This window comes from Peromyscus californicus, unplaced genomic scaffold (genome assembly GCF_007827085.1).
Source record: "Peromyscus californicus insignis strain IS unplaced genomic scaffold, ASM782708v3 Scaffold_4__1_contigs__length_199733344, whole genome shotgun sequence".
Taxonomy (NCBI): domain Eukaryota; kingdom Metazoa; phylum Chordata; class Mammalia; order Rodentia; family Cricetidae; genus Peromyscus; species Peromyscus californicus.
The window spans coordinates 22,822,148-22,883,390 of NW_026294562.1; the positions used below are offsets into that span (position 1 = coordinate 22,822,148).

General features: G+C 39.4%; 1 protein-coding gene across 3 annotated transcripts; it reads right to left on the reverse strand.

Annotated features, from left to right (window-relative positions):
• Positions 1–29,461: 29,461 nt before the first annotated feature.
• LOC128125337 (cytochrome P450 2C25-like) lies at positions 29,462–60,591 on the reverse strand. Of its 3 annotated transcripts, XM_052762638.1 has the most exons (9): positions 60,424–60,591; positions 58,700–58,862; positions 58,412–58,540; positions 52,221–52,381; positions 48,804–48,980; positions 46,456–46,597; positions 33,608–33,795; positions 30,784–30,925; positions 29,462–29,643 (listed from the first exon to the last, which is right to left on the reverse strand). In XM_052762638.1, the coding sequence occupies exons 1-9, from the start codon at positions 60,589–60,591 to the stop codon at positions 29,462–29,464; spliced, it is 1,452 nt and encodes a 483-aa protein (XP_052618598.1). The 3 variants fall into 3 exon arrangements, with proteins under 3 accessions (XP_052618598.1, XP_052618600.1, XP_052618601.1); XM_052762640.1 differs by lacking the exon at positions 58,412–58,540; XM_052762641.1 differs by lacking the exon at positions 48,804–48,980.
• Between the last annotated feature and the right edge of the window lie 652 nt (positions 60,592–61,243).

A 61,243-nucleotide genomic window follows, 5' to 3' on the forward strand; every position in this document is an offset into this window, starting at 1 on the left:
ATTGTCCTTTCTAGGTCTGTAAATAATTGTGATGGAATCTTGATTGCACTGAATCTGTAGATTGCTTTTGGTAGAACAGCCATTCTTACTAATGTTAATCTTACCAATCCAGGAGCATAGGAGATATTTCCATCTTCTGCTATCTTCTTCAATTTCTTTCTTCAAAGACTTGAAGTTTTTGTCATACAAGATTTTCACTTGCTCTGTCAGGGTTACCGGAAGATATTTTACATTGTTTGTGGCTATTGTGAAGTGTATTTTTTCCATGTTTTATTTCTCAGTTAGTTTGCCATTTGTACATTGGAGGACTATTGATTTTCTTAGGTCGATCTTGTATGCACCCACATCAGTGATAGTATTTATCAGCTCTACAAGTTCCCTGATAGAATATGTTTGGTGTGCCTATGTATACTACTATATTATCAGAGTATAAAGGTACTTTGATTTCTTCCTTTCCAATTCGTATCCCCTGATCTCCTTCAGTTGTCTTATTGTTTTAGCTAAAACTCCAAGTACTATATTGAATAGATATGGGAAGAGTGGATAGCGTTATCTTGTTCCTGATTTTGTGGAATTGCTTTGAGTTTCTCCCCATTTAATTTGATGTTGGCTATAGGCTTTCTGCAAAATGCCTTTATTATGTTTAGGTATGTCCCTTTTACCATTAATCTCTCCAAGACATTTTTCTTTATTTTTTAACATAGTATTTTTATTGAGTATTTGGGAATTTCACCTAATGCACCCCATCACTCTTACTTCCCCATCTTCTCAGGTCTACTATCTACTCTTGTGGCCTCCCCTCAAAAAAGATTTAAAAAAATGTCCAATTTGTGTTGTTAATATAGTCCAATATTGGAACATGGTCAAAACTCTTGGTGGCCAGACCCTTAAAGGAAAGTGAGTCCTTCTCTACCCCCACCACATTCAATAGCCATCTACTTTGAAGAGTTATGCTTCAGCATATTGTCACATATTTTAAGATGATCAGACTCACTCCCATTTTATAGACTCATAAAGTTATTTTTATTGTTAAAATAAAACTAAATAAAAAGAGTTCTCTTATGTGGCTTCCTGTCTAGGTTGCTACTGTTTTTGGTGTTGAGGTGTAGCTTGAGTTTTCCTGCCTGGCCCACAGTCAGGGCAAATCTCTCTCACCTGCCAGCCCCACAGCCACTCAAACCTGACCAAATAAACACAGAGACTTATATTGGTTACAAACTGTATGGCCGTGGCAGGCTTCTTGCTAACTGTTCTTACAGCTTAAATTAGTCCATTTCCATTAATCTATACCTTGCCACATGGCTCGTGGCTTATCGGCATCTTCACATGCTGTTTCTCATCATGGCGGCTGGCAGTGTCTCTCTGCCTCAGCCTTCCACTTCCCAGCTTTATTCTCCTCCTTGTCCCGCCTACACTTCCTGCCTAGCCAATGACCAATCAGTGTTTTATTTATTGACCAATCAGCAACACATTTGCCATACAGAACATCCCACAGCATTGAGGGGTAGGGGTTGTCATAGAAGCTTTCTATGTCTCTCTTTTTTTAACTGTGAGTCTGTAGTCATTGATACCACTGCAGAAGAAGCTTCCTTGTCCTTCATAAGTCAGCAGGAGCACAGATCCTGGACTTCCACATGGTATCTGGTGACAGCATGGGCCTCTATTGTTTGATGTCAGTTGTCGGTGCTGCAGTAGAGACAAGCTCATCAAGATTCTAACTAAGCCTTTATTTTTTGAAGGAGCAGAGGGGTTCATCCTTCTTGGAAAAGGCTGACACCTAGCTCGCTCATTCTAGTTACTTTATTCAAACATATACAAGGTTAATTGTGGCTGGGAGTGGTTCCAACTACCAATGTCATCTTGCTCTTACTGCCTGTGAGGGAGACAACTCACACAAATCTCAGTCCTTTTTGACCATGGCAAACCATAATAAAAAATAAGAACTCCAGGTTTGTCCAGGATGCCTTAGTGTCCCGGCCAGTGGGATCTTCAGCAGAGACCCTAGAAGGGGGAATGGTGAATGAAATGGACAAGAGACACAAAGAATTGACAGCAAGACAGTATTCTGATCAAGCTGCAAAATTTTATTTTTCTCAGGTGGGTTTCATAGTAAGCAGACCAGGAAACTTTCTTTGGGAAAAGATCAGGGGACTGTTGAGTTGCCAAGCAACCCAACCAAACAACCTAACTACAAAACATTGTTACTAATGGTCACTGTAGCAGAAAGATAAGGAAATGTTAAGTAATTTTCTAATAACGCAGGACTTGTCCAGGCATGTCAGAAGTTTCTAGTTAGTGGCTCAATACTGGACAACAGAAACATAACTCAGGCAGGCAATATGGCATGGCTCTTAAAATTGTCCTCGGCATCTTAGGACCAAAGCTGGTGCAGCTGCAAACTTTCAAGTGGCACCAAGTGCAGAATCTCCAGAGAAACAACATTTCTTTAAGGTTTAAACAGTATCAGAACAATTAATTTCTCAGTATCTACTGATTAAACCAAACACAGCAAAGGCTTTTCTGAAACATTTCACTCAAAGCCTGACACAAAGGATTTTTTATACATTGCACTTAAAGCCAGACATAAAGGTTTTACTTTACATATCACTATAGACCTTGGATATACACTTGGCCTCCAGCATCAGCACAAGCCATAGACCTCCGGATGATCATGAGTGGCAGGAGAGTAGATGTGAAACTTGTCTTTCTGTGCCTGGCTTCCTTCCTTCAGCAAAACGCTTTTCATTTCCACCCACAGCATGAGTGAGATTAAATTTGAATGACAGCACAACTCTCTATCATATGGATACACCATAGTTTCTTTGTCTGTCAGTAGTAGATGCACACTTAAGCCTCTTGCATTCCTGCTCTATAGTGAAAAGTGTCACTATACACACAGGAGTGCAGAGTCTCTTCCATACACTGGTTCTATTGTCTGTGGGTCCATAACAGCATGAGAACTGCTGACAATATGGTAGTTCTAGTTGTAATTTCTGAGGAATTTCTAGGCTGCTCTCCATTGTGACAGTGATAGTTAACATTACTGCAACAGTGTATGCTTATTCTCCATATCTCACCAGCACTTGTTCTCTGTCATCTTTTTAATAGTAGTCAGCAGTACGATAAAGAGGCGATATCTCCCTGTGGTTTTGATTATCTTTCCCTGAAGACTTTCATCACCTAATATTTCAGAAATGTGTGGTGCATACTTTATGTCCAGATTTGCTGAGAGTCCTGTATTGTGTGCTTTAGATATTGTACCAGTAGAGGATGACCCAAGCCCAGGTTTGTCCTAATACATAAGTAGTGTGTGGTTCAGCATGAATTGGGAGAGTATATGAAGAGAGTGGTGTGTATTCTGGGGTTGTGGTAGTCCCACACACCTTTTCTACAGCCACCAGTTTGTGGACAGGCTCTGTAGGATCCTGGCATTCATAATATAGCCTGTTGCTACCGCCTATTTCTTTCCCCACAAAGTATGCGTGTGTTAAATTTTGCTTCCTGGGTTTGGAGCCTGAATGGTGTGGGAAGTCCTACAGAGAGTCTTTTCTCCACCAACACACTGCTCAGACATGTGGTAGTATTGTAGCCACAAAAAAACGCTGCCAGTGAAGTAAGGTGTGTCTGTCCCATGGCTGCAAACATTCCCACATGACTCTATGACAGTTCTAGAGGCTCAATCTGTAAGCTCTGCCCTGAGCACAGGGACATCACTCCCTGTCTGTTCTATCTCACAGAATTGTGGCAAACACTGAGACCAAGGGAAGATTCTCTGCCAGCTCCACCCAACAGGTAGTCTTACCCTCTCTTCAGGTCACAGGGAGTTGAGGGGGGGGTGGTGACAGTTCATGGCTGGTAGGTTAATGTTATTCCAGAAGGTCATTGTGCAGACACGCAAAGGGAATGGGGCAATGGAGTGTTATCGCGACTGGCTCTGTACTGGTTTAGAGTCCAAGGCATTGACTTCCCCTTCTTCCAAATTATCCACTGCTCCTGACTAAATACAGGGAAGTACATGGGATGGAGAGAAGCACTGATTCTTACATTCTTTTTTAAATATTTTTTTATTTAAAGAAATTTTCTCCAGGTGGTGGAGCCGGGACCTGTCCTTGGTGCATGGGCTGGCTTTTTGGATCCTGGGGCCTATGCTGGGATGCTTTGCTCAGCCTTGGTGTAAGGAGGAGGGGACTGGACCTGTGTAGATGTAACCAAAGGTCTTATAAAATAAGAAACACAGAGCCAATTCAGAGAAGACAGCCAAGAGGTCAGAGCTAAGAGCCTCACCCTTCCAGATTCAGGGATCCTCTCCAGCCAAGAGAGCTCTCCAAAAAGGACCTACTTCCTGTGTGTCTGTTTTTAAAGTCTTCCTGTTCTGCCTTGTCATTGGTTGTAAACCCAAACATGTGACTGCCTCGTCACTGCCTGAATGTACCGCCTTCCAGGTCCTTAAAGGCGTGCGCCACCGACGCCATGCACTTGCTATGACTCTAATAGCTCTGACCCCCAGACAACTTTATTTATTAACATACAATTAAAATCACATTTCAGTACAAGTAAAATACCACCACAGACCTGCCTCAGCTGAGTCTACCAGGCTGGACAGACTCCCCAGGGGAGACCTTGCCTTGGGGGAGGTGGGAATAGGGGTGCATGGGGGGAGGACTGGGAGGGGAGGGAGGACAGGGGAATCTATGGCTGATATGTGAAATTAAGTTAATTATAAAATAAAATTATTAATAAAAGAAAAAAAAGAAAATATCTTTCCTTTTACATACCACCAAGCTCTGTTCCCCCTCCCTCCTTTTCTCTCACTCTCCCTTATCTCCCATGTCTCTCACCCACATCTTTTCCTTAAAGGCAGAGGCAGGCAGATCTCTGTGAGTTCGAGGCCAGCCTGGTCTACAAAGTGAGTTCCAGGAAAGGTGCAAAACTACACAGAGAAACCCTGTCTCGAAAAACCAAAATAAATAAATAAATAAACAAACAAACAAACAAATAAATAAAAGGGGCTAAGGCCCCCCCTTATTTAGTCAACACAGGCTGGCATACTACTTTGGGGCCATACCTAGCCTGTCTTCCCTGCCTCAAGGCTGAGTAAGGGATTGCACCATAGAGCACTGGCTCTAAAAAGTCAGTTTGTGTACCTGGGATAAGTCCTGGTCCCATTGCCAAGGGACCTACAAACACATCAAGCCACACAACTTTCACCCACATTCAAAGGGCCTAGTGTGGTCCCATGCAGGGTCCCCTGCTGTCAGTCCAGAGTCCATGAGCTCCCACTGGCTTGGGCCAGCTATCTCTATGGTTTTTCCCATCATGATCCTGACCTCCACTTGCTCCTATAATCATTCCTCCCTCTCCAGGATCTTGGCCAAGAGCTTGGCTGTGGGTCTCTGCAACTGCTTCCATCAGTCACTGGATGTGGGTTCTATGATGACAATTAGGGTAGATATCAATCAGAGTGCAGGGAAGGCTATTTCAAACATCTTCTCCACCACTGCTATGAGTCTTAGCTAGGGACAATCTTGTGAGTTTCTGAGATTTTCCCTAGCTGCGAATTTCTCCCCATCCCCTTAATGGTACACTCTGTCAAGATATCTCTTTCACTGAAAGAGATTCTTACATTCTTGAATGCAACTTTTCTTTTTATTATACCTCGGTTGGACATTATAGATTCTTTCTTGGTTTCCTTAGTTCTTGAACTTGATCTAAGAATACCTAATCAAATAGTGAGTCTATGGAAATACAAACACTGGAGAACTTTATTCATCACTCTTTGAAAAGTTATCTGAGTAATTCACAAAAACTACCAGCCATTGTATCACAGATTTATAAAATGATAAAAGTATTAATTACAAACATGAAAGCACAACTACTTCAGAACAACCCTCTGAAATATTTGATCAAGTCTTTGTGTTCCTTCTACTCTTCCCTCTTATTTTCATTTTTAAAATGTTGGATTCAAATTTCTCTATGTGGTAAAGCAAGGTAGATATTTATGATAGTGTTAATACAACTATTTTCTTTATTTTAGTTGTCAGAGCCCACCATGTCAAAAAAAAATATATATCTCTAGAAGATTCCTCTCATGAGTGCTACTTTCTTGAAAGTAGAGGTGATCATGATGGCTGACTGACTGGTTAGAACTGATATGCTCCCATAAAATCTGCCTTGCAAGCCTCACAGCCTTGTATCCCACTTCACTCTGTTATTTCAGGGTGGCAGAAGGTTTGCTCTGGTTGATTATGTAATATATATCATTACCTATGTTGTGAGACCAAAATGAGCCATCTTAGAAATAAGACCAAAATGCTTTCACCCTAAAATTAAGGCCTAAGATTTCTCCTTTTGGGAATAGGCCATTAGTTACTGAAACCAGTCAGTTCAGATTCCAGAAACCAGGAAGTGTAAAAGTACAGAGTCACAAGATAGTCACGAGGTAATGCCTGCCACACTATGGAATGTCCTCTCCCTGATTTCCAGGGTAACTGACCATAAAAATGCCCCCACCTGAGGGCAGCCAATGAGAAATGGTGGTGGGCAACCACTCCCTTAGAAGTAAGATTAAGCCATGATTTCTAGAAAGCCCCTAGAAGCGAGCCAATCGGAATTGTACCCATACTAGCACCCCTAAATGATGTAACCTTGTGATTTTTCCCTTTAAAAGCTGAGCTTGCAGATGGGCGGGCACTTCCTCCAGTCTCCACTGCATTGGATGTGTTGGATGAAGTCCCTGCCCAGGCTTGTATTGCTTTTGGATATCCAGAATTAAACCTTGCTTTTGCATTCCGGCATGCTCGTCTTTGGTGGTCTCTCTGGGGGTCATGATCTGGGAACAACATTTGGGGGCTCTCTGGGATCCTCAGAGACCCCCCCGCCAGGACCCCTAAGAGCTCCGGAGGAGGTCCATCTGCACCGATCGGTAAGAGCGCTCCATTTTCTTGTCTTTGCTTTCCTTTTACTTTCATTTTCTTATCTGAAGCCAGCGGTTGAATCTGACAGGCTCTCACCTTGGCGGACATGCCTGTAAGGTGACCCTGGAGGAGTTTGGAGACGTTCCAACCCCTCATCAGGACGCGGGGGTCCCCATAGGTGCTCCCGTCATAGGACGCCCGAGAGGGGTCCGTCTGTTAGGACGCCCGTGAGGGGTCCGTCTGTTTGGACACCTGTGAGGGGTCTGTCTGTTTTGTGGGGATCGGGAGACTCTGTTGAGTTGTCCCTGTCCCATCCGTACAGTCTTTGGTATAATTGAGGCTCCCTCTCTGGACTCTCGTCTGCCTGGACCATCTGTAGGGCCCTTGTTCTTCCTTTTTGTCTGCCTATCTTGTTCCTCAGTGTTATTTGTTATACCTATATAAATGTATAAATGTGTGAGAACTGTGACCACATGTGTGAGTGTTTTATGCCTGAGCTTGTGTGTGCGTTGGGACTTGTGGGCCAGATTGCCAGCGGAAGGGATGGAGACCCATTCGGTGGTTGAACTGGCACAGACTAACCAGAACTCCTCCATTGCTTCCCTGCTCTCTCTCTGACCAGAGCACAGGCAGCAGGCAGCAGGCAGCAGATGTACAGCTGCTACTTTGGGGACCCAGGGCGCCGCTGAGAGGGGTAGCCAGCCGTGAGCATCACAGGGCCTAGACGCAGCGGGTTCGGGGCCCTAGCTCACTCAGAGAGCTTTGGAGTAGAGACTTTACAGCACAATGCAGGTAGCAGCCAGATTGGCTCAGAGGCTGCATGGGAACTAGGCATGGCTGTGTGCTAGGGCAGGCTGTGAGCACTGTGGGGCCCAGATATGTCCGGCAGGTTCTGGCTGGGCTCCTGTGTGGACACAGGGCAGAGCTGGCAGGAGCCTCAAGGAGCTCAGTGTGGGGGCTGGTGGAGAACTAACTGCCCCTCCAGGGTCACAGCTGAGGAGTGGCCTACAAGTCTGTGGGCCAAGCCAGGACATGGAGTCACTTTCAGTCTGCCGTTCTTGTGTACTTGAAAATCTGAGGTTAACAGCAATCTTTTGTCTCCATGGTGCATGCTTTCCCATCCTCTTCCTCTTCCAAGCTGTTGGGTGGGGCTCCCAAGACCTGCCCTGGGGCTAAAACCTGATCAAGGTCTGGCTCCAAGAATGGAATGTCACCAACAGTTTCTTGTTGGTGGTACAGTGTGGTTGCAAATTGAGAGTTATTTTTGTTATGGTATATGCATGTATTTCTGTTCTTGTTTAAAATATTGTAACTTTACAATATATTCTAGATTACTGAGGGGAATCACAAGAAAGACTTTGGTAAGAGTTTCTGTTTTAAAAGAAAAGAAAAAGCAGAATTTGTCTAGAGTAAATGTCTGAGGGATCAAAGGAACAGACTGAGGGTACATGGAAGGTTGTAGAAAGTCAGAGGGGATGTGATGTAAACTGTTTGTTATGGTTTCTTATACCTGCAAATACTGAATTTAAAAGTTAATTCTGGTTGGTTTTCATCTTAAGAATGGCTAATGATTCTGCAAACTGCTTATGTGTGTATGTATACAGGTATGTGACTTGAAAATGTAAGCAAGCTTTAACTGTATGTATGAATGTGTGTAACTTGGATCCAACTGTGTGTATGTATGCAAGTAATTATTATTTAGAAAAACAAGCTTTAAACAGCAACCATGTAGCTTCCTCCATCTTGGCTGGTGACCTCATAGGCAGCCATGTGGCTGGCAGCCACCTTTTACTAAGGTTATAAAGATCTACTCGGGTTAACACCTAATACTTATGTCTTTACCAAGTGTTCAACAGCAAGTTTCTAGAGAATTTAAATAAATGGCAACATATGTTTAATAAATAAGGTATTTGATTAATATTAAAGCTACACACCAATGCTTTTATACACAGGAATATACCTTGCTCTGGCAGCTAAACTTTGTATAATGATTTTAAAGAACCAAAAGGAATATAAATAAATCCCAGATATTGAACTTTGGGATTGTTTGTACTTTGGAGCTTGGTTTTACTTTATACAGATTGTGATGATGCCATGTTTTCTCCCCCTTAAAGTAAAAAAAGAAGATACTTTATTGTTGATATTAGAGAAGACATTTGAGAGATCTTAATCTTTTAAGAACAGTTTTTATAGTTAAAAACCAATGGCTTAAAAAAATGTTTCTCCTTACCCAAGGTATGTTCAGCCTTAAGAATGTTGACTAGCCTCCTTGTATTTGCTAAGTTTATTAAGCTTAAGTTTTTTGGATAAACTGATACATATATGTTTTATATTGATATTTTGTTTTGGTTTCTTTACTGAACCCATATTTGATGCTAGAAGAGCTTCAACTTAAAAGCATTGTTTTTAGGCTACTTATTGTAGACTGTTAGAGAACATAAATAATCAGTCATAAGTAATCAAGTTTTTTTTTAATTGTAGTCAGGGTAAGTAAATACTGATGTAATATTACAGGGATAAGTTTACTCATTTACTCAGTCCCTTGCATATGTTTTCAGGGTTGAGCTTGAAACCAGTAATTAGAAACAAAGTTTGTCTATTCAGATAGACCTGGACAGCCCTCATACTTCAGAGATCTGCAGAATATGGCATTTAAATGTTGATCTAAAAGCTTATTATATCAGACAGGCTTCCAGATCCTAGCAGTGACCCAAGGTCTCCAAAGAAGATTCTGTACGAGGCACCACAACGTCTCTGCCTGAAATATGACAAAGCTGACCACAGGGCAAGATGCCCCAATGCAACATCTGTTGCCAGGACCCAGCCCAGACTGTGGACAAGCAGTAGGACACTGGAATTGATTGCGCCCTTTTGCCTGGTCAAGGTCAGTCTTCCGTGTCCCTATTCCACAGGAAAAATACTCTGCCTTATGGGCCTTATGGCGGAAGAAGATTGATGCTGTTCTGACTGGTGCCTCCAACGTTATGGAGACCTGGGTAGGGATTGGTCCCTGTAATTTATAGGATTGGAAGCTTCTTGGTCTACACTCAGATATAGTTTATCCTTCTCAGATTTCTGATAGTACTGATGGCTAGGCTAGCTCTAACTTTGTCAGCATGGCAGCATCAACCAGATCCTTCTGCAAGGCTATAGCTAGCTCGTTAGCTCACTTTTAGAAAAATGTTCTAAGATATAAAAGTTTAAGTAAGTCATAAAGGTTCTGATATGAGTCTAAGAAAGGTCTGAGGATAGAAAAGCTTCTAAGCTTTGAAGGTTTCAAAAAAATAATTTAGGATGAGATATGTTTCAGATTACTCTCCTGTTCTGTGGTTCAGAGCTTAACATTTAGGAGCCCTGATGAGCTGGTAGAACAATGACTACTTACTGTTCAGTCACAAGCTCAATATTTTGGATTTGTTTTAGATGTCATCTAAATATATTTAAATGTAAACCTAAAAGTGCTTCTCATCAGGCCAAAAATCTCTGTCCAATTTATACCTGGCTTTCTGGACAGAAGAAAAATGCGCAAGCTTTTAACCCAAATCTGTAGTTCTTGTTGGGACTCAAAGGTATGAGTCCACTTCTGCTGTTTTACAAGATATCCATTACCTGCTTTGTCTACAATATTGATTTCAGTACAGATTGGTAAAAACTTTTATGTCATTTTGTAAGTAGGCCTCAAAGGATCAAAAGAGTCATAAAAACCTAGACCCACTTCACAGAGGTTGAAAGGACCCGAGATAAGTATTGCTATTTTTCCTCTCTCCTGGTCTTGGGACTAGTGCTTTTCCCATTACTAAGGGTATGGACCTAAGGATTCCAAAGAAGTTCATAAATTTTAACTTCTGTTCCTAGTTTAAATTTGTCTCAACAGATTTCCACTTGGCTGGCAGTCACCTCCAAGTTTCAGCTGCAGAATCCACTGCTTCAGACTACTGTGATTTCCGGACTTGCTAAAAGCTGATGTGGACCAGCCCAGCCAACGTGATTGTTCCTTGTCTCTATAGGGTCAGAGAGCTACACACTTCTGAAAATTGCCCCTTTGCCTAGTCCTTGACTAGCTTTTAGTCTTTTGGGGGCCCTGACAATGGTGCCCCAATGCCAGCTCGAAGCAGTTCCAGAAGAGACTACACCACCCCATGCTCCCTGTTCAGAAAAGGCTGAAATGCTGGGTCAAAAGGAAACTCTCTGACATAGAGACAAGATGGCTAACTATACATGGCGATTATTAGAGAGGGATATTTATGAGCTAACTGCCCAAAACCCATGATTGGGTTCCATTAGGCACATGAGAAGGGGGAAATGTGAGACCAAAATGAGCCATCTTAGAAATAAGACCAAAATGCTTTCACCCTAAAATTAAGGCCTAAGATTTCTCCTTTTGGGAATAGGCCATTAGTTACTGAAACCAGTCAGTTCAGATTCCAGAAACCAGGAAGTGTAAAAGTACAGAGTCACAAGATAGTCACGAGGTAATGCCTGCCACACTATGGAATGTCCTCTCCCTGATTTCCAGGGTAACTGACCATAAAAATGCCCCCACCTGAGGGCAGCCAATGAGAAATGGTGGTGGGCAACCACTCCCTTAGAAGTAAGATTAAGCCATGATTTCTAGAAAGCCCCTAGAAGCGAGCCAATCGGAATTGTACCCATACTAGCACCCCTAAATGATGTAACCTTGTGATTTTTCCCTTTAAAAGCTGAGCTTGCAGATAGGCGGGTGCTTCCTCCAGCCTCCACTGCATTGGATGCATTGGACGAAGTCCCTGCCTAGGCTTGTATTGCTTTTGGATATCCAGAATTAAACCTTGCTTTTGCATTCTGGCATGCTCGTCTTTGGTGGTTTCTCTGGGGGTCACGATCTGGGCACAACAATACAAACAGTTCTGTGGACAACAGTTGGAAAATCAATGGATAGGGAACTAGCAGGCTTGAGCCAACCTGGCATTTGCCTTTCAGTTTTGTTCTTTGTATAGCAAATGGCTTAGATCTGCCTTCCAGATATTCCTTTGATAATATATTATTCAGAACCATGGTATCTGGTCACCTCACTTCTTGGTCCATATTGAATTTGAACTATGAGAGTGAAAGAGTGTAAGTATGTTTTAAAAAAGAAAAGATGTTGATTTCACTTGCAACCAGGGGGAGCTGAGATTTCTGACATTCTCATTTAGTTTTTCCATGAAGGTAAGAAAATCCTGATCCTTATAATCAAAACGATTCTGGAAAATAATGGAGCAGATGACATTTCATGGAGCACAGCTCAGGATGAATGTGGGATCACAGGGTGAGCCTGAATAATTAGCAACAATTAGAAAAATACTATTAAAATATACAAAGAAAACATTTTGCTTCTGTTTATAGATAAAGAGTCTTTAGAGATTTTAAACCGTATCTCTTCTACAATTTTACTAACAGCTAAACATTTGCTATATATAGAATCCACATATGACTTTAACCTTAAAAATGAGATGGCCTTAACTTCACTAATTAAATAAGAACAGATCTTATCTCTTATACAATTTTTTATGCCTTTATCTATCTGATACTTGAAAGAAACTAAAAGATTTTGTAAACCTAAAATTTCTAGTATTCAGAAGAGAATTGTTTCTTACTGGAATGCCTAATTGTCATATAACACTGGGATTTAAATAGAGGAATGTACATCTGAAAGATCTGCAACCACAATGAGTAACCAAGAAAGCAAGTATTGATCCAAGAAAAGAAGAAATGTCATCACTGCAGGAGAGTTCTGGTATTAGAAGAAAGAATGGGGAGAATTCTCCTTGTTACATGACAATAATGTGTAATCTCAAGAGCAGCCACTCCCATGTGGATTTGTTTACATTACTAAATAAAAGGAAAGCTTTTATTGTTCAGTTAAAATCCAAGAGGGGGAAACAGCATGAAGGTAATAATAGAGACTTCTCTTTTCTCATTTCATCATTTAAAACAATACATTTTGCTCCACAGGAAGTAAATGCAGTATTTGAAAAGTACACACAAAGTGTAACAAGGTAAGTGTTAGACAGATAGCTCTGCATTCAGAGTACTTTCTGGTGTTTAAGAGGACCAAAGTTCAGTTCTGAGCACCCTCCTGGAAGCTCATAACTTTCTGTAACCGCAGTTTTAGCAGAGTCTGACACAATTTTCTGACTTCTGCACCACCAGGCACACAAGTGGTGCATACACGGATATACAGTCCAACATTTTTAAAATATTTTAAATTTTTTTCATTTTACATACCATTCACAGTTCTCCCTCCATCCCCCTTCTCCTGTCACATCCTCCACCTTCCACTCACCCCACCCCCATACACTCCTCATAGGACATTAGGCCTCCTTTGGAGAGTCATCCCAGGCTGGCATATCAAATTGGGGCAGGACCAAGCCCCTCCCGGTTGTATCAATGTTGAGCAAGATGTCCCAACATAGGGAATGGGCTCCAAAAAGCCAGTTCATGTACCTGGGATAAGTCCTCATCCCACTGCTGGGGCCATATTCTTGCACATAAAATAAAGGTAAATGATCTTTTTAAATATAACAAAGAAGACTAGGAAAAATGGGAATGGGGTGGCCCAAAAGGTGATGGTAGGTGAGCATGTTCAAAGCACATGTTACACTGATATGAAATGTCTTTATAAAGCCCACACAACATGCAGTATTAGCAGCAATAATGCTTATTTTTTAAAAGAAGTAAATGATGTTCTATCAAACTCTACACAACGTATTTGGGCAAAAGTGTGTAGTTTTGTAAACATTTTCCAAAATTGCTGCTATCAAATTAGTATGTTGATATAATGCTTAAAATTTGTGTATCACATATGTGTATGATATTACACATCAAAAACTCATAAGGAAATTTCTTTTTCTAGATTTATTTTTATTATTTGTGTGCAGCATTCAAGGATATGTGAATGAGTTTGTGTGTGTGTGTGTGTGTGTGTGTGTGTGTGTGTGTGTGTGTGTGTGTGTGTGCATGTGCACATGAGTGCACTGGGGAGGCTAGTAAAGTATGTCAGATTTCATGGAGCTCCCTAACATGAGAACTGGTGTTATGCATCTTTAATACCAGCACTTGGAAGGCAGAGATAGATGGATCTCTGTGAGTTTGAGGCTAGCCTGGTCTACAGAGTCCTCCAGTACTCTAGGACAACCAGTACTACACAGAGAAACCATGACTGAAATATAGATAGATAGATAGATAGATAGATAGATAGATAGATAGATAGATAGAAGATAGATAGATAAATAGATAGATAGATAATAGATACATACATACATACATACATACAAAAATGGATGGATAGATAGATACATACATACATGCATACATACATAAAATATGAATTTCCTCATTGTGTTTTAATGTCTCCCATTTCATCTGCAGATTTAGCAACTTGGTTTCTCTCTCTCTTTTGGTTAATTTACTGAACTTTTTAAAAATCTGGTTAATCTTTTCAAAGAAACAGCTCTTCATTGCTTCTCTGCATTTTTGTTTGTTTCTATATCATTAATTTATCTCATCCTTTATTTTATTATTTCTTACTGTTTATTTTTTGTTATTATTTTTATTTGAGAAAAGCATAGATCTAGTTGACAAGGAATTTATTATTTAAATCAGGCCTCAAATTCACAGTAATCTACCTGTCTCTGACTCCTGAGTGCTAGGATTAAAAACATGCACCACCACATCCAGCCTTCTTTTTATGTTATTATTTGTTCATTTTTGTGAAGAATTTTAGGTGCATCACTAAGTTATTAATCTTAGAATTCTAAAAATTTTGATATAAGCTAGCTCTCATAGTGCTGGAAGGTGCTATGTGAGATACCAAAAGAGAAAAGTAATGATCAATATCAGTCAGCTATAAACTCTGCAAGTAACAATAACAACTTTCCTGACAAGTGCCACAGTAAACATGAACACCATGGAAGTTACAAACAACATTCATTTTTGGTTTAAGGCCTGTTCCATGAGATAAATCCCATACTTGGCACCATTACCAGGTCAAGGCCCTGTGCCTAGACATATCATCAACCTTAGGTGAGAAGCCATATCACTCTGCTAAATGGGTATTAATCAACTCCAAATAAATTAACATGATAGCTATCAATTAATGTATCTCTCAACCCATATCAGAGAAGCTCCTATTTGCAGTAGATAATGATTAACACAGAGACCCATAGCCACTCAAAGTACAGAGCAAAACAAGACTATGGTATGCTCAGTCATAAATGTGGGATCTATATCTCAATGCTTCTTCCTAAGGCTTAGGGATCATTACAGAAGAAAGGACAGAAAAAGGCAGAGGTTGTGGGTGACTAAAGGGAAACAGTGTATCCTGAACATATCAAGGCAGCTACACATGTCAATGTAAAACAGTTATAACAACATTCACAAGACCCATCTAAGTTTAAACCTGACCAAATCACAGCATGGAGAGGGTAAGTGTGGTGATATTGTGTTCCCCAATATATTGTGCACCCTAATAAACTTATCTGGGGTCAGAGAACAGAACAGTCACTAGATACAGAGACCAGAAAATGAAGGCACACACACCTTTAATCCTAGCATTCCAAAGGCAGAGATCCATTCAGATCTCTGTGAGTTCAAAACCACACTGGAAACAGCCAGGCATGGTAACTCATGCCTTTAATCTCAGAAAGTGATGACAGAAAACAGAAAGGTATATAAGGTGTGAGGACCAGGAACTAGCCTGCTTAAGCTTTTAGGCTTTTGAGCAGCAGTTCAGCTGAGATCCATTGGATGAGAACAAAGACGCTTTCAGTTTGAGAAAAGAGGATCGGCTGAGGAGTTGGCAAGGTAAGGTTAGCTGTGGCCTGTTCTTTCTCTCTGATCTTTCAGCATTCACCCCAATACCTGTCTTCAGGTTTGTTTTTATTAATAAGATCTTTTAAGATTCATGCTACAGGTAAAAGGGTACAAAGTCCCATCAATAGTCAATAATCTACTGGCACTACTTAACTCTCAAGACAAGATGAGTCAGTTTTCTTTAAGAGTGTAGCCCCTTGTAAGTCAAACGTAATCCAGAAAAAAAAAACCCTCACGAGATATTTCTCAACCACTGTCAGAGAAGCTTCTGTTTATAATAGATCATGATGACCACAGAGGCTACAAATGGTCAAGGTACAGAAAATAAGAGACTGCTGCTGTGTGATAATGCTTTTGTACACTGTTTTAATAAAATGCTGATTGGTCAGTAGCCAGGCAGGAAGTTTAAGCAGGATAAGCAGACAAAGTGAATTCTGGGAAAAGAAAGGCTGACTTAGGAGATAGTAGCCTGCTGTACAGGGAGCAGTGTGTAATTGCATACAGATAAAGCTACAGAACACGTGGCAACATATAGATTAATAGAAATGGGCTGAGTTTAAGTGTAATAGCTAGTCAGTAGTAAGCCTGAACTAATGGCTGCACAGTTTTAATTAATATAAGCCTCTGTGTGTTTACTTGGGTCTGAGCATCTGTGGACCAGGTGGGGCACAGGAAAACTTTCACCTACAAATGGCACCTAAGGGCTCATATTTCCCCCTGACACCTGAAAATATTTAATTTAAATGGAGCTAAAAACAACTTCCTAGCTGTGTCTCTCAGGCATGCCATGAGCTACAATATATAGGTTCACAGCCAGTCATATGTGGGCTTAGCAGATTCCTGCCACCATTCACAGAGGCATCTCCAAGACACTTCTGTTCCTGGCAGCACCAAATACTTCAAAGAAGATGATGGGCACCAAACACACTTCATATGAACTTTATTTCCTTCTTGGCAAAAATAGCCATTTGGGCAAGAAACTGTTCTTGCCTGGATTGCTGACAGTATGTTATATGAACTAGACATGCAGGACCCATAGGAACGTGACCACTGAACTTTGCAAGGCTAGATAGTCCTTCAGGTTTCTGCTTTGCAGAAGAAACTGCCAGACATCTACAGGACACAGAGAGGAGTGACTGAGAAACTCTAGGCCTGTATGCAGAAAATGGATGCCTCAACATTGCAGAGGAACTTGGGGTGACTGTCCAGGCAGCTAGCTGTCTCTGTCATTCTACATTTTTAGAAGTTGCTTACAATGTTCTTTCTGTTTACTTAGGTAATACTATATCCTTCTGAGGTCTTTGATGTAGCTGAAGACTAGACAGTTATAATTATGGTTTTCCTTGGTTATGATAAGTGATAAGGTAGATATGAAATCTTAGACTCACAAATATAGGATAGATAGGATATCTTCTTTAATTTTGCCAAATACAAATAGACTAGATATTGTAACTCTAGTTCTTGCTTGATAGCTGTTCTAGTATATGTAATTTTACTAGGTTAAAGTTAAAACTTTCCTTTCATTTATAAAGAAAAGGGCAAGTGATGGAGAAATGTCTCTCTGTATGCTGTGAAAATATGTTGCTCTGATTGGTTGATAAATAAAGCCATTTGGCCCATTGCAAGGCAACTTAGAGGCAGGTGGAAAATCTAAACAGATAGGAGGAAGGAGAAAGGCAGAACAGAGGAGACACTGCCAGCCAACTCCATGAGAAACAAGATGTAAAAATACTGGTAAGCCACAAGGCATGTGACAAAGTATAGATTTATAGAAATGGGTTAATTTAAGATATAAGAACTAGCTAGCAAGAAGCCTGCCATGGCCATAGTTTAAAAATAATATAAGCCTGTGTATGTTTATTTTGGTCCAAGCGACTGTGGAACTAGGGTGTGAGAGAGATTTGGCCTGACTGTAGGCCAGGCAGGATACAGGAAAACTTCAACTACAGACTGTAAAATGTTCATCCCTAAATGTAAATTATGTACTGTACCCTTTCCTTGAAAGACTCAAGGATCATTGAAGAAGAGGGGGCAGAAAGAGCATAAGAGCCAGAGGAGGTGGATGACTATAAGCATATAGGCTATGTATGAACTTACAGAATATGTGACAGTATGCACAAGACCTATGCAAGGCAAAGCCAGAAACAATACTAGCATGGAGATGGAAATTGGGTATGATGTTCTACCCCTAATGGAGGTGTTATTGGTAATTATTAGCTTCTGGAAAAGGAAGGGTCAATTTTGTCTAAGATAAATCAACCATGCTTTGTTGGGAGGTCACATATACAAGAACATTTAAACAGCACAAATTGGGCTTTGTGGAAAAAATTATAATTCTTTACTACATTCTAAATCATATCCTTATAGGCACAGGTAAGTGTAGCTATCACCCCTTATTAAAGAGATCTCTTTCTACAGCAAATGGAGACCATCCCAGAAAACCACAATTGGACATAATGCAGTGACCAATGGATTGTGGGGATCCCACCCTTAATAGATACAAACACATCACAATTCCTGCATCTATGACTCAGGAAACATCACAAAAGAGGAGGCAGAAAGACTATAAGAATGAGAATGTAAAGAAATCTACTATAAAACAGTCTCTCCTAGAAATGGCTGTAAAACAAAACTGGACAAATTGCAAAATCAATATGTGCTAATGTGGAAAGGGAAAATTTTCATAGAGTCCTATCCCTAGACAGGGATTTTCACACAGCTAATGATTCCTGAGATAAGGATAATTATCCTCTCAAAGTGTTAAACTCACTTATAGGTTGTCCAAGTGCAGACTGGTCAGTTCTGAAATCATGTATATGATATCCAACAACAAAGACTACTCAAAAGGTTGTGTATATATGTGTGCATGTACATATATATACACAATAATAATCAAAGAAAAGAGGCTATCAACTTGTGAGTGGGAAAGGCATGAGAACAGGACAAGGAAGGGCATCTGGGAAGGAACAGAATGAGAAAAGGGGAGGAATTATGTAATTCTATTTCAATTAAAATGTATTTTTAAACAAGTAAAAAATTCTGAAATCACAAATAAAATTTTTCTTTAAAAATCATGTATGTCCAGCAAAAGTCAGATTTGGTAGATATTAAATAAAGAGACAATACAAAGTAGGGTAGATAGGAAAGTGGGGTGTATCTCATAGGAGTTGGTGGGTGATCTCCATTAAAACACATTGTATAAAATTCTCAATGTACTAAATGATTTTTAAACAAATAACAATACAATGTTGATATTATGATATAGCACTCACAATAGTTAATGAATATTCTATTATACTTGGCTAAGAAATGAAAACCATAAATCACATCATTGTTACCCAGGACTGTGAACATTGGCCTACAAGAATCCCTAAACTGCCCAGTTAATTTGCTTAAACCTCTGTAATCCAAGAAAATGAAAACAAATATCCTGATTGGGCTCTATCACCATTATCAATAGCACTTATTCTGTGGTGAAAGGATCTACAAAGAAAAATTACACTTGTGCTAATGAAAATCCATAGTTCTGCAGCTCAGCAGATAATCAACATGAAAACTATATTCACTGTCTCTGTTTAAAAACAAAGAAAAATTTAGAATAGAATATGATCAACATGACAAACACACATACATAGACAAAGAAGTAAATGTATAAACCTTCACTTACTCTTAGTTTTCCCCAATTCCTCCACAAGGCACTATGCTTCCTCTTGAACATGATCCTCAGTGCCCAAATTACAGAATCATGACTGAGAAATACCTTATGTTTTTTCATCTGCTTCCATTGCTAAAAACAATGCCTAAAAATGATAAAAAAAAAAAAACTAGAAATAAACTCTAGGAGCAGATGAAAGATCTGGTAGGTGGAAACAATAGAGAGGTCCAAAGTATACCTAAGGAAGAAGTCCAGACCCAACTTTCAGTCTCACTTCCACTGTAAACACTGTGTAGTACTCACATGAACGTGTACATTTACTTAGCAAGGCCTTTATTAACTCTTTCAGCTATAGGAAAGCTTCCTCTTCCAGAAAACTTTTCTTCATGATCAATTAGATCTTCCTTCACTGCTTCATACCCATGCAACACCTCAGTGGGTTTCATGCCCAAATACAGAGTAAACACAGGGCCATAGACTTTTGGAGGCTGGAAATAGGAAAGAAAAATGTAAATACCAGCAAAAAAAGGACTTTAATCTCCATGGAGTCAACCTCATACACACTGATATTATCACTCACTGTATTTTAATATTTTTTATTCAGGCAAAACTCAACATCAGATGATTCTGAAGCCTATTTACAATGAGTTTTCACATCAAAATATTTAGTATGATGCTGGCCAGCAGACCTCCCTGTAGACCACCCATCTGCCTGCTGACTATCTGCACTCTCTCAATGCCTGCCCACCCTAATCACAATCACACCTCCCAATCTGCCTACCATGTCCCAGTCCACCAACATGGGCAGAATTGCCCTGTATGAACAGAGGCCACTCCACTCTGACCTACAGAAGACCAGGCAACAGGTGTGAAGACCCTCTGATCAACTACAGGCCTCTCCAGCTATAAGACCAGAGAAGAAACAGAATCCAAAGAACAAAATGCCCATACTACTAAACCCATACTACTATATTTACAGATTTACTGTTATTCATCAAACTTCTAATACCATATATACAAGTTTAGAAAACCAACAGAGAACTTCATATGGGACCACAAAGAACCAAGAATAGTCAAGGCACTCCTAACGAGTGAAAACACTGTTGGAGGTATATCAGTACCTGACCTCAAATTATATTATAGAACTATAGTGATATATACAGTCTGGTACTCACATAAAACAGACAAGTACACCAATGGAATAGATGGGATGATGTAGAAATACAGCAGCAAAGCCAGGCCCACTTATTCCAAAATGTAAATTCATGTCATCACAAATGATTCTTTTGAACATGTCTAGATTATTTACAGGGTACCTGTGGTGATATGGTGATATATTTTGTATCCCAATAAAGCTTACTGGTGCATTAGAGGGCAAAGCCAGCCACTATATTAAACATAGGGGTCAGGCAGTGGTAGCACACACCTTTAATCCTAGCCGTCAGGAAGCAGAGATCTATCTGGATCTATGTGAATTCAAGGCCACACTGGGAACAGAGCCAGGCATGGTGGCTCACTTCTTTAATCCCAGCACCAGGAAGGAAGTAAGAAGGTGGGGCACAGAAAGGTCTATAAGGCATGAGTAAACAGGAGTCTCTCTCTTGATGCTGAGAATTTCATAGAGGTAAGAATGTCATTGGCTTGCTCTGTTTCTCTGATATTTCAGTTGTCACCCCAATATCTTGCTCCAGATGTTTTTTTATTAATAAGACCTTTTAAGATTCATGATACATCTGGCGACTCAATACATTTGTGGCATGAATTTATGAAAAAGCAACTTGACTGTGGCCTCAGGCATGAGCTGCACATGGCCAGAGTCTCCACCCCACATGGGCCAGAGTCTCTTTGGTTTCTTCTCTCCTGTTGGATTGTGGGATTTCTCTGGATCTCCATCCCAGACTGTTACCACCCTTAGTAGCTGCCTTGAAAATCACTCAGGGTTCTACTGCTCTACACAGAAGCAGTCACATTCACATCTGAATCCTCATTGTCAGCAAATTTCTCCAAGAGAAGAATTAATTAAAAGGTAATTTTTCCCACATTAAAAAATGGGAAACATTTTTACAATGGAGTGAATTTGGTCTCTGTTTGATAACGCATTAGGTGGTCTGAAAATGGAACAATTAAATGAGAAGATAATTAGTGTTGATGGGATTTACATAACTTCAATTATGAATATTATTTGTTTAATCATTTTTGTTTTAGCATTAAAAAAGTTGGTTAATATGAGTGCCAGGATAAAAGTTTCAGAAAAATTTGTCAAAACAGATCATAGAGAAATTCAAACCCAGACAGGAATTTAAAGGTGAACCTATCTTAACACTCCATTATATGGTTACAGAGAAATCGCCTAAGGCTTTCAAACAGCCAAACTTAATCTATCTGGTAACCTTACAGGAACTGCCATATGCTCAAGGTTATGTATGAGCTGATTGGACTTCTGTGCAAGTATTAGATTTGAGGAGATTCAAAGAAACTATAGTCTCATATGGTATTCTTCATATGGGAACAAATGTTAAACTTATAGTCAACTTGTAATAGAATTATCCCTCAAGAGTGGAAAGATATGGTTATAACTGTTTAGAGGCTGGTCCCCAGTTACAGTGGAGGACCTGGTGGAAAGAGGAGGCTAAGACCACTGAACAATGATGTAGGACTAGTGGTATGAAAATTTCCCAAGATCACCTTCTTGGAGAAAGTAAGTATTCTGATATACAAAGACAATATTTATATGGTGACCACACCCTAATTCTATGCTGCATGGAAGCCATGAATGTGTGAGACAAAATTGAAGAAGCAGGGAAGAAAATTGAGTCATTTACAAATGTTATACAGGGCCCAAAAGAAACCTTCATGGATTTCTTACAAAGGCTGTCTTCATTAGTAAGTAGAATGATACCAAATTCAGAAGCTAGACAAATAATGATTGAATCTCTGGCTTTTGAGAAAGCTAATGCGGCATGCAAAAGGGTAATTAGACTGTTAAAAGCAAGATCAGCACCCTCAGAGGATTTGATATGAGAAACAACTAATAGTGAGTCTCATGACCATGATGATACATGGATAGAAGAGGTGATTTCAAGAGGTTTGAACAAAAATAATAATGGCAGATGCTTTAATTGCAGTAAAGAAGGCCACCTAAAAAGGAACTGTAAACGGGGTGTTCCTAGAAACAATGTTTCTTCAATGAACAATGGCAACAGAATGCCCCTCCTTTCTGGATTATGCATAAGGTGTGGTAAAGGCAAATTTGGACTAATGAATTAGATCAACAAGGGACAGACAAGGTAATCCTTTGCTTTTGCCTTTGGGAAACTCCCTGAGGGGCCTCTCACAAGCCCCCATGGCAAATTCAGTTCAGTTCTTTCCTGCCATCATAGAAGAAACCCCTTGTCAGAGCAATTAAATAACCAAATGCCTATTGTAATAAACCATATTGCTTGGGCTGATAGATCAGCTATAGCAGAGAGAACAGAAAATTCAGTAGAAACCATAAAGCAACTTTTTTGGCAAACTTCTCTAAATGAAAAAAGACCAAAATTAAAAATACTAATAAATGACATTCTTATTGAGGGTCATGCAGACACAGGTGCAGACATCAAAATAGTTGCACCAGAATCTTGGCTTCCAAATTGGCCTCTTCAGGAGGTAAATGTTCAGCTGTTAGGAATTGGAACATTATCTCAAGTGAAACAGAGCACAAGATGGGACAAACGTATAGGGCCAGAAGGTCAAAGAGGAAAATTAAAGCCATATGTGGCTAATATAGCTATAAATTTATGGGGCCATGATCTATTACAACAATGGAATACCCAGATTAACATTCCTCCAACCTCAGAAACAAATAATAAACTAACACGTTTCTGAGAGAAATATTACAAGATATTATAAAGAACAGTCACCAGCCACCCAGATTGTATAAGAACAGGGCACAACAGCTGCTGATCTTTCAAAAGACACCAACATCCATTTGCCTGCAAACCTCACGATGTCATTGTTTTTCTGCTGAGTAGTTTGCAGGCAAATGGATGGATTTAGAAAAAATCATTCTGAGTGAGGTAACCCAGACTCAGAAAGACAAACATGGTATGTACTCACTCATAGGAGGATACTAGATGTGGAACAAGGATGACTGGACTGCTACTCACATCACCAGGGAGGCTACCTGGAAAACAGGACCCCAAGAAAGACACAGGGATCGCCCAATGACAGAGAAATGAAAGTGATCTACATGAACAGCCTGGACATGAGTGGGGTAATGAAGGCCGAGGGTCAAGGGAAAGAGAGCTTGGGGGAGTGGGAGATCCCAGCTGGATCAAGAACAGAGAGGGAGAACAAGGAATAGGTAAATGAAGACCACATGAGAATAGGAAGAAGCAAAGTGCTAGAGAGGCCCACAGAAATCCACAAAGATACCCCCACAATAGACTGCTGGCAATGGTTGAGAGACAGCCCGAACTGACCTACTCTGGTGATGGGATGGCCAAACACCATAATTGTCATGCTAGAAACTCCATCCAATGACTGAGGGATCTGGATGCAGAGATCCATGGCTAGGCCCTGGGTGGAGCTCTGGGAGTCCAATTAGCGAGAAAGAGGAGGGTTTATATGAGCAAGAATTGTTGAGATCAAGGTTGGATAAAGCACAGGGACAAATAGCCAAATGAATGGAAACACATGAACTATGAACCAATGGCTAAGGGGTCCCCAACTGGATCAGGCCCTCTGAATGGGTGAGATAGTCGATTGGCTTGATCTGTTTGAGAGGCATCCAGGCAGTGGGACTGGATCCTGTGCTCATTGCATGAGTTGGCTGTTTGAAACCTGGGGCCTATGCAGGGTCGCTTGGCTCGGCCTGGGAGGAGGGGACTGGACCTGCCTGGACTGAGTCTACCAGGTTGATCTCAGTCCGCGGGGGAGGCTTTGCCCTGGAGGAGGTGGGAATGGGGGGTGGGCTGGAGGGAAGGTGAGGGGGGTGGGAGGGGGGAGAACAAGGGAATCCATGGCTGAAATGTAAAACTGAACTGTATTGCAAAATAAAAAATAGAAATTTCAGAAAAGAAATTCACTAAGAGGTATAAAGTATATAAATTTGAAAGACATCATAAGACAGTTCTCTGTTAGTAATAGAAGTTAGGATAGAAAGTGAATTAGGTACATTTTGGACTCACCAAAATAGAATAGGTAATGGAATATTTTCTCTGAATTTGTCAAATGCAAACGGACTATTATTGCTGATGTATTTATTCCTTGTATATATTGTATATAATTATTGTACTTGTATATACTTTTTCTTATATTAGTTATAACTTTATTCTTTTTTATTTTTATTAGACATAAAAGGGGATATGTGGTGATATTTTATTTGTATATTAAGAAATAAAGTTTGCCTGGAGATCAGAGGGAATAGCAAGCCATTAACACAAAAGTCAGGCAGTGGTAGCACATGCCCTTAATCTGATCACTTTGAAGGAAGGGTCTCTGTATTCAAGGACACACTAAGGAACAGCCAAGCATGGTGACACACACCTTTAATCCCAGTACCAACCATAGAGATCTGGAGGTCTTTACAGACAGACAGGAACAAGGAAATGAAGTATCTGGTTTAAGAGCCAATGAGAGAGCAGAACGGCAAGGCAATAAAAGTTCAGGTTACACAGGAAGTAGCTACTTTGGTAGCTGCAGAGCTGGAAAGGTAAGGTTGGTGGCAATCACCATTTCCCTGATCAATAAGGCTTTCACCCCTATATTTGGTGTGTTTCTTATTTAATAAGACTGTTTAGAGATTCATCCACACTTAACAATGCCAAAGTGGCTCCTTTAAGACTAAGACAGAAAGAGATAATCAGTGATGTTACTTCTCAGTTGATTATTTGTAATGCAGTGGGAAGGGAATGTAGCATCTGGAAATTATGGAAATGTGACTCTTCCTGGGACCATTATTCTTTTGGGAAGAGAAAAGACACATATAGAGCATATGGTTAGCAGCAGAAAATCAAAATGCATGCTTAGGTCTAACCTGGGAACATCAAGTCAAAAGCATGTTTAAAATTTTACCTTTTATTGACAATAGCAGCAAAGCATGGTATGACCAAACCCTGCATGTGTATTCCTCCCTGTGACTTGTCCTCTACAGGGTGGAGCTATTCCTGGACACTGTTTATTTGTTTCAAATACAAATACTTCAGGTAATTCTAAGTGATGCTCAGCCAAAGAGTGTAGATGTATCCAACCTTCCCATCAAACAATAAACACAGAACCAATGCAAAGAAGAAAGCCAAGAGGTCAGAGCCAAGAGCCAAAACCTTACCCTTCCTCCTGCAGTGGTCCTACCTCTCCGAACCAGAGCTACCCCTGTGTTAAAGTCTTTATATAGAGTTCCTGTCCTGCCTTCTCATTGGTTGTAAACCCAACCACATGACCGCCTCCTCACAGCCTGTCTGTATAGGCCTCCAGGTTTTCCATGATTGGTATTAAGATTAAAGGCATGTGTATCCAATAATGGCTGTATCCCTGAACACACAGAGACTTACCCAGCTCTGCCTACTAAGTGCTGGAATTACAAGCGTACGCTACCACTGCCCTGCTTTCCTATGGCTTGCTAATAGCTCTGACCCCCGGGCAACTTTATTTATTAACATACAAATAACATTTTAATACAAATAAAATATCACCATATTTCCCCTTTTCTATTTTAATAAAAAGGAAAAAAAAGAAAAAGCTTATAACTAATATAAGAAAAACTATATACAAAAGGACAATAACTATATACAATATATACAAGTAATAAATACCTAAACAATGTCTAGTCCATTTGTATTTGACAAATTCAGAGAAAATAATTTCATTATCTATCCTATTTTGGTAAGTCCAAAATGTATCCTAATTAATCTTCAACTATAACTAACTAACCTTCAACTATAACTAACTAATCTTCAACTCCCTCAGAGACCCAAGAAGGAAATAATATTAGCTAACAAAAATAAAAACAGGAAGTGCACATAAGCAACCTCCAAAAAATTTGTGAGTTGACAGAAACAGACAGCTGTCTGGACAGTCACCTGAGGTTTCTCCGAAGTGCTGGGGCATCATCTTCAGCCTATAGGCCCAGCATATCCGACAGACTCATTTGTGAAGCAGGATGTACACAAGGTCAACAGTTCAACCTCACATTGAGTGAGAGTAGTCCATGTACCAGAAACACCTGAATTCCACCAGTGTCATGTCATGATTCAGGATTTCAAATTCTGGAAATTGCTGATGGTTTTCCAACTCAGCTGTCCATTCTTCCTGGCTGTGTATATATGGCTTCATCTCAGCATCCCATTCTTCTCCATATCCCTCTATCAAATGCCAGTCTACTATTGAGAGGCGTGAGCTTAGTTACTCTTCAAGAATAACTGTTTCAGCTGCTGTTCCATTGCACATCAGAGGCCATCGGCCCACTGCCTGTTCAGCTGCCTTCGAAGAAAAGGGCACTGTACCTTTTTCGAATTGCGAAGGCCACTTCAGGGTTGGTGCCATATTGTCCTGGCCTCTGAAGATGCCTTTTGATAAAGCCATAACCACACTTGTTTTGGCAAGAATCAGTAATCCTTTGTTTTATGTCCTGTTTGTCCATTTTGTCCTGTTGATTCGAGGATACTTTGTTGTCCAGTGGCTAACTTTTGCCACAATGAAAGTTAACTCCATATGCAGTTTCTTCAATGCCCATATTTTCTCTGAAGTAGATTGGTACTGCCAGGAGCCGACATGTCTCATAGTCATAACAAAAAAGAAAAATTTTCTAAGTTATTAAAACATTTTAAATGCCATATTCTGTAGATCTCTGAAGGGTTTGAAGATAACCTGTCTATCTAAAATATATCTACTCAATCTTGAAAACATACCTAATATAACTACAAGTTCTATTATTATATCTAACTACTAACTTTCATTTCTTTATATCCTAATAGTTGGTAATAACATTCAAGGATCAGAAAATTGCATTACATTGTTAGATGAACGGTACAATTAGAAAAATATATATAACATTTTCTAACAATATCAATTTCAATATATATAATTTGTATACAATATAAAACAATCCAATCCAATGTAAAGTATTTACAAAAGAGCTTTGGTATCACTTTCTCTAGTAGGACAGGCCTATATGGTTGAGGAAATTGGCTTAGATCATTTGCCAAGACATGCGCATAACATATTTCCTTATGTGCCAACCTGGAGTCTGCCTGACTGCCTAGAAACAGATGCTGTCAGAATTCCTGGTCACTGTCAGAGTTACTGATCATGTGGAGGATGACTGATGGCCTAGCAACAGGTGCTGTCAGAGTTCCTGGTCTCTGCCAGACTTCCTGATCATGCCCAGCCAATGAGGAACGACCACACAATGCCACCAGATTGTAACAAAGACTGGATGCTGGGAGAAGGGTATATAAGGCCTTCCCTGTTATTAAATAAAAGAGTTTGTTGACTGTCTTCAATTTACTCCTGGTGACTGTGCCATTGATGCGGAACCTTCTCACCTCCTCCCTGAGGGGGCCTTTAGGATCCAGCAACAACCTTCCTCTTCACATTCTGTTTACATGTATGTATGTGGGTGTGTGGATGTGTGTGCATATATGTGACAGAATGTATGTACATGTACATACACATGTGTGGAAATCAGAAGTGATTCTTGGGTGTTATTTCTTTGGAGATGACAAGCTTGTTTTTTGAGATAGGATATCTCACTGGGACCTAAGGCTCACTAATTAGGCTGGGTTGGGTGTCCAGCAAGCTCCAAAGATCTCTTGTTCTATCTCCCCAGTGTTGATATAACAAGCACACACCACAGTACCTGGTCATTATCTATATGCCACAGATTGGATTTAGATCTTCAGATTTGTGTGGCAAGTACTTTAGTGAAGGAAATATCTCTCTAGCACCCTAGTTTTATTTTCTATGTTTCATGATATGTGCACCAGCATGACGTGTTGGGATCTCTATTTTCTTTCGGTTTTTTTTTATCTGAATTGTAACCAACTGTGGGATGTTCTGTATGTTAAATGTGTTGCTCTGGTTGGTTAATAAATAAAACACTGATTGGCCAGTAGGCAGGCAGGCAGTATAGGCAAGACAAGCAGAGAGGAGAATTGTGGGAAGTGGAAGGCTGAGGCAGAGAGACACTGCCAGCCACCGCCATGAGAAGATGTTAAGATACTGGTAAGCCACAAGCCATGTGGCAACTTACAGGTTAATAGAAATGGGTTAATTTAAGATAAAAGAACTAGATAACAAAAAGCCTGCTGCGGCCATACAGTTTGTAAGTAATATAAGTCTCTGTGTATTTACTCGGTTATTGGTGAAATTATTAAGGCTACTCCACGTAGTTAAAAGGGAGGTTTATTAGTGGTGTAACTTACAAATAAAGGGAGAGGTAGGTCGCAGGGTCTGGGGAAGACATAGCACAGTCCGGCGGTGTTCTCTGGAGAACTCTGCTCGGTCTACCTCTAGCGTCCAGGGTCCAGGAACTAAGAAAGCACGGCACATCCAGGGTCTTGAGGGCCCTCTCTTGGCCCCGTCTTGTAGGCATGATAGTTACCGAAGCCTCAATGGGCGTTGGAACTTCCAGATCAAAGCTGGAATGGCTACCCACTACACTTGGTTGGGTCTGAGCAGCTGTGGGACTGGCAGGTGAGAGAGATTTGTCCTGACTATGGGCCAGGCAGGACCAGGAAAACTCTAGCTACAAATAACATGTATGCAAATCAAATATATTTATTGTTGGAAATATACAGAAGAAAAATGACCATGAATTATCTTACTATATTAGATATTTTACAGAGAAGTTCTGTTTTAACTCAATACCAGATACACATTAGCACAAGGGATGATAACACTGTTGCAGAGAATAGAAAATAGCAATATATTTGTGCAGTGATTACAGAAATTGCAAAATGGTTGACAGGTGTTTCCTGGGTCTTGACAGAATGGAATACATGAGAGGAGAGGAAGGTTGAGGAAGGTCTGGAGGGTATTGCAGAAAACAATACAGCCTGGGCCAGAAAAGCGATCTTCTTTAGACAGGAATGAAGCAGATCTTGAAAGGGGGTGGCAGAGAAGCTAATCCATTAAACATTGGGGTAATATTGATGTCCTTAGTTTGAACCAGCGATTTCAGATTAAAGTTCTGTAAAATGGTGGTCAGGAATAGAAACAGCTCCATGCGTGCCAGGCCCTCTCCTGCACAAATCCGTTTTCCTAGGTGGAAAAAAGTCAAAGAAGATTACTATTCTCATTCGTAAATGTGAGGATCACTGTACTTGTACCTGACACAAGAGACTATTAATGAAGGATAAGTTATTGGATGGGTGTGTAGATGGATGGCTGCATGAAAGGACAACTAACTGGGTAAATAGAAGAACACAAAAGAGATTTGTTTCTCAATTAACCTACACTATTAAGAAATACATTGTTCAAAAATACTAGGTGTGGTTAATCACTGGGAGACTGAGGAAGAGGGATTCTGTGTTCATTATCACAAATAACAAAGCCAAGGACAGAAACTGCATATCCAAAGGCAGCATATATATTGCAAGTGTGGACTCAATATCCATTGTTCTCATTGTGAATGGAAGGAAAAGGGTTCCCAACCATCTTTGCAGAATGTCCTGCCACATCTACAGTGTCTCCATCATCTCATGATGATCTTGAAGTTCCTGGAATTCTGAACTGAGTAAAAATGCTCTGATCTAATAGTTCATGAACTTCTTTTAATGGTATGTGATTTCTTCCAATAATTCTCCATTACCCATGCATTTTGAGGCAGCTAAGAAGTAATTTTTTAGAATGTTGCTCTATTTTTGGACTTAATATATAATGTTTGAGAGATATATGTGTCCTAATTTATCCCCAATAACTCAGATACCTGGGAATCTTTCTCATTTCCTTAGTCCAACTGAAATTTATCAAGTATTGTTCATTCATGTGTTTACCAAGTGCACTTGAGGCTCTTGGGTAATTTTCTGTATTCTGAAGAATTGTAAGTGCATGGGGGTGAGTGACACAGCAAAAAAGACATGAATATAAATTATGATGTCTCCATTTTCATAGTGAGTGAGTAAAGTGTAAATGAAGCTTGCTTTCTTTGATATTTCTGTGATGTAGTTAAAGTAGGAATACAAACACCCTACACTCTAGCTTTCTCGATTTTTAACAATGGATGAACAATCAAAGCCTCAGTTTCATAACCTGAAAGAGAAGAAATCTCTTTATCATGACTGCATGGATACTGAGAGTCATACTCCTGATTATTGCAAGTCTACTGGCCATTAAGGAGCCACTGTGTGAGTCTCCACAGATTCTAATGTCACTAGAGTCCTGGAAATGAGCTTCTATTACCTGTCGAGAAGGGCATGAAGTAGTCACTTTTCTTAAAGTCTCCATTCTTATTTAGAAAGTGTCCAGGGTCAAATACCTCTGGGTTGGGGAATTCCTTGCTGTCATGTAGGACTGATGACAGTGATATTATTACTGTTGTTCCCTATAACAAATCGAGAGAAATCGAGTTAGAAAGAAATCATAGAGATCAAACACATTAGGAAAATAACCTAGTTCACCTTCTGCTCCATAGTGGGAGTTAAGAACAAAGAACAGCAGGGACATTTCAACACACAGAGCAGGTAAGGAGCATGGAGGAGGTAGAGGCCAGGCACAGTGATGCCATACAGTGATATTTCACATGAGTACTTGAACTAAACCTTCTTAATCTCTTCTTCCTTTCTTTCAGATTGGACTCATGCTTCTATGACCACTGGCTGCTCTAGCTTATCACATCTGTGTACATACCCCTCATGCAAATCAGTTTCCAAGTAGAATAATTCACTGAGTGTTTTGAACAGAAGACCATTCATTCATTAATTAAAATAGAGAAGATATGGAAAGACAAATGCCACTCCTTTTTTCTCATTTGCAGAATCTATCTATCTATATCTGTATTTATATGTTAGGAAAGTAAATGCAGGGCTATGTGCAATGTGCAGTCATGTATGTAATCTACCAATCTATATGAATGCACAGACACAAAGACAGAAATACATATATGTATATGTGTCAGAAAAGTAGGATGAAAACACTTTGGGAGAAGAAAAGGATGGAATGGAATGGGAAGAAGAGACAAAAATAAAATTAAACAAAATAAGATGAAGTAAGATGATCTGGTGGCAGCTAAATCAATAAAACTTCTGAAGATACATAGAAATTGCTGGGAGCTGGTGCTGGCAAGTTCTCTTTAACTAGTACACAAACTAACCTCATATCCTTTCAAAGTTTCTAGGAATGTGCTCTACAAAGCTTTTACAAGACTGACACACATGTTATAATGCATCTTAACTAAATATGTTTAAATATTTAAAGCTAAAATGAACATTACTGATACATGTAAATTGTGTGAAAATTAAGTTTAATGTCAATTGGTATTGAATGTATTATATTGAAAACCATTTGTTTACACATTGCCCATGACTGCTTCTCTGCTACAATGGCAGAGTTTCTGAAGGGGCAACACAATTCCATTAGCCTAAAAAGTTGGAAATCTACCAGAACAATTATGGCAAAGATTACTGGTTCCTTCTTATTCTTTACTTCTACTGAGATCAGTGGCTCTACTCTTATCAAAGAAATCACATATCCTACTGTTAGAAGGGAGAATCAGCTGTAGAGCCATGCTTATTTCTAGATCAGGTTGTTTCATGAAGGAAAAATTGAATATTCTAATTGACTAGAGCCAAAAGAGATTAGTCATATCATGGTCCAGGAGCAGAGGGATAAAGGGATATAAGTTTAGGTGATGCAACACTTGCCTCAAACTAGGGTCTAACCTCAAGGAAGCTATGAGAAGATATGTCATTCCTATCTTGTCCTTGGTTCTATTTACCATTTAGTTGGATCTAAGGATATAAACATAAACAAGTTATGTATATTAGCATAGACCTCAACAGTCTTACTTCAGGAGTGTCCTTTAGCCAGAGCAGACTGGCAACTTCACCTATATACTAAGTCTGTTATCACACAGCAAAACCCAATGCCACTGGCAAAGCTAGTTCCATCATCTCCATATGATGTTAGCACAGTAACCTTACCAATATCTTTTTGCCCCAACCCCACCCTGAAAATATACAGGAATGCCCAGCAGAGAGCAACTTCATTCTTTCTGGATAAAGTTATTACTATAAAAATTCATTTTTCATCTGCAGTATTTGATAATCAATGAAAAGTTTTTAATATCCTCAAAGTAGCACCAACTGGTCACAGAAATGAACTAAGTCCAAACAGAAACACATCAGGGAATATTTTTAACTTGGTTTTATGCAAACAGCTCTGTTTTAATATAAAAATTCTAAAAATTTTAGGGGAGAAAAATTGTGGACAGAAATTTCTTTACATAGAAGTCATAATCAATGTGTGGTAGAGAAAATGCAATGTATATATGTGTTTATAACATATACAGTCAGTGATCAAAGGGTAAACAATACATAGAACCTTAAAATTGGTGCAGAGAACAATCTTTAAAATAATGTACAGACTTTTGTGAATAAAAGTCATCTCAAAGTAAAAATTTGTGTTCCTGGGTTATGCTCACATGTAACTGGCTCCACTGAGTTTCTCTTATACCATTAAGAAAAAGATCAAGAATTTTCATCTGATCCATGTAACTATCAGTGTATTCCAAAAACATCAAACTTGATAGGGAGATGGTAAAGTTACAATCCTTCATCCTAATCAGAAATGAAACAAGTGATGCCCACTGCAACTGGGTTTGTTCATCACTATGCTGTAATTCATCAAACTGAAGAGAAACTAAGACCACAGAAATAAGAAATGTACACAGAAAAATATCAGCCTACATAGCAACTTCAAATTCCACCTACATTTAAGATACCTCATTAGATATAATAAAAATTTACATATCAGAAAAAAATAAGACCAACTGAATGATTACATCAATTGATTCCACTAAGCAGATGGAAAGAATAGCAGAGGCACTAGAGAAATTATAACAGAAAAATATTCACCCAGATGTATCTGTACCTGCAGAACACCTGTCCTCCTGATGGTGAACCAGTAAAAGCCACAAGCAGCGCCAGGTGACACAGAGGACAGGAACTGCACTGTAATATGGAATCATCAAGAGCACTGAAGTGCAGCACAGAAGAGACAAGCTTACCTTGGGGATGAGGTAGTTTCTGAACTTAATATCACAGGTCACCGCATGGGGCACACTGGTGGGTATGAGGTCAATGAATCTCTGAACCTCATGAATCATGGCATCTGTGTAGGGCATGTGGCTCCTGTCCTGCATGCAGGGGCTGCGGTGTCTGCCAACCACACGATCAATCTCTTCCTGGACTTTAGCTGGTTGGTCACAATGAGAAATGGGGGAATAGAAGAAAAATGATATGTTTGGCATAATGTTAGGGCATACACAGCATAATGTAAGTGTGCCAAAATAATTATAAATGTGCATTTTCGTTCAGGAATAAAAGTATTTATACATATATTTATAAAGAAATACTGTGTTGTGGATTTATATCACTATCCTTCTATATAGATATTATAATAGATCAGCAAATACTTATATTTTAGTAGATATAACAGCAAATAAGATATAAGAAATTTAAAGTATCAAATAAAACAGAATATAATTAGTAACATGTTTTAGTCTATGGTAAAGAACATTGGAAGTCAGATGCTAAATCTGTATCCAAATGCAATATTTTTTTACATTCACATTTTAATGTATTTACGGTTAAGAATATATGTGTGTTGCATGTGTACAGTTTGAAGGATTCTTCTTTTTTGTTACCAAAGCCAGTAATGAACAAGATCAACCTCTTTAGCTACTTATGAAATATATTCATATTTGTAAAATGATTGTTTCTTATATGCTCCATATGCACAACATTTATGTCTTTCAGATATGGGAAATAAAATTTCAGTTACATCTACATCATCTACATAAAAAAGCACATGCTAAACATAAACCCACATACACACTTCCTCTTTCTCCTTTCTCACTTCATTAACAATAGCATATTGGAACTTTATGAATCTGAAAAGCTTCTGCATGGCAAAATGTACCATCATTAGGACAAAATGACAGGCTACAGAATGGAAAAAGACATTTATCAACTACACATCCAATAGAGGGATAAGATCCAAAACATATAAAGAATTCAAAAAAAATCAAGAAAATGAATAACACAAGAAATAAATGGAGTACAGATCTAAGTAGGGATTTCTCAAAAGATTAAACTCAAATGTCTGAGGAAAATTAAAGAAACTTAAAAAAATGTTGAAAAACCTTAGTCATCAGGGAAATACAAATCAAAACTACTTTGATATTTCACCTTACACCCTTCAGAATGGTGAAGATTAATTTTTTAAAAAGTGACAGCTCATGCTGGCAAAGATGTGGTACAAGGGGAACACTTATGCATTGTTGGTGAGAGTGCAAACCTGTACAGCCACAATGGATATCAGTGTGACAGTACATCAGGAATATGAGAATCAATCTACTTGAAGATCCAGCTATACTACTCTTGAGCATACACCTAACAGTTGCTTCATCCTTTCAAAGAAACACTTGCTCCACCATATCCATTGCAGTTTATTCATAATAGCCAGAAATTGAAAGCAAAGTAGATGTCCTGAAGTAGAATAGACTTTTTTAAATGGGGTACATTTATACAATGGAGTGTTACCCAGCCATTAAGAAAAAATAAAATATATTGGACCAAGAGGTGAGTGACTCTGCTCATACCCAGAGAGTCCTGCCCCTAAGACCCATCCCTGGGACACAACCAGTCCCTGGGAACCCCCATCCAACTCTGTCCCAGTTGCCGGCCAGCAGGCAAAACTCCTGCCAGAAGGCCCCCCTCACCAAAACCTCCTACCATACCCTGCAATCTATATGCCCTTCCCCCATACCCATCTAACTGATTCCCCAGCAACTTCCTGAGGCATGGAAACCAAACCATCAGCTCTCATTGGACCAAGAGCTGCTGGCCAGCAGGCAAAACTCCTGTGAGGTCCCCCTCACCAACCCTCCTGAACTCTACAATTGACAGACCCTGCCCGCATACCCATCCATCTGAGACCTCAGCAACTTTCTGAGGCACAGAAACCAAACTGCCAACTCTCATTGGACCAAGAGAGGAGGAGATGGGAAGACATCAAGGCAAAAATACAGACAACAACATAAAGAGCAATATGGCATCACCAGAACCTAGCCCTCCTCCAACAGCAAGACCTGAACATCACAATGTAGAAGAAGAAGAAGAAGAAGAAGAAGAAGAAGAAGAAGAAGAAGAAGAAGAAGAAGAAGAAGAAGAAGAAGAAGAAGAAAGCAACCTTAAGAATAGCATCATGAAGATACTAGAGGCCTTTCAAGAAAAAATGAAAAATGAAATTGAGGAAAAGACAAAAAAAATTGAAAGAAATCAATAATTCCCTTAAAGCAAGCCAAGAAACCCATGAAAAAAATCAATTAAACATGCGAGGGAAACAGTTCAAGACCTGAAAAGTGAAATAGGAACAACGAAGAATACACAAACAGAGAGAATGCTAGAAATAGAAAATCTGAGTAAATGAACAGGAAACACAGAGGCAAGCATAACCAACACAATACAAGAAATGGAAGAGAGAATCTCTGATGTAGAGGATAAAACAGGAAATAAATTCATCAGTCAAAGAAATCACCAAAGCCAAAAAAGTCATAACACAAAACTTCCAGGAAATCTGGGATACCATGAAAAGACCAAACCTAAGAAAAATAGGGATAGAAGAAGGAGAAGAATACAAACTCAAAGGCACAGAAAATACATTCAACAAGATCATAGAAGAAAACTTCCCAACTTAAAGAAGGAAACACCCATGAAGATACAAGAAGCCTATAGAACACAAAACAGACTAGACCCCCCCAAAAAGTCCCCTTGCCACATAACAATTAAACAACTAAACATACAGAATAAAGAAAGAATATTAAGAGCAGTAAAGGAAAAAGGCCAAGTGACTTATAAAGGCAGACCCATCAGAATAACACCCAACTCCTCAATGGAAACTTTGAAAGCCAGAAGGACCTGGACAGATGTAATGCAGACACTAAGAGACCATGGATGCCAGCCTAGACTAATATACACAGGAAAGCTTTCAATCACCATAGATGGAGTGAACAAGACATTCCAAGACAAAACCATATTTAAACAATACCTACCCACAAATCCAGCCCTACAGAAAGCACTAGAAGGAAAATTCCAACCTAAGGATGTCAGATACACCCATGAATAGATAACTAGATAATCACACAGCAATAGATAACCCCACCACAGTAATCCCAAAGAAGAGAAATATACACACACTAACAGAACAGGAACTAACAATCACTGGTCATTAATATCCCTTAATATCAATAGACTTAATTCACCTATAAAAAGACACAAGCTAGCAAAATGAATATGAAAGCAGGACCCATCTTTCTGCTGCATACAAGAAACACACCTCAACTTCAAAGATAGACACTACCTGAAAATAAAGGCTGGGAAAAGTCTTTCTAATCAAATGGTCTTAAGAAGCAAGCTGGTGTAGCTAGCTATCCTAATATCCAGCAAAAATATCCTAATATCCAGACTTCAAACTAAAATCAATCAAAAGAGATCAAGAAGGACATTACATACTCATCACAGGAAAAATCCACCAAGATGAAGTTTGATTTCTGAACATTTATGCCCCAAACACAAGGGCACCCACATATGTAAAAGTAACATTACTAAAGCTTAAATCACACATAACAACAAACATTAATAGTGGGAGACTTTAACACCCTACTCTCACCACTGGACAGACCTGCCAAATTGAAATTTAACAGAGATATAAGGGGTTTAACTGATGTTGGGACTCAAATGGACTTAATCGATATCTATCCACCCTAACAAAAAGGAATATACCTTCTTCTCAGCACCCCATGGAACCTTCTCTAAAATCGACCACATACTCAGTCACAAAGCAAATCTCAACAGATACAAAAAAATTGGAATAACCTTCTATATTCTATCAGACCATGATGGTTTAAAGTTAGATTTCAACAACAACAAAAATTACAGAAACCCTACAATCTCATGTAAATTTAATAGTACTAAACTGAATCACCAATGGGTCAAGGAAGAAATAAAGAAAGCAATTAAAGACTTCCTAGAGATCAATGAAAACAAATATACTACATACCCAAACTTATGCGATGCTATGAAAGCAGTGCTAAGAGAAAAATCCATAGCACTAAATACCCACATAAAGTAGTTTGAGAAATCTCACACTAGTGACTTAATAGCACACCTGAAAGCTCTAGAAGAAGCAGAGTCACCCAGGAAGAATAGATGCCAGGAAATTATCAAATTGATAGCTGAAATCAATAAAATAGAACAAAGAGAATAATACAAAGAATCAATGAAACAAAGAGTTGGTTCTCTGAGAAAATCAATAAGATAGACAAGCCCTTATCCAGACTAAACAAAAGGCAGAGAGAGCATCCAAATTAGCAAAATCAGAATTGAAAATGGAGACATAACTACTGACATTGAGGAAATCCAGAGAATCATTAGGTCATATTTCAAAAACCTGTACTCCACAAAATTGGAAAATCTAAAAGAAATGGACAATTTTCTGGTTAGGTACCACATACCTAAGTTAAATCAAGACCAGATAAACTACTTAAATAGACCCTAAGAAATAACCTTGAATAACCCTTAAGAAAATAGAAACAGTCATTAAAATCTCTCAACCAAGAAAAGCCCAGGACCAGATGGTTTCAATGCAGAATTTTACCAGATCTACAAAGAAGAGTTAATACTCTTTCAATTGTTCCACACAAGAGAAACAGAAGGAACATTACCAAATTCCTTCTATGAGGCTACAGTCACTCTGATTCTCAAGCCAAACAAAAATTCAACAAAGAAAATTGCAGAACAATCGCCCTCATGAACATTGCTACAAAAATACTCAATAAAATATTGGCAAACAGACTCCAAGAACAATCAAAACAATTATCCACCATGATCAAGTAGGCTTCATCCCAGCGATGCAAGGTTGGTTCAACATACAAAAGTCTGTCAATGTAATACACCATATAAACAAACTGAAAGAAAAAAAAACACATGATCATTTCATTAGATGCTGAAAATCTTTGAAAAAATCCAACACCCCTTAATGATAAAGGTCTTGGAGAGATCAGGAATACAGGGAACATACCTAAACATAATAAAGGCAATTTACATCAAGCCAACAGCCAACTCAAAGTGATTCCACTAAAACAGGAATAAGACAAGGCTGTCTGTTCTCCCCATATTTATTCAATATAGTACTTGATGTTCTAGCTAGAGCAATAAGAAAACAAAAGCAGATCAAGGGGATACAAATTGGAAAGGAAGAAGTCAAACTTTTACTATTTGCAGATGACATGATAGTATATATAAGTGATGCCAAAAATTCGACCAAGGAACTCTTACAGCTGATAAACATCTTCAGTAACATGGCAGGATACAAGATTAACTCAAAAAAATTAGTAGCCCTCCTATATACAAATGACAAATGGGCTGAGAAAGAAATCAGGAAACCTCACCCTTTACAATAGCCACAAATAATATAAAATACATTGGGGTAACTCTAACTAAGCAAGCACAGGAACTGTATGATAAGAACTTTAAGTCTCTGAAGAAAGAAATTGAAGAAGATATCAGAAAATGGAAAGATCTCCCATGCTCATGGATAGGTAGGATTAACATAGTAAAAATGGCAATCTTACCAAAAATAATCTACAGATTCAATGCAATCCCCATCAAAATCCTAACACAATTCTTCACAGACTTGGAAAGAACAATACTCAACTTCATTTGGAAAAACAAAAAACCCAGGATAGCCAAAAGAATCCTGCACAATAAAACAACCTCTGGAGGTATCACAATCCCTAACTTCAAGCTCTACTATAAAGCTACAATAATAAAAACAGCTTGTTACTGGCATTAAAAAAAAGACATGTGGACCAATGGAATCGAACTGAAGAACCTGACATTAATCTGCACACATATGAACACCTAATTTTTGACAAAGAAGCTAAAACTGTACAATGGAAAAGAGAAAACATCTTCAATAAATGGTGCTGGCATAACTGGATGTTAACATGCAGAAGATTGCAAATAGATCCATATCTGTCACATGTACAAAACTTCAGTCTAAGTGGATAAAAGACCTCAACATAAATCCAGTTACACTGACCCTGATAGAAGAGAAAGTAGGAAGCAGTTTTGAACTTATTGGCACCAGTGATCACTTCCTAAATATAACACCAGAAAGCACAGACACTGAGAGCAACAATTAATAAATGGGACCTCTTGAAACTGAGAAGATTTATAGGTCAAAGGACACGGTTAATAAGATAAAATGACAGCCTACAGAATGGGAAAAGATCTTTACCAACTCCACGTCTGACAGAGGGTTGATCTCCAAAATATATAAAGAATTCAAGAAACTAGACATCAAAATACCAAACAGTCCAATTAAAAAATGGGCTACAGAGCTTAACAGAGAATTCTCAACAGAAGAATCTCAAATGGCCAAAAGACATTTAAGGAATAGCTCAACATCCTTAGTCATCAGGGAAATGCAAATCAAAATGACTCTGAGATACCATCTTATACCTATCAGAATGGCTAAGATCAAAAACACTGAAGACAGCTCATGTTGGAGAGGATGTGGAACAAGGGGAACACTCCTACACTGTTGGTGGGAATGAAAACTTGTACAGCCACTTTGGAAATCAGTATGGCGCTTTTTCAGAAAATTGAGAATCAGTCTTCCTCAAGACCCAGCTATACCACTCTTGGGCATATATCCAAGGAATGCTCAATCATACCACAAGGATACATGCTCAACTATGTTCATAGCAGCATTATTTGTAAGAGCCAGAACCTGGAAACAACCTAGATGTCCTGCAACTGAAGAATGGATAAAGAAAATCTGGTACATATACACAACAGAGTACTACTCAGCAGAGAAAAAGAATGGCACCATGAGGTTTTCAGGCAAATGGATGGATCTAGAAAATATCATCCTGAGTGAGTTAACCCAGACTCAGAAAGACAAACATGGTATGTACCCACTCATAAGTGGATACTAGACGTAAAGCAAAGAATAACCAGACTACAACACAATTTCAGGGAGGCTAGCTAGTAAAGAGAACCTTAGGAAAGACACAGGGATCACACAGCAACTAAGAAATTAATGAGATCTACATGAGCAAACTGGGAGTGAGGAGGGTAATGGAAGGCAAGGGTGGGGGGAAATAGAGTTTAGGGGACTGGGAGGTCCTAGCTGGATTAGGAACAGAGTGGGAGAACAAGGAAAGAGACACCGTGATAAATGAAGACACCATGGGAATAGGAAGAAGCAGAGTGCTACAGAGGTCCCCAGGAATCCATAATGACTCCATTATAGACTACTGGCAATGGTTGAGAGGATGCCTGAGCTGACCTACTCTGGTGATCAGATGACTGAACACCCTGTCATCATAGAACCCTCATCTAGTGACGGATGGAAGCAAATGCAGAGATTCATGGCTGGGTCCCAGGCTGAGCTCCAGGAGTCCAGTAGACAAGAGAGAGGAGGGATTCTATGAGCAAGAGATATGGAGACCATGATTGGAAAAAGTAAAGAGACAACTAGCCAAACTAGTGGAAACACATGAACTGTGATCCAATAGCTGAGGAGCCCGCATGGTACTGGACTAGACCTTCTGGATAAGTGAGACAGTTGTTTAGGGGGCTCCCAGGCAGTGGGACTCGGACCTGTCCCTAGTGCATGAGCTGGCTGTTTGGAACCTAGTGCCTATAGTGAGACACTTTACTCAGCCTTGGTTCAGGGAGGAGGGTCTTGGTCCTGCCTCATCTGACTATATCAGGCTCTGCTGACTCCCCAGGGTAGACCTTGCCTTGGAGCAGGCAGAAATGGGAGGTGGGTTGGAGGGAAAGGCGTTGTTGGGGGGTGGGAGGAGGGAGTACAGGGGAATCCGTGGTTGATATGTAAAATGAATAGAAAATCTCTTAATAAAAAATAAGTTAAAAAAATAAAAAGAGGAAAAAAATAAAATCATGAAATTCTCAGGTAAAATGATTGGACTAGAAAAAAATTACCAGACCCAGAAAGACAAATATGGTATGGATTCACTTATATGTGGATATTAACTGTTAAATCAATGGTAACCAAGATGCAATCTGTAGAACCATAGAGGTTAGATGTAAAGTAAGGAACTATGGAGGACAAATAGATGTTATTAGGAAGGGGAGATAAAATCGATATTTATAGATATATTGGGGGAGGCTTGAGTGAGGATGGAGAAGAGGGATGATGGAGGGAATACAGGGTGAGACACCTAAAATTCTGGGCCATTTGAGTGATAGTATGGAACCTTAACACAGTAGAAAAACTTCATTTATATATGAAACATATATGAAGGTAATCTAAATGTAATAGCCAATTAACGGGGAGAAAGACCCAACTGAACATCCCTTGTCAACAAACAGAACTTCCAGTACCAGGGTTAGGTTACATCTAATTGAGTTGTTGGTCAAAGGAGTTCCATGGAAATCTCTAAATAACCCAGGCTATTGCCAAAACAAGGTTGCTCTCCACACACTGATAGCAAAGCCCCATTGCTGAAGCAACACCTATACAACACTGTGAACATGGAGAAGTCAAGCTGATGCCTACATAGAACCTTCACCCCTATGTTCCAGCATCTTTGTCACAGGAGTGCACTATGTATACTGTCAAAAGAGAAACATAAGCCCCAACCCAACAACAAAGCCTTTCATCAAAAGTGGTTTCTTGCCTGCAAGATATGCTAGGAGAATGGTCGCATAAAACTTGTGGGAGTAACCAACCAAGACCTGATTTAACTTAAGGCCCAGTCCATGATATAAAATCCATTCCTGAAACTGCTTGGGGGCCAATAATGGGAGACTAGATAGCCCAGGGACCTATGTTAAAATCAAATATTCTGTTTTGAAACAAAACATTAACAGAACAAAAACCAAAAACATAGCAATAAAATGACTCCTAACGACATTTTGCTATACTTGTAGATCAGTGTCTTGCTCAGCCATCCTTAGAGAAGCTTCATCTTTCAGCAGATAGCAACAAATACAAAGACCCTCGACCAGACATTATGCAGAGAGTGAGAGACCTTGGAATACATAACACTAACTGGAATGTCTCCATCATATCCCTCCCCTCAGGGATCAAGAAACCCTGTGGAACAGGAGGCTGAGTGTGGAAACCAGAGGGATGGAGGATATTAAGAAAACAAGGCCCTATAAAATCAAAATAATCAAGGGACATATGAACTCACAGACACTGAGACAGTATGCATAGGGCCTGCACAGGTCTACACTAGGTCTTTGCATATATATTATGGCTTCCAGTTCAGTGTTTTTATGAGATTCTTTGATGTGCAAATGAATGGTTCTGTTTCCTGTGCCTTCTCTTGTGTTCTTTTCCTGTTTGTTTTGTTCAATTCTGATGTGTTATTTTTGTTGTGTCATATTGTATTTATTGCATGGTATATTATATGTTACTTTTAGAAGCATGCTTGTTTTCTAATGAGAGCCAGAAAATGATATCTGGAGTGAGAGGAGGTGGGGAGGAACAGGAAGGAGTAAAGGGAGGGGAAACCATAATCATGACATATTACGTGAAAAAAAAATCCATTTTCAATAAAAGAGAAAGGAGAGCAGATTATATTGTAATACTTTCTTTTTTAATTTAATTTAATTTTATTTTACAATACAATTCAATTCTACATATCAGCCACGGATCCCTTTGTTCTCCCCCCTCCCGTCCTCCTCCCCTTCCCCCCAGCCTACCCTCCATTCCCACCTCCTCCAGGGCAAAGCCTCCCCCAAGGACTGAGGTCAACCTGGTAGATCAGTCCAGGCAGGTCCAGTCCCCTCCTCCCAGGCCGAGCCAAGCGACCCTGTATAAGCCCCAGGTTTCAAACAGCCAACTCATGCAATGAGCACAGGACCCGGTCCCACTGCCTGGATGCCTCCCAAACAGATCAAGCCAATCGACTATCTCACCCATTCAGAGGGCCTGATCCAGTTGGGGACCCCTCAGCCATTGGTTCATAGTTCATGTGTTTCCATTCATTTGGCTATTTGTCCCTGTGCTTTATCCAACCTTGATCTCAACAATTCTTGCTCATATAAACCCTCCTCTTTCCTACTAATTGGACTCCCGGAGCTCCACCCGGGGCCTAGCCATGGATCTCTGCATCCAGATCCCTCAGTCATTGGATGGGGTTTCTAGCACGACAACTAGGGTGTTTGGCCATCCCATCACCAGAGTAGGTCAATTTGGGCTGTCTCTCGACCATTGCCAGCAGTCTATTGTGGGGGTATCTTTGTGGATTTCTGTGGGCCTCTCTAGCACTTTGCTTCTTCCTAGTCTCATGTGGTCTTAATTGTAATTACATAAATATTATTCATTATCATGAAAATTATGATTATTTTCCGTTATTAACAGTCCCCTTGATAAATGGATACATTTTCATTTGTTTGTTTTTAATGTAATTGTTTATTGATTCTTTGGGAATTTCACATAATGCACCCCAAACCCACTCATTTCCCAGTCCCTCCATATCCACCCATTCTCCCAAAGGAAAACTTAAAAAGAAATAATAAAAATAAGAAATAAAAATACAAATAAGAATATTAATTAAAAAAAAAAAACAACTTTGATCCTCTGACTTTCCCGACTCTCCATCCCCTCTTCATTTTTCTTAGTGGCACGAGAAGGTGCTGTATATCAGGCAGTATATCCTTTTGTTCAAACGGCTTTACTTGCAAATGTCCATTGTGTATTGCATTATTGGTCAGGTTCAAGGCCTCTGGCTTCTGTCTGGTACAACATCTGTTGCTTCAAATCATGGAGATGCTGTGGCTACGGTTCCACAAGACCAGTCTTGTCACACACTCCAGCAGGTCACAGATGGGGTAGATGTTGTGGAGGGCCACCTCAAACCCTAGATGTGTACCTGGGTGGTAGCTAAGTTGGTCACTCTGGGCTGCTGGGTCCACTCCCCTCAAGTGAAGGGCAGAGCCAGCTTTCCCACTTCCGTGGTGAGGGATGGTCCTACTGCAACAGGGGTTTGTATTGACCATAGGTGGTGACCCAGAATGCAGAAATCTGGCGGCCTTTGGTGGCAACATAAGCCATTTTCACTTGTTTGTAATTTCCATTTCTTGACTTAGATTTATGTTGGAAATTTAGGTGAATATTTTTCAATGCTGGGAATATATGCTCAATTAAAAGGAGCATTAGACTATAAATTGTTTCTCTTTCATCTTTCATTTTTTGTTAAACACCTACAGCACCCATATGGTAAATGTTGAGTTGGGAGCTTCCCAGACCTGGTACCCTGCAATCTCTCTGATACTCTTACCCTCGCACAAGAGCAGTTCAGAATCCAGGAGTCCATGACTAACTGTGACTTTACTCACAAACAATCTCACAAATTTCATGAAGAAATGGAAAATTGGACAAAAATTATAGCAAATCTGGAGCTTTTATCTGCCTTTCATTTTGTAAAATAATAAGAAACCAGCTGATCTTGATAATTCTGGTGTAGGCTCAATGAGAATAGTTTATATGAGACTCGGGGATCTCCCTGAAGGGTTTTATGCTTCTATTCACTCCTGAAACTCCATGTGTGTGCCCTGGGTGAATGTTTTGAATCCATTCTTATTAATATGTGGAAAACATTTTCTATTAATGTGGTGAAATATGGAGTGCTGATTTATTCCTTTTGTATGGAGGATAGATCTCGCTGCTCACATTGATGGAACAAGGCACTGAAAGGGCTCTGAGAGCCAGAATTCTGGGACTCAAATGTTGCTGATCTCCCCTTTTATCCCTATGCATTGCTCATTCCCTGTCAATCACCAATGTCTAGAGTAAAGGGCTTCTTAGACTCAGTTTCCTTTAAGAATTTTATTTTCTTGGAAGGGAGGGTCACCTGCTGAATGGGAATAGGAAAAGAACCTCAGCAAGGCCAGCATCTGGTACACAACTTTTTTCTCTACTTAAACTTCTATTGCTTTGAAATAGGAGTCTTTGCTGGTCTGTAGATGTAGATCCACAGCTTGTTTGTCTTACTACATGCATGTTCATCTAACATTTATGTTTCAACATCATCTTTCCTGATCTATATTTTTCTCATTCCTCATACTATTGGTTCAGTAAATTGGTGAAGCCTTCTTTGCTGTTTATTGTTATCTCTTCCTATCCTAGAAATAAAAATTTTGATTCACATTTGTGTTTTTATAATGTAGTATATATTGGGCACAGGAGGGAAGGTGTGTTTCATATATGCTGGACTACAGGATCTATTTTAAAGTACAGTATAAAAGAAAACACTATTGGTATAGTTGAAAAAAATCATTGTTTAACAGAAGTTTAAGGAAATGGACTTCTGAAGTGAAAAAATTCCTTAATCTACATTTTCTGCATTAATGGAAAAATGTTTCTAGAGAATCTAAATATTTTGAACACTTCTCAGAATGCACATTTCTCAGCCAGACTCAGTATATTCTGGGCTTTCTGCTTATGCTTCTGTGAGGTGAATTTTCTTTTCTCCACCCAAAGTTAGATTCATCAGATTGAGGAAAGGAAGCTGAAAGATTTTAGGTGATCTGAAGACATATCTTTTAAGAATAAAAGAACATGTATTCACAAGACAATATATCCAGGCTATGTATGTCATAGTTTACCTTCCAGATCACTCACACACTGACCAGAATTTTATTGCTTTTCCTGTAGTCTGTTTCTCTTAGTCATGCTGTTCTTTAGAGCCAGTGTGTGGCACAGAAGGTGAGGGACTGAGACTTCTCTAAGCATAACACACAGGACACTAGCAGAGTCTTTCCAGCATCTTATAGGCCTGCTATGGGTCATCACCTGAGTCCTCACCTGTGACATGTGGGTGCTTCAGCAGGAGCAGGAGAGCATATCTCAGTGTTGTGCTCGTTGTCTCTGTCCCAGCTGAAAAGAGATCACTCACAGTGGCTGCCAGATGTTCAAGTGTAAATTCTGATTGTTGACTGTGGTTTTCCTAAAAGTAATTTGATGCAATAATTATAGATTATTTATCAGCACATGTGATTACAATGGCTTTACAGTTTTACACAGTTTATACAGTTTATATATTTGTTACTGAAAGTGTAAAATTTAAAGTAAAACTCCATAGCTCATCTTCCAAATGGTTGTTCTAATTGTATAGAAATTTATTGAGTTGCATAGATTTGGGGTCTAGTTAATTTGACATGATGTTTTATTTACTTGCAATTATTTTATAATGAGACTTCTACAAAATGTTTGTTTTATATTGTTGCCAACAAAAATCCTGGAACATAGAGTAGAGGAGAAACTAACATACAATTTCAAAGACTATGCCACAGATTTTTATAATTTTTGCTTTCACCCTAATTCCTTACTAGCCTAACTTTTGTACTGATATGATTATTTGCACATAAGTGTGTACAGTTTTGTACTTCTGTGCCTTAAAAAAACATAAATGAAACATTTTATTTATTATCTATTTTCTCCCATAAAAATATCTGAAGAAGAATTTTGGTATGTCTAATCTTCAGATATGCAGATTCATATAAAAAAATGAAGGCCGTATGGTGAAGAACAGTGGAGGACATTTGACTCTATCTCTGGGAATTCTCTATTAAACTAAGATGGGTCTGTAACGAGATCCTTTGTCCTTGAGTTAAATAAACCCATTATTTCTTAGCACATTAATAACTAGATTTCTTCTTACTTTTAAAAAGTACTATATCCTTGCATTTTACCCCACATTTCTTATCCATCTATCCATCCATTGATGATTCTAGATTGACTATCTCAGTGACTTTGAGAAATACAGTAGGAAACAAACACGAATGTGCAGGTGCCTTTTCCATATGCTGATATACTTTGGATATAAGCGCAGAAGTAATTTACATGGGTCCCATTACAGACACACAGAGAGAGATAGAGTCCAGGAGACCCCTGACATTGTTTTCTACAATGGCTGTAATAATCGACAGTCCTATCAAAGTAATATTTAGTGTCCTTCTCATTACATTATCCACCAGCAGTTTTGTTTTCTTTGAAAAAGTTCTACTGTTACTACTGTAGTATACAATCTCATTGTGGTATTATGTGTCCTTGCAGATGGAAAATGGCATCCATGATTGTGTTGGTTATTTGAATTTATTCTTTGAAGGACAATATCTAAAACTATGGGGGAGCTTAAAATGAATAACAAAAAGATATGAAAATGGCACACTGTAAAATACTTTAAGGACTACAAACTATGACCAAGTGGTAATTACCCCCAAATTCTATAGTTACTTTAAAAAAATCAGTCACCATAATATAACACATTATTAGAACAAAAGAAACAAGGGCACATAGTCACTACAATTGACACAGGAACTGGATCTTATGAATTTAAAAGGTGCAAACTGACAAAATAATCTGTCAAAAGAAAGCAGCAACATCAGGGGACTCAGATGCTGGGATATTAAGTACTGTTACTCAGTTGCAGTAATGAAGAACTCAGGGTAGTAGACTGCTAGCAAAGGACAATCTAGGATCAGTGGAGTAGAATCTATGCCCACAGCCAAACCCAAACATCTACAGCAGCTGGTTTTTACTGAGTCCCAAGGAAATTCAATGGAAAATTGTCTTTTGAATAAACTACACAATGCCAATGCAAATCATGCTGATAGGATACCCAATAGATATCAATCCTTAACCCCTTTTGGTGAAAATTCACTTTAACTTGTACTCAAAGCCTCATTCTTCTATACACCTACTCTTTCCCACCACATACCTCTCCATACACTACTTAGTGCTTCTGAAATTAACTCCTATATCTATCATTTTAAAATAAACACTATGGCCAGATCAATTTTAATCCACTTGACATGCAAGAAATCTAGCCATACTATGTGCATTTATGGTGCCAATTTTCACACTGCCATGATAGTTGGTTATTTTCTACCTAATAAGAATTTTTTCCCATCTTACCTGCTCTTTGTATTATTTTTCTCCTCAGCAACACTTTTTAAAGAACAGAGGGAATGTGCTCCAGTTAACAACTTTCCTTTATGTAATCAGTATTCGTATGACACATTCCAGCACATAATAAATACTAAAACTGTTTTTAAAATGCTGCTGACTTAAATCATCTCTGACAAACATTTCAGTGTTCAATAAATCACAAATAGCTGAAGCAGTGAAATAAATTAACATTAACATTTTACCTGCTCTTGTTTAATCAGGTAATAATCAATAAAATCTCGAGGGTTTGCAACATTCAGTGATTCCTGATGTTCTTTTATTTTCTCCAAAAGGTAACTTCTATTATAATCAACATTTTTCAAAAATTTTTGATGACTTCCTGGACAATAGTCAATTAGTGAAGGGAAATTATTGCAGACCTACAAAATCGACCAAGAATTTTTTTGTTAGGATGTATTGTTTTAATTTCAATTGTGTGTGTGGTGTGTGTATACATGCATAACTGTGTGTGCCATCAATGTGTGGGTGCCTTGAAGGCCAAAGCTATCAGATCCCCTGAAGCTAGTGGTTTTGATACACCTTATATGGATGCTGAAATTTGGATTCAGGTCCTTTGGAAGAAGAATGCATACTCTTTAACCACTGATCCATCTCTCCAGCCCTGGCCAAAGAACTTTTTAAATGAACAGATATGAGGAAATACACATATCTATAATATATATCAAGACCAATTTTGGTTTATAGATTCAGGCATGAATGAAAAATGGTGTCCAACATAAGGAGGAGATGTTTATTTCATGAATGTAACAATTCCAGGTGATAGTAGAGAGATTTGGGGGAGAAATTCCTGCCCCAAAATCAAGAATTATAATCAAGTTCCCACATTCATGAATCCTTTTTAGTATAAAGCATAATTATGAAAATTCACTGAAAGCTTATACCATTTATTCCCCAAAATGAAATATATGATGTAAATTACTGTCATTTACAGTTTTTATATGATGGCAGAAGTGAAGAGAGTTGGGCAAATTATTTATAGCATAAAAGTAACACATACATATTTAACTCCTGTAAACCAGCCTATGACATGAAATTAGTATTCAGAAGTGGGTGAGCCTCCAAGAGGCTTTGAAAGCAAATGTGTACCATAGCCCTTAGGTGTTTCTCTATGATCATAGTCATTCTTTCTTTAACTTTCTTTTTATTTATTCTTTGTGTCCCTCATATCATGCATCTTGATCTCACACACCTCCTCATCCCCTCATATCCACCCTCTGCCCTTACATCCCCCCCAAAATAAAATAAGATAAAATTTAACAGAAAAAAAAGAAAAATTCCTCGTGGAAGCTGTAGTGTAACACAGTGAGTCATGCAGTACCCCCTATTATCCACATATCTTTACTTGCAAGTGTTCACTGCAAATAATCATTGGTCTGGCTAAAGGCCTCTGTGTTTTGCTACACTATAAATACTGATATCTCAATGAGTGTCTTCTTGGATATCCTGTTTCTGCCCTGTGCTGTGAAGATCTTGCAGCCCTGGGTCTGCAGGACTAGGCCCTCCACATGCTCCAGCAGATCACAGATGGGGTGGATGTTGGGTTGGGCCAACTCATAATCCTTTTTCTGAGCCTGAGAAGATGCAATATTTGCCAGGCCTTCAGTTCTCCACCATCCTCAGGACCAAGGTGAACTCTCTGGCATAGCCCAAGTTAGTTCACCCCTTATAGCAATGAGCTGCTTTCATGCCCTCAGAGTTGGCTCTCCCACACTTACACCATCAGGGCCTGCTCTATCTACTGTGTTACCCAGTCAAGGTACAGTGGCCACTCTCCCATGTGCTACAGCTGGTGAAGGGCAGGGACAGCTTTCTCACCTGCCACAGTCTGTGACGAGGAGGAGAGAATTTCTCCCCAACCTATACTACCATAAGACAGATGAGGGGAGGGCCCAAAACTCTTGCTCACATTCTCTTGGCTGGTTCACACTCAGCACATCCTTCCCTACCTCAATAGCTCTGCTGTACTGCTCAGGCAAGGTGCAGGGCTCACTTTCTCAGGGGCTGAAGCTGGTAAGGGGTAGGATCAGCTCCCTCACCCACCACAGATGGCAAGGGGAGGTCATTTTTCCCTTTCCCTCTCCACCACATGACAGATAATGGAGGTGTGGCCAGCTATCCCATTCTCACACCCTCAGGGCCAGCTTACCCATGCCTCTGCCAACAGGGTCAGCTCTACTGTGCTACCCAGGCTAGGAGTATGGCCTGCTTAACTGAGTGCTGCGGATGATAAGGGTGAGGGTCAGCTCCCTCATCTGCCTCAGGCTGCAAGGAGTGAAGAGTAAAGGGGGCATTTCTATCCCAACCACACCACAACTTCACTATCTCCCACACTCACAACTTAGGGGCTGACTCACCTACACCCCTGCCAACAGTGTTGGCTCTACTCTGCTGCCCAAGCAAAGTGCAAAGTCTGCTCTCCTGAGTTCTGCAGCTGGTGGGGTCAAGGGCAGCTCTCCCACTCTTATAATATCAGGGCCAGCTCTCCCACCTGTACTTGGGGAATATCTTTCCCCTGTGCATGCTACCATATATCAGATGAGGGGCAGGATCAATGTCACATTCTTGGTGCTGGCTCACCCTACCCATGTCAAAAAGATCAACTCCACTGTGCTGGCCATAGGAGGTATAGGTCCTGATCTCCCTAGTGATGTAGAAAGTGGGGGGGGGGGGCAAGGCCAACTGTACACTGATCCCTTTTCTTTTGGGGATCAGTGGTATCACAGCCATGGACATCAACACAGACTATGACTGCAATAGGGACATGAACCCAGACATGGACCTTGGAAGCATCAAAAGCCCAGACATCACCTTGGCCCTGGGTAGCAATCAAGTCACCCACCTCAGCCCACTGCTCACTGCTTTCACCTCTTCAGATACGCCTCTGTCCACATGACATGAACCATTCCATCTCTCTCTTTCCCATATCACACTCATCATAGTAGTGCCCAACTGACTGAAACCTTGCTGCACTGGGCAGTCCAGATCACAGCCATTCTTTATGGATAGTTCAGGAGATGCCAGTTCAGTCTAGGATAACTCTGAGAAGATGTGTGGGCCACACAGCATTAAACCACTCATCTTCTTATTTCTAGCTTTCATCTTGTCAACTAGGATTCCAGCTGACATATCAAACCACTGAAACTACACAGTGTTTCCTGGCAGATTTCATTGCCATTAATGTTCTTATTCTTTTAAGAAAATATTTTTATAAACAAAAATATTCCTGCCTAGTAATATGATGAGGATATGTTTAATAATAGAAAAGAGGATGATAATTATGCATAGAAGAATATCCTGTGAACAACTGACCACATTTCTAGATGTGAGTGCAATAATACTTTATACAAACAGTTCTGTGGACAACAGTTGGAAAATCAATGGATAGAGAACTAGCAGGCTTGAGCCAACCTGGCATTTGCCTTTCAGTTTTGCTATTTGTATAGCAAATGGCTTAGACTTGCCTTCCAGATATTCCTTCCATAATATACTATTCAGAACCATGGTATCATCTCATCTTACTTCTTGGTCTATATTGAATTTCAACTATGAAAATGAAAGATTATTTGTATGTTCTAAAAAGGAAAAGATCTTGACTTCACCTGCAACCAGGGGGAGCTCAGAATCCTGATATTCTCTTCCATTTTTTCCATCAAGTTAAGAAAATCCTGATCTTTATAATCAAAACGATTCTGGAAAATAATGGAGCAGATGACATTGCATGGAGCACAGCTCAAGATGAAGGTGGGATCACAGGGTGCGCCTGAAGAATTAGAAACAATTAGAAAAAATACCTTTAAAATATACAAAGAAGACATTTTGCTTCTGTTAATAGGTAAAAAGAGTCCTTAGAAGTTTTAAATCATATCTTATCTACAATTTTACTAACAGCTAAGCATTTGCTATATATAGAATAACATATTACTTTAATCTTAAAAATGAGTTGCCCACAACCTCACTACTTAAATAAGAACAGATCAAATCTGTTATACAAATTTTTACACTTTTATCTGATACTTGAAAGAAAACAAAAGGTTTATAAACCTAAAATTTCTAGTATTCAGAACAGAATTGTTCCTTACTGGAATGCCTAATTGTCATGCAACACTGGGATTTAAATAGAGGAGTGTGCACCTGGAAGATCTGCAGCCACAATGAGTAACCAAGGAAGCAAGTATTGATCCAAGGAAGGAGGAAATGGCAACACTGCAGAAGAGTTCTGGTATGAGAAGAAAAAATGGGGAGAATTCCTCCTCCTCACAGGACAATAATGTGTAATCTTAAGAACAGCCACTCCCATGTGGATTTGTTTACATTACTAAATAAAAGGAAAGGTTTTATTGTACAGTTAAATTCCAAGAGGGGGAAACAACATGAGTGTTGTAATAGAGAATTCTCTTTTCTCATTTGATCATTTAAAACAATACATTTTGCTCCACAGGAAGTAAATGCAGTATTTGAAAAGTAGACACAAATTATAACAAGGTCAGTGCTAGACAGATAGCTCTGCATTCAAAGAACTTGCTGCTGTTCTAGAGGACCAAAGTTAAGTTCTGAGCATCCTCTTGGTAGCTCATAACAGTCTGTAATTCTCAGTTCCAGGGGAGTCTGACACAATTTTCTCACTTCTGCGGCACCAGGCACACAAGTGGTGCACACATGGATGTGCAGGCAAACATTTTTTTTAATTAAGAATTTTTTAATTTTTTTACAATCAAGGATCCCCCTCCTCCCTCCTCCAGCCCCTCCATTCTCCCCCTCCCAAGCCACCCCATTCCCTCCTACAAGAATGTACCTCCCATGGGTAGGTACAGTTACCAGAGGCAAGTCCAAGCCCCTACCCCTGCCTCAATGCTTTGTGAGGTGTCCCATCATAAGTGGTGGGCTCCAAAAAGCCTGTTCATGCACCAAGGATTGATTCTGATCCCACTGCCAGGGGGCCCCTTAAGCAGATCAAGCTACACAGCTGTCTCTCTATAGGGGGGCAGGCCAACATTTTAAAAAATATTTCTTATTTAATTTTCTTTTTCATTTTTACATACCAATCACAGTTCCCTCTGCCTCACCTTCTCCTGCCCCATCCCTCATTTCCCCCTCACACCACTGCTCATTCACTCATCATAGGGGGTAAGGCCTCCCTTGGGGAGTCATCACAGGCTGGTGTACCAAGCTGGGTCAAGACCAAGCCCCTCCCAACCTGCATCAAGGCTGAGCAAGGTATCCCACCATAGGCAATGGGCTCCAAAAAGCTGGTTCATGTACTGGGGATAAGTCCTGATCCAACTGCCAGAGGCCACATTTATGCACATAAAATAAAAATAAGTGATCTTTTTAAGTATAACAAAGAAGGCTGGGGGAGTATACAATAGAAAAATGGGAATGGGGTGGCCAGAAAGGTGATAGTAGGTGAGCATGTTCAAAGCACATGGTACACTGCTATGAAATGTCTTTATGAAGCCCAGACTATATGGAGTATGATTAGCAATAATGTTTATTTTTTAAAAGAAGTAAACAATGATTATGTTCTATCAAACTCTACACAGCATATTAGTGCAAAAGTGTGGTTTGCAGTTTTGTAAACATTTTCCAATCGCTATTATCAAATTACTATGCTGATATAATGCTTAAAATTTGTGTATCACACGTGTATGATATTACAGGTCAAAAACTCATAAGGAAATTTCTTTCTCTAGATTTTATTATTTATGTGCATGTGTTAAGGGAGTGTGTGTGTGTGTGTGTGTGTGTGTGTGTGTGTGTGTGTGTGTGTGTGTTATATATGTGGGGTGGCTAGGAGAGCATGTCAGATCTCATGGTGCTGCCTGACACAGGCAGTGGTTGCTGTTTGGATTTGGCCACTCCTCCAGCTGCATGACCATGCATGCGCAGTTCAGTAGCTAAGCAAGCGGTCTTCGTCTTATGTCATCAGTACACTGCGAGATTGCACAAATACGCACAGCACAGTCATGCAATCAGGGCATGCATGGTGTAGCTCTGTAAGCCCACCTGCGCATGTGCACGGGAATCCTTAAAATGCCAGACATAGACTCCTCTCTTCTCTGTTCTCTCCTCCCTCCACTCTCTATCTCTTTCTCTTTGCTCTCTGCATAGGCTTCTTCCCCAGGTGTGGTTCTTTTGTCCCCCCCACCCCTCGCCCTTTCTCCTAATAAAGCTCTGATACTGGGTTATGTTGTGGCTCATGCCTCATGACCTTTCTGCATGTTAACCAGTGCCGCTTAACATTTTTTTAAAACAATAGTGGCACACACCTTTCCAGCACTCAAGAGTCAGAGACAGATGGAACTCCGTAGGTTTGAGGCCAGACTAGCCTATAGAGTGAGTTCCAGGACAGCCAGAGCTACACAGAGAGATCATGTGTGTTGTAATGTCTCCCAAATTATCTGCAGTTTTAACTATTTGGTGCATCTTTCTCTTTCGGGTAATTTGATTTAAAAATCTGGTTAATCGTTTCATACAATCAACTCTTCGTTGATTCTCTGCATTTTTGTTTGTTTTTACACCGTTAATTTATTTCATTCTTGATTTTTATTATTTCCTCTTGTTACGTCTTCGTTATTGTTTTGATTTGAGAAAAGAACAGCCCTGGCTATCCAGGAATTTATTATGTAGATCATTCTGGCCTCAAACTCACAGTTATCTACCTGTGTCTAACTCCTGAGTGCTAGGATTCAAAGCATGCACCACCATACCCAGCCTTCTTCCTATCTAACTTCTTATGGTATTATTTATTCATTATGTTTGAAGATTTAAGGTGTGTCATTAAGTTATTAATTTTAGATTTCTAAAATTTTTGATACAGGCTAGCTCTCATAGTGCTGGAAGGTACTATGTGGGCTACAAGAAGAGAAAAGTAATGATCAATATCACCCAGACATAAACTCTGCAAGTAACAAAAGCAACTTGCCTGGCAAGACATATCAACTGGTGCCACAGTGAGCATGAACACCATGGAGGTTACAAACAACATTATTTTTGGTTTAATCCTGTTTCATGAGATAAATCCTATACTTGGCACCATTATCAGGTCAAGGCGCTGTGCCTAGACATATCATCAACTTTAAGGGAGAATCTACTATCACTCTGCTAAATTGACATACTATTAATCAACTTCAAATAAATTACAGTAATATCTATGGATTAATGCATCTCTCAACCCATATCAGCCAAGCTCCTATTTGCAGTAGGTGATGATTAACACAGAGACCCATAGCTACTGAAGGCACAGAGCAAAAAAGACTATGGAATGCTCAGCCATAAATAGGATATCTGTATCTCACTGCTGTTTCCTAAGGCTGAGGGATCATTACAGAAGAAGGGACAGAAAAAGGCAGAGGTGGTGGGTGACTAAAAGGAAACAGTGTCTCCTGAACACATAAAGACATCAGCACTAGTCAATTTAAAACAGTTGTGACAACATTCACAAGACCCATGTAAGTTTAAACAAGACTAATTCACAGTATGGAGAGAAGTGGGTACAAAATCCCACCAACAGTCAAGAAGCTTCTGGCAGTACTTAGCTCTCAAAAGAAGGTGAGTCAGTGTTAAGTTCTACCCCTAATATAGGTGTTATTGGCAATCATTAGTTTCTGGAAAAGGAAGGGTAAATTTTCTCTTAGAGTATAGACCCTGATAAATCAACCATGGATTGGTAGAAAGTCACACATACAAGAATATTTGAACAGCACAAATTGGCCTTTGTGGAAAAAATTATAAAAAAAAAACAGTCAGGAAGAAAAGGTGGGTAGATATGGGAAGAATTAGAGGAGGGAGGAAGAATGTGATCAATAATGAGACAACTTTATGGGGCTAGTGAGGTGATGGGCCTTATAAAAGTATCTACTATAGGGTTTGCTTGACCAGCATAATTCTTTACTACATTCTAAGTCATATCCTTGTATGCATAGGTAAGTGTAGCTACCACCCCTTATTAAAGAGATCTCTTTCTACAGCAAAGGGAGTCCATCCTAGAGCCACAGTTGGATATAAAGCAGACAACAGATTGTGGGAATCCCAGCCTCAACAGATACAAATACATCACAACTCTTACATCTCTGACTCAGGAAACATCACAGAAGAGGAGGCAGAAAGATTGTAAGAACCAGAATATCAAGAAGTCTACTACTAAACTTTCTGTCCTAGAAACGATTGGAAAACAAGAAAGGAAAAATGGCAAAATCAATAGATGTGATAATATGGAAAGAAAAATTTTCACAGAGTCCTTCCCCAAAACAGGGAACTCCACACAACTAATGACTCCTGGGGTAAGGATAACTATCTTCTCCAAAGCTTAAGCTTTCTTATTGGTTGTCCAAGTGCAGAGTGGTCATCCCTGAAATCATATGTATCATATCCAACAACAAAGAGTACCTGAGAGTTTTTACACGTATGTGCACATGTATATACATATATACAATAATAAAGAAAAAGAGACTATCAACTTGAGATTGTGAAAGACGTGAGAAGGGAAAAGGGAGGGCATTTGGGAAGGGATAGAAGGAGAAAGGGGGAATTATGTAATTCTATTTCAATTTAAACATATTTTTAAACAAGTACTAAATTCTGAAAGCACTAACAAAAATTTTCTAAAATGATCATATATGTCAAACACAAAGGAGGTTTGGTGGATATTAAAATAAAGAGACAACACAAAGTAGGGTAGAGAAAAGTGGAAGTGTATCTCAGAGTAGTTGGTAGCTGATCACAATCAAAATATTGTGTAAGAGTCACAAAGTAATAAAAATTTTAAACAAATAGCAATACAATTTTGATAACATGCTATAGTAGATACAATAATCGATGAAAATTCTATTACACTCGGTTAAGAAATGAAAACCACTAGTGTGGCTGCTCATCTCTGCACATCTTCCCATCATGATCTCGATGTTCCCCGCCATCAGAATCCCTTCTCTCTCTCATCCACTGGATTCCCAGATTGCTCAGCTGGGCACCTGGCTGTGGATCTCTGCATCTGCCTCCATCAGTCACCAGACAAAGGCTCTATGATGACAGAGTATCCACAAGACTGTTGGAGCCCCCACGGGACAGGACTAGGCCCTCTGGATACAGAAGACGGTTGTTTGGCTTGAACTGTTTTGGGGGACACCCAGGCAGGGGGATCAGGATCTGTCCCCAGTGCATGGGCAGGCTTTTGGGAGCCCAGTGCCTGTGGTGTGACACCTTGCTCAGCCTTGGTGCAGTGGGGGAAGGGCTTTGACCTACCTAGGCTCAGTGTGCCAGCCTCTGCTGACTCCCCATGGGAGACCTTGATTTGGGGAATGTGGGGATGTGGGGTGGTTTGGGACGGAGGGCTGGGAGGTAGGAGGAGGGAGGAAGTGGGATCTGTTTGTGGTATGTAGAGTGAGTAGAAATTTTCTAAATAAAGAAAAATGAAAAAGAAAAAAAAAGAAATGAAAACCGTAAATCACATCATTGTTACCCAGGATTGTAAATATTGACCTACAAGAAACCCGGCACTGCTCAATTAATTTGGTTAAACCTCTGTAAATCAAGAAAATGAAAACAAATATCCTCTGATTGGGCATTGTCACCATTATCAATAGTACTTATTCTGTGATCCACAGAATGATCCACAAAGAAAAATTACACTTGTGCTAATGGGAAATGCATAGTTCTGCAGCTCAGGAGAAAATTAACATGAAACCTATATTCACTGTCTCTGTTTAAAAACAAAGAAAAATTTAGCATAGAATATGATCAACATGACATACACACATACCTAGACTAAGATACAAATGCATAAACTTACACTTACCATTGGTTTTCCTCAGTTCCTCCACAAGACACTGTGCTTCCTCCTGAACACGGTCCTCAATGGTCCTTTTACCCATGCCCAAATTCCGCCTTATCTCTTTCCACCTGCTTCCATTGCTAAAAATAATGCCTAAACGAAATGGTAAAACACTAGAAATAGATGAAAGATCTGATGGGTGGAAACAACAGAGAGGTCCAAAGTGTACCTAAGGAAGAAGTCCACACCTTTTATCTTCACTTCCACTGTAAACACTGTGCAGCACTCACATGAATGTGTACAACTACTTACCAAGGCCTTTAGAAACTCTATCAGCTATTGGAAAGCTTCCTCTTCCAGCAAACTCCTCCCCATGATCAATCAGAGCTTCCTTCACTGCTTCATACCCATGCAACACAACAGTGGGCTTCCTGCCCAAGTACAAGGTGAACACAGGGCCATAGACTTTTGAAAGCTGGAAATAGGAAAGAAAAGTGTAAATATAAACAAAAAAAGTCACTTTAATCTCCATGGAGTCAACCTCATTCACACTGGTATTATCAGTGTTTTATCGGTATTTTAATTTTTTTTTATTCAGGTGAAACTGAGCCTCAAATGGTTCTGAAGCCTATTTTTATCACACTATGGAGAGTATCAGTTATTGATCGCCTACAGTGAACCCTGTAATGGCTCAGAGCTCACGTAGTTGTTATATAAGTATTACAACAAATTTTCACATTAAAACATTAAGCAGGAAGCTGGCAACCAGAACTCCATGTAGGCCACCCACCCGCATACTGACTGCCCTCACTCCCTCAGTGCCTAACCACCCTACCACAATCACCCCTCCCATCCTACCTACCATGTCCCAGTCCCCCAACTCCGGCAGAATTGCCCTGTTTGAACAGAGGCCACTCCACTGTGACCTACAGAAGTCCAGCCTACAGGTGTGGAGACCCTCTCCTCAAACACAGGCCACTCCAGCCAGAAGACCAGAGAAGAATCAGAAACCAAGGAACAAAACACCCATACTAGGAAACACATACTTCTTTATTTACAGATTTAATGCTATACATCAAACTTCTAATGCCATATTTACAGGTTTAGAAAAACAATAGAAGACTGCATAAGGGACCACAAAGAACCAATAATAGTCAAAGCACTCCTAAGGAGTAAAAACACTGTAGGTATATCAATACCTGACCTCAAATTATATTATATAGCCATAGTAATATACACTGTCTGTTACTCACAAAAAAAATACACAAGTAGACCAATGAAATAGATGAAATGATGCAGAAATACAGCAACAAAGCTAGGCCCACTCATTTTTGAAATGTAAATTTGTAAGTCATCACAAATGATTCTGTTGAGCAGTCCAGATTTGGCAACTGCTACTACAAACACAGAGAGTGGGCACCACCGCAGCTGCACCACAGGCATGCAGTGTTTCCTGGAGAAACAGGCCCTTCTCTGGCAGCATTCTTAGCCCCAGACTTAGGTTTTGCAAAATTTAAAACTGGATATAAATATCACCACATATGCTGAAAGCTTGGCTTCTTTCTTGCATTTCTTGTGTTATTCTGTCTATTGGTAATTAGTTAAATTAGGGATCAGTTAGTTCTTTAGAGTTCAACATCAAATAGATAACCTCAATAAAATACATGTCTAAAGTTCTACCTGAGTTATTGAATAAAATATTACTCACTATTGACCTTCAACCAAAAATAATGGAAAAGGCTGCTTTTTGTTTTATTTTTAAGATAGTAAATATTCAAAAATTGTGCAATTTTATGGGCATTTTTTCTTTCTTCATAAAATACAGTGAAATAAATATCTTTTCATCTGAATCCACATTCATTATTGAATTCCTGACAAGATACACCTGTAAAACTTGTGAGGTACACAATACTTTGCAAGAGCTTTGACTTCGTGATTATTTATAGCAATATTCCTCTTATACTAGATTTTCATTTAAAACAGCTTTCAATTTATGTTCCTTATCAAGGTATTGGAAGAGCACAAAGAATACTTACATTGGTCAAGGATTGGCTGATGTTCTTTGCATCTATCTGGAGGAAATTGCCAATAATTGGGAGAGGGGTGGGACCAGGAGGGAGCTTTCTTCTCTCAGAGCTCTGTCTCCAGTGTGAGAGGAGAAGCAGACAGGAGAGACTGAGCACCAGGACCAGGACTGGCTCCATGGAGACACTTCTCACTGACACAACTGTGATCAGCCAGCATGGAGCCTTTATAACACTACCCACTGAATCAACATGTTCCTCACTGAAACGTCATTGATTGATCAATCAGAAAGCCATTAATCTCTCTCTCAAGTACACTTTGTGTTTTTGATAGAGAAAAATAAGATTTTCTTTACCCTTGTCCTTCTTTACAGGGTACACATCTAAATTTCTGGTTTAATGGTACTGATTGGTGTCTAAATAGTGCTAATAAAAATAAACAAACATATTTATAATGTACAACTTTCTTGAGAAGCAATAGATTAATATTGAGATGGAAAAAACTCCTCAACCTTTACATTCTCAGGTTAGTGACCAGTGACCAGGTGGGAATTTATGACTTATGGATAGTTTGTATATTTTATGAAATATATTTTTTAACAAAGTCTTATTATGTAGCATAGGTTGACCTCAAACTGACAATTCTTCTGCTACGTTGTACAAATGGCTACAAATATATTTATGTACCTCCATGGTCTTGCATATCTAAAATATTTCTTTGTGATATTAAACATTGGGGCATATTTTGATCAACAGCGGAGGCCCTACAGCTCCTTGTTTTATTCTTTGGCAATTTATAAAACTAAGATGACCAAAAAAAAAAAACTATCAC

Bases quoted from the DNA above. Each gene is read 5' to 3' on its own strand.
- LOC128125337 (XM_052762638.1), bottom strand. From the start codon at position 60,591: ATGGAGCCAGTCCTGGTCCTGGTGCTCAGTCTCTCCTGTCTGCTTCTC. The intron at 58,541-58,699 runs GTAAGTAGTTGT...CATTTCGTTTAG, and splicing joins TAGAGTTTCTAAAGGCCTTG to GCATTATTTTTAGCAATGGA. The intron at 33,796-46,455 runs GTGAGGACTCAG...GTGACCAACCAG, and splicing joins GAAGCACCCACATGTCACAG to CTAAAGTCCAGGAAGAGATT.